Raw genomic sequence first — 72,089 nt, 5'->3', positions numbered from 1 at the left:
CCTGAAGTCATAGGCATAATCACCACACTTTCTTTAGGGTTGCCTTGGAGAAAGGAAGATAAGGGTAAAAACCAACATGCAAAGAAGAAATTCCTTTCGGAAAGATAGGAGGAAATGGAGGACAAAAATGGGGTTATAATATAAATCCTGCCATATGCTTGGAATGGAATTAGCTACCACATCATTAAGTATATATCATGCGAAGGAAGATACAGTGTGGTATATGGATACCATTTCAGGCTTCTCCAAGAACTGAGGTTTGAAGCAAACACACCTCCTCAAAACACACTAAGCATACCTTGCTTTCTTCTTCAATTAGTGATAGCTATGAGCATCAAGGTGCAGGAAGGAAAACATCAACAACTGGCCCATCATGGGTTAATCAAACTTATCCTAGAAGATTCCCTCCAAAACCTGAGACTCCCTATTACATGGAAAACTTTCAGAGACATGGAGGCAGAGCGAGAAATAAAAACTCTTGAATATGACAAAAACCCCACTGTTAGTGAGAGGGATGAAGAGGCAACAGAGGAGGAAGAAGAGGAAGAAAAGAAGGAGGAAAGTGATGAAGTCACAGAAGAAGATGAAAAAGAGGAAACTGATGAATAGAGTGAAAAAATGGAGGGAGAAGAAGAAGAGAAAGACAAGGATGAGAAGGAGAATGGAAAAGAGGAAACAAAAGGAAAGGAATAACAGAGGTCTATAGTTCAAGGAAAAATGGGGAGGAATCACCAAGGGTATCTCTAGAACCCACTGAGGAAGAGGCAACAATTGCCCTCACTGCCCTAACTACACCTATCAAGAAAAAAGGGAAGAGACAGAGACAAACCCCATTATACTTTAGGACAAGAAAAAGTACAAGGATAAGGAAAGAAAAACCTCAAACACCCACCAAAGTTCCTATTTTCATTGAAGACTCACCGAAGGAGCAAGAAAAGATATCTCCTCTTGTGAAAAATCAAGGAGAAGGATCATTAGGACAAGCCTCTCCCAAATCTCCCATCACTTATATTAGGAGTCCTGTCACTAGGTCTGCCTCACTCAAAGGAAAAGGTCTCCTACATGAGACATAGAAGGACCTAGAAGAAGTAGAGGCCATCCTATAGGAAACTCTGGTAAACCCACAGGAAACTCAGAAAATGGACCAAGAAGGGAACATTCCGCAAGAAACAAAGAAGGAAGATCTAGAACTAAGGGAACCTAGTCCTCAACCCAACCTTGACAATTACTACAGGTTCATTGAATGAGGTAGGGTCATTCCACAAAAATTTTCCATTCCCTTATTCTTTGAGCTTGAGAAAGAAAGGGAAAGGACACATAGGTGGATGCAAATAGCCAAATATAAAGGAGCGGAGGATATAGGCCACATGGAGGAGAAAGTAAAGGAGATGGGAAAAAAATTGAGTAACCTAAGGGACACAGAGGAAATGATGAAAGATCAGCTGGAAGTAGATAATTCATGGATAAGGGGACAGTTACAATAGAGAGAAAGTCATTTGGGATCCATGGCCAGTCTATCCTTAGAGGCAATCCAGTGCAGGATGCCAGCAAAGTCTTATGCATTGTATCTTAAGGAACAGTGGCTATAATTCCAAATTAAGACTTTAACATAGAGAGGCATTATTCCCTTCCAAGAATAAAAAAATTTATTGATATCTGTGATCAAAGCACCTTGGAGGATAGAGCTAAAATGTATGAGTTTTACTTACACAACTTGGCCTTGCTAGATCTAAATGTCTGGGACCCAAATTCAAACCTAGGGGACTGGCAATTAATGGCCTTGGAATCATGGATGAATCATGAGGAGGCAAGGGCTGCAGAGATGAGGAAAGTAATGGCAAGGGAATAGACAACACCCCTCATGATAAGAGTTGAGCAATCAAATCCAATGGTTGTCATCAGCACCAACAACCTTATTGCAAATGACCCTAAACTTGCACCTAGGTACCTTGCTACCCAAGAGCGAGCAATCACACACTTTGAGGACATGTGCAGGTTGTTATGGGATGACAACATGCAAGCTTCCCAAAGGAGATGGAACATTTTTCCCTACAGCTTGAAAATTAGAGAGTACCATTCTCTGCGGAGAATGAGAGAGGCATTAAACAGAACACCCATGTACAAGGAAACTCTCCAAAGACTCAAAGTCAAATGGATTGGCTTGAGATTCAGTCCACCACTGCTCTTAGGTATGTTGGAAGGAAGTAAGGAAGAGCAAGAAAGAAAGTAGTGGGAGGGGATAGAGAGGAAGGCATGATTCTATGCATAGGAAGAGGAAACTACAACATAAGCATGGGATGTTAGAGAGGCCACTAGAGAAATGAAGGACATGGATATAGATTGAGTTGCTCAGAGGATGAGCTACACTTTCAGCAGGGGGGTGATGATGAACCTCATCATTGGGTAACTATATGGACCTTAATACACCTCCAAGCTTATTTAAATAGACTCTTCTCATAATTCCTTACATATTTTGATTATACTTTGCTTAATGAGATGCGTAAAAGTGAGATGTTATGCCAAGTGGACTAATTTGCATTGATTTGTGGGTTTTTGAGAGAAAATCATGGCAATTTTGGCTAATTAAGGGAAAAAAATTGAATGAGACAAGGCGGAGATATTGTAGGAGATAGATCCTCCTCATTCACTCCTCACTCATTCAAATATTCCTCCATCAAATCACACTAGCACAAAGTTGCAAGCAACCGAGTCATGAAGATCAAAAGGCAGTCAAACCAGTGACAGCTAAAGAGCCAGTTCATCTTGAGTTTGGGTGTCAAGCCTCCCTAGATATAAGGAAGTCGTTGGAGACTTCAGTTCCATCAATAATGAGGCCTAGAGCCTCATTAGGATTCGAATTTTTGAGGTAAAAGCACTAAGAATTTTTCGAGTTCAAGGCTTGTCGAAGACATTGTTATGTAATTTTATGATATGATAATGAGAATGAGCATTTCCTTGATCCAACACTGATTTGACTCAGAGGGCTGAAGGTCTTGCGTTAGGGCCCAACCCTAGCAACAAAGGCTCCTCTTCTTGTATTTGTATGCTTAGTTGATTTCATAGATTAATGGTTGAATTGTCTTTAGCATTATTTCATTGCAAGTAGTTGTGGATTTGATTAGTTTGCTTCCATTTGTTCATTGCTTTAGTTGTATATTAGAAAGATAAAGGAATATCAAAAAGCTATTGATAGGTGGATTTGGCCTCACTACCCCCTTCAGGGACCATGGTTTGAGGAAAGAACTCCTATGCAACCCCAAAAAGATAGAATTCTGATTTCTCATGGAATTTAGGGTTTTCTGTTATTTAGGCCAACATTTTACTAGTTTTCAAGAATAGGATTTAATTTTCATTTCTAATGTATTCATCTTTGCATTAGTTCTCACAAAGGTTTCACATTATTCTTCAACTTTTCCCATGCATGAAATAGGTAGCAGCTCATGAAATTATGTTTTTCTTTAGTTCATTGAAGATCTTTCCTGTTTACATGATTCATGGATAAATGTGAGTGATTGATGCACTGCAGGAGTTTCAGTAGTGCATAGAGATTTCATGACCAACAACCCCATCCTAACCTCATCCATCCATGATAATCACTTTTTCCACTAAGTCCCTCACCAAATTCATCATTCCATAAGAACATTCTCCAAGTTTGTTGACCAAATCCAACCATCTCACAAACTTTATTTTGAGCTCTGAAGGAGTCCTAGCCACTCCTTTGCCTCATTCCTCCCACGATTCACCTTCCCTAAGCCGTACACCACCTTCCAAATCCATCCTTTTTCTTTCGGCTGAATCTTGTAGGAATACAAGGGATCCTGTAGGAGCATTAGGACATCTTGTAGGAGGCATTAGGACATCTTGTAGGTTGACCTGTAGTGGCCTGTTTTGAGGCCGAATTGTGGAAAAAGTACCTAGGAAGATAAGAGAAGACCCCTACTTTCCTCCCAAGCCATCTGACCATTCACCATCATCCCTAATCCACCTACCACATCACCAAGAGAAGTTAGCATTCACATTTTCACACAAAAAAAGAAAGAAAGGAAAAAGAGTTATTGTGTTCATTTACAAGCACAACAGTAGAATGTTTGGATGTTTCAAATTGCATGCCTAGGATAGTGGGATTACACACATGTTAACTTAGCATTCTTTAAAAGCAAATCCTCTTAGCAATAGTTAGATGAATGGTGTGTTTAAGAATTTAATTTCAATCATTTCCTTACTACAGTAGATAAGATTTCATTTAGTGCAAATTTCCATTTTTCTCATTTGTAATCAAGCTTCTTCCGAATCAATAGAACGCTGGTTTGAGAAACCATAGTGGTCTATCGCCAACTTAGCAGTGACAAGGAGCAAACCCATCACATCTACTTGTGTATACAACACTGTCACCTCCAAGTTTGTATGAACCTCGGATTGATAAATTAAAGTTGGTAGCCCCAAGAGTTGCAACATTCTTGCTACAATATTGGTGCTCATCAATTGTGCGTATTGATAGGGTACCATCATACTATGTCAGGTAAACCCTTTTGCATGCCCAAGAGAATCTAGTTTGGACTTGAGCCATAGTTTCTTTCTATCATTATGTTGATTGCAATATATTTCATCATCCATAGCTAGGGGTCTCCAAGCCGACTCTTTAATTTTTGCTACAAAAATGTGGGTTGGATATATTTAGATCAAACTTTATTGTCATAAATATATACTACTAGTGTACTAGTGATTTATCTCCCTTTCCATTTTTTTTTAAGCTCAAACCTTACTACCAAATGAATATGGCATGGTACTAGTGGATTCTAATGCAAGAGTGTTCTAAGGTGCTTTGAACATGTTTCTCAAACCTTGTGGAGCTATGTTTTTAGGTTCAGTGCATTCATGGATGAAAATAGCAATAGAACTACATGCTACCTTATCATATACCACAATAAAAGGGTAAATCAAATCTAAAAAAGTGCGTTGAGGTTTACTTGCATCTTTACCTATGACTTCTTACTAAACATTGGTGAATGATAGATTGTTTCAAATGTACATAATTTCAAATCACTACCTTTTTCAAAGTAATTATATGCAAGAAAAGAATTCGCCTTACCTCCATTTCAAGTGTTCACCTCACAATTAACAAGTTCAGTCTTATTTTGAATTGTTACAACATTCCTTTTCCAAGCATTAACATGTATGTTGGTTGTGTTCTTTGTAAGTAGTTGAGATAGTACAAGGAGCATGAATCAAATGTGGCTATAGAAAGAATCTCAATTATTTCCTGCTGCATGCCCAAAATGTATAGAAAATTGTCTTACTAGGTGTAATTATACATACAAATATCTATAATGTGCAAGATCCTATAACTTATTTTATGGTGAGAAAATCAAATGCATGATGGAAATCCATAATCAATTATGAGGTTTCGCAGCCCAAGGACATTGGAGATTGAGGCATCAAATATATTCACCATTCCTCAAAAGCAAGCTAACCAAGGGAGGATGGAAGTTTTAACATCTAAGCATGACCTTTGGCAACACGTCTTGTATCACAAATACATATACACCAAGATAATAGAAGAATGGATGTGGTTCCAAATTTGTAGAAGGCCTTCATTGAGCCATTCAACATTATTGGAAATTACATGTGCTTGTTGAAAGAATGACAACAATAATGTAATTGTGGGTAGATTTAGTTTTACCATTCAGTCAGTTTTATAAAGGGAAGATTTATGTAACTAAGTACCCCATATTAGTTGGGATTATTGGAGAGGATTATAACATGGAGAATTATCTTTGATCAATAAAATTTCCAATCCCTTGCCCCATGAAGGTTTCCTTGACACACTATCAAGGTTTTACCACGTAAAATTTCTTGTGCTAATGTGTGTGATTTAGTTTCTCAATTTTATGCATTCCTTACTTGTTTGTTTGAATCCCAATTAATGACTTTCCAAAGCACAACCGTACTGGAAAATCAGAAACAACAATTCAATTCAGCTAGGTAAGCACAAATGATTAGGGAAGGAAGTAACCTACAAATTGCCTAGAATCCTCAAAACTCAACATTCGACATTCTTGAATTCCTCTCAAATGTTGTTATCCTACTAGCCCAACCATCCATGGACCAGATTTGGCTTAGCAGAGATGATGTGAGGCTTACAAGAGAGGCAGTAAATCAACAGATCATTTTCATAGCTTCATTAATAAAAATAGGTATCAACTCAGGGACGAGAAGGACATACTTCTCTCAAGTTCCAATTCAATCAAGGGATCTTGCACCTCTTGATACACCATCATAAACACCATATAAATCTATAATGCAAGTCGAACTTGTCTAGAACAAAAGGTATGTGAAAAGGTTGACACTGAAGTTTGCCCTTCCTATATTCCAAGTCCTATGGTCAAATCTAGCTCACCCATAATGCTTCTTACTTTCAAGGAAAAGGCCTCCCTTCATTAGACATTCACCGTAGGCTAAAACATAACCTTGGAACAAAGCCAACTCCAAGGGAAAAAAAAATCCCATGGCGTCAAGATCCCCATCAACAAAGGACGATGAGCTAATGTAGATCCTACAAAGCAACTAAGAATGACCGCGAGCAAAGCAGACTTGACGATTGGATGCAACTCCGTGACACTTCAAAGATATGCTTAAACCATGGTCCAAGCAATGTTATAACTACCAAGTAGAACTTTCCATTGCTAAAACCCTTTTATTAATTGCCCAAGAGCCTGGTATCACATCAATAGAGATATTCGGTGATTCCATTATGCAAGATGCAATATGATAAGGGGAAGCTACCAAAAGACAATACCCAGTGAATGCAGTGCTACAATCAATCAAGATATATCCACAATCTAAGTAATTTTCAATAGCTCAAAATCTCCTAGAAATCAGTCTATATCTAGTCGCCCAATTGCAGAGAACTTAATATATACACCAATCACTTGAATTTCTTATCAAAGCCAATAGACCATGAGTCCAATGGTTAGGTCAATCAACACATGTTCAGAATCTAAGAAAACTTCAACAACACGAAATGTCCAAGTAATCAAAGTGCAAACTGAATCCGTGTTTCCACTAGGAAATACAGTGCATTTACCTTCAAGAAGTTCTATAATGCATATCTTGATGCATGGTATAAGAAATCACGCTACAACTAACTATAACCATTGTTGCTTCAACAAAATGCTATAGAATCATAATGGCATCTGTAATGGCTCATACTTTGGGCTTATTTTATGTGGTAAAGAGATGTATATATAAAAAAATAGATATATGTGCCCTAAGAGTTTTGTACTCATAATACATCCCAACGTAACATCCTTGCTTATCTTTTTACAAGACAAATACTCTGGTAATTCAATAAATACAATTCTTGTCACTACATTCAACAGAATCACATCACTTCAACAAGAACAGGTCGCCATACTGGTTGGTATTAGAGCATAATCAACACCATTATATATTATTCAAACTCCCTTTAAAAAATAGCGACAACGTATTAGGCAATTAGATAAGCAATAGAACCAATAATTAGGTCAATAAGTCAATAAACACCATTTCAGGCTACGAAGGAAACATATGTTTTCTACTAGTGGAAATGCATGAGAACACTTATCTGTAAGGTTTTTGGGTAACTGGGTTCGGGACAAAGCTGAAAAATTTTCTTCTCCTAACTGTAGACTAGCTTGCACTGATATTTTGTTTTTTTGTCAGCCTAGTCACCTCCAAGCCAGGTTCCAAGGTCTGGGGAGACTGCTTAAAGGACAAGGAGCCCCAAATATGCTGCACAACTCCTTCCTTTGTCTATATCAAATCTTCACCTTTGACTCTCTTCAGCACCTATGTTCTCTTTTTTTATGCTTATTTTGATAGCATAACATTCATAACATTTCTTGGACTCTCCATCTTTGTAATAGACCTGACCTTTAAATATATGAAAATAGAAATATGCCCAGAAATAACAAGATCTGAATATAGAAATGATTCTTTATTGATCAAAACCCTTAAGGTAGGGCAACACCATACAAGTACTCCTTAAGGAAGGAGAACACTCCACAAGCCATATGCTTGCCGATACAATAATCCTTGACATCTCTCCATGTGAAGTCTCTAGTCTCTATATAGGCTTCATACATACAATACCCTAGGTCATTACCATGGGTCTTTCAGTACCATGTATCTAATACAATGGGCTTATCACATTATTCCTAACTATTTGTGGTCACTTACATGATGTGGATTAACCACTTTATTTATTAACTATGGCCCATCACATTATTACATTATTCCCTTGGGTACCTTCCTCTGTGTAACCCCATAATACCCCCCCTAGGTATACTAAATTCCACCCCCCTTAAACATGTTTCGTCCCCGAAACATAAGAAGAACACAAATAATAAGATCTACTCAAAAGAGTAGTCCACTGGTACCATGCACGTGCATCTAGCCATCCTAGAGACAAGTGATTACTTGATCTAGCCAGTGCCTTGCTCGCTTGAGATGGGAGTTGATCTTGGCGGTTCCTCTATGTTGATGTGTTGTGGGTGGATTGTCGCACCACTTTATCTGTCATGCAGGGGTTGTTGTCCTTGTTGCTGATTTGTTGCCATCTTGTTGGTTTTTTTCTTGCTGGGTAATGTGGGAGGTGATATGCTGAAGTTTTAACCAATGGTGTATCTTTTTTTAATTCACCACCCGATGGAGCCTGATTGGTATCTGGTACATGTTGTGGCGCCTGCAGTTCTTGCTTAGTTATCTTCCAATATTACTTCAACCACAGATTCCTCATCTGATGTGTCAATACCTGCAACATATTCTACTTCAGCCTCCTTGGACTCTACCTGTTTATTGATGGAAATATCCTATAATGTAATTTTTTTCTTTTTATACCAAAGCTTCAAGAATTTCTTCTGCACATTAATATTGATAGTACCAACAGATTTCATCCAAGGGTATCCCAAAACAGCATCCACATTAGCCATATCTGAATCATAAAAATAAGAATGCAATACATACTTATCCATAGAAATCTTCAAATCTTTATAAACTTGCACCTTCTCATTATTAACCTGTGTGTGCTCCATCTGTTTGGCTGAGATTTGCAATCTTTTAGCCAAATGAACATTAATAAAACTATGCTTGCTATTAGGATTGATAGACACTGTTATCTTCTCTTTCTAAATACATCCATGAACCTGTAAGAAGGAGATATCATCAAAAAATAACCTTTTCCATGTTTCATTCTCTTGTTGTGTAGCATGAGACCATTTGTCCAAAACGAGTTTTTCAAATTCTTCATCTGAAAGTTTGGAAAACTTCTTGCTGTCAAATGAGCTCCACCATATGGCAGACTCATCTTTCAAACCAAGCCATACTAAACATTTCCAATGTTTCGGAAAGGTTTTCTTAAGATCTTTCATGAATTCTTCAATAGTAGGACCATTATCTTTCTCTGTAAAAAATGCTTGCTAAAAGCCATGAAGAGGGTTTTGAAAAAACATCACTTACTTTGGTGAAAAATTAAAATGGACACAAATAGATCAATATTGCTCAGAATTCTTTTTATAACCCATTTTTGGAAATGGAATGACCATTCTGCATCTTCCCATGTGATAGAAATCCTAATCTAAGCTCTCTAGAATTTTAGATTTGCGCTGCAACTCTCCCACCCTCACAAAAAATCTGAAAAAAAAAGAGAGTTGATTTTAAATCAACGATATCTCCCTCATCCAGACTTCGATTCGACCGATTTTTTTTTCCAATTTGGTTAATTTTGCAAGAGTATCCCATATCTGCAATTATTTTCTCAAAATTCCCCACAAACACTACAAAAAATTGACTGGAGATATAACACCCATGAATTTTCGTCAGAAAAAATTCTGCAACACAGTTGATTTTTAAATCGGTGATATCTCCCTCATCTGGACTCCGATTCAGCCGATTTGTTTTTTGAATTTGGGTATTTTTTTACAAAGAATCCATATATGCAATTTTTTCTATAAATTTTTCCTAGAAGTTTCAGATATGATTTGAAAACTCGTTGCCTCGAAAAAATTACTACAAAAATAAAAATAGAAATCTTTCCGCTTTTCCCAAGAAAGTTCTCTAATATCACTTGTAATAGATCTGACCTTTAAATATATGAAAATATAAATATGCCCAGAAATAACAAGATCTAAATATAAAAATTATTCTTTATTGATCAAAACCCTTAAGGTAAGGCAACACCATAGAAATACTCCTTAAGGAAGGAGAACACTCCACAAGCCATATGCTTGCCAATACAATAATCCTTGACATCTCTCCATCGGAAGTCTATAGCTTCTATATAGGCTTCATACATACAATACCCTGGGGCATTACCATGGGTCTTTCAATACCATGTATCTAATACAATGGGCTTATCACATTATTCCTAACTACTTGTGATCCATTACATGATGTGGGTTAACCATTTTATTTATTAACTATGACCCATCACATTATTACATTATTCCCTTGAGTACCTCCCTCTGTACCCCATAATATCCCCCTTGGTATACTACATCTCCTACTAGTGAGCGATGCTTTTCTCGTGATTCCCCCCTCTTATGTCTCTGGTTGGAATATTTTTTATTATTCGAGCTCTCCATTCTAGTGGTTAGAGTCTAGCCCAGTCCACATATTTTGGGCCAATCAAAATTGCTCCAACTATATTTTGTCCTCTGATTTTTGTGGTGGTTTTCCTAGTCAGCACTTGTTAGTCTACCAATGATCCCCATGCCATTTGACCTTTTCACCCTTTCTTTCCATCTGTCCCAAGAAGTATGCCCACCTTAGCCCAATGATCCCCATGCCATTTGACCTTTTCACCCTTTCTTGTCATTTATCCCAAGAAGAATGCCCACCTTAGCCTTGGAACCTGCGTCCCTAACTAAGTCAATTTAAATTATTTTAAGTTTAGCGAGAAATGTAATTGGGCTATTACAAACCCATCCCCCTTGGGGGGACACCGTCCTTGGTGTTCAATGACCATATACAATACAAAAATATTTCTTAAAAGACACAACACAATTGATCTGGATCTTTATATATACAACTTTTTTCAGCTTTTTACAATAGGATATATATGTACAGTAGCTCACCCAGCCACTTGTAACCTTTAGCAATTTTCCAATAGCCCCTTTTTACAGTCTCCTTGTACTTGTTCCATTTCCTTGGAGAGTTTCCTATCTCTAATGTACAACAATGTTATTGTTGTGCTTCTTTTTCATTCATAGAATAGAAACAGTGTTTATTAGGCACACCCCAAATGTGCTTCTAATTCCAACTAGTTATGTTAATGACCGAAAACAATTTTTGGTGAGCACCAGTATTGCAGCAATAATTCTGTAACTCCTGGGATTCCTACTTTAGTTTTATCAACCCGGTAGTTCGTAACAAAATTGGAAGCGACGGTGTTATATGCACAAGTACTAGTTCTTATTGCAGGTTGTCACTTGGTCAGCTGGCGCAAGATCACTAGGAGCTCAAGCCAACTTCTATTTATTCTAGAAGAAGCTCTATGTGTGATGAAAGAAAAGAAAGCTTACTCTACAGAGGCTACTCTACTTGTAGAAAGGAAAATAAGACTGAAATGTAAAGTAAACTTAGCAAACCCTACTTAACCAACTAATCCTAATTTTGCAGAAAGAGAGATGAAAAACCATGAAATGAATGCCATTACCTACTCAGTAAGTAAACAACATCTACTCAAGCTATTTCTAGAAGTAAATGAGCAAAAAACATCTTTTTGGATTTTTATGTATTTTTATGTGAAACTGTCATGCATGTAATTTATTTGATTATGAATGTGGCAGCGATTTGGTGGCGATGGAGGGAGGTTTTGGGACTTGTGAAGATGTAGGATGGTGTGGATGGGCCCTAGGAGGTCTCATGTGGCCTTCTAGAGGCTTTTCCCGCAATTGGACTTCAAAAAGAATCATACAGGAAAATCTACAAGAGGCTGCAGGGGATCTACAAGAGGTCTACAGGAGGATTCCGAGAGCATTTTTGGAGGTTTTGAAAGTATTAAAGCGGGTGGAAAGGGTAGCTGAAGGCTAGGATGATGTGTTAAGGTGTCTAGGGTCAATGAAGAATGATTAGGAGAGAGAAATATGGTCGGATTTGTTCAAGGAAAGAGAGGAAAGTCTATGGAAAAGTGCAGAAAACTAAGGCAGACTTGAAATGATCTTTGGGCGACCTGTGGGGCATAGATCAAAGAGATATTGTGATGGCTAATTGGAAAACCTGTTGTGAGAAGATATTTTTTACCAAAGAATTGAAATTCGAACAACGGGATTAAGCAAGCGAGGAAACTAAGTACATCAAAAAAATAGAATTTTGCATCAAGCTAATCTAGATTATGAGCTATGGAAAGAAATGCTAAAAAATGCTATAATGAGAGAAAGCATGGAAGTAAACTTATTGTAAGATAGAAATGAGCATGGTGAAATAGATCTAAAGCAAAGCATTAACCTTCTAACAAACTGCAACACTAGAAATCCTATGGAGAAGGCAAATCTATGTTTTTGTGGCAGCAAGAGGGTCTTGGCCTTAGTTCATGGTCCCAAGGGGAGGAAAGGAGGCCAACACTATATTTATGGCCTTTGCGTATCTTATTTTTATCACTGTTGAACTTTTTAAGGAAAAATCAAATGGAAACAACCTTCTACATTACCAAAAGCAACCTATTCTTAACCAAGAAAGAAATTTATCTAACATCAACTAATTCATAAACTAAAGCAAAGCATAGAAATACAATCAAGAGGAGCTTGGCTGCTTGGATTGGGCCCTAACCCAAGAGCTTCAACCCTCTGAGGTAACTCAATGCTAGCTCAAAAAGGATCTCATCTTTATTATCAAAATAATAATAGGAGTACATGAAACTGTCAACAAATGTAAGCTCAAAGTTGAACAGAGCAAAGCTGCAACAAAAATTCGAAAATTTGACTAACTTCCTAATGAGACCCTAGGCCTCTCTACTTATACAAATGAGGTTCCCAACAACTTCCTCAAAATCAGGGAGGTTTGGCTCCCAAAACTCGAGATAAACATCAATTATCCTTCTCTTTGCTCGGCTGCTTGCTAATGCATGACTTGGCTACTTGTACTTTGAGCTGAATGAAGGGAAATTCGAAGTGAGGAGTAATAAATGAGGGGGGGTTCCCTCCTATAAGTCCTCTCACTTGTCCACTTCGAGTTATTACTACCATTTGTCCACTGGATCCTTGACTTTGACCACAAAAATCATCAATAATCTGCATTAAACACATATTAGACTTCATGGCATCATAACTAGCTTAACTCACTCTATAATCATAAATATAATAAAAAAATCATGCAATAATCTAAGAGAATGGTTGATTTGACTAGGTTAGGAGGTAAAATGAGCCCATATAATTACCCATTTATGAGGCTCATTAATTTTATTTTTTGGCCTTCCCTTCTCTGCTTCCCAGTCCCTCAGGCAATCCAATCACCCCTCCTTTTATGCTTCCTCGCATCAAAGGGATCTCAAAACTAAGTTATATCTCTGCCTCGATACCATCAAATCGGTTATCGCATGCTTATGGAAATCAATTGGCACCCTTAGTGCTAATTTCCTACAATCACCCTATTCGTCAAACCTTTGGATTTTGCACACTGTTGTCGTTCCATGAGTAGTCTCAAGTCTATTTCTACATTATATCCATAAAGGTTCCATGAGATTAATCGTAAAGAAAAATCTAATGAATTTAAATTATACCTTATTAGCAGTTTATCCTTACAATGAGCTTGCAATTTTCCATAATTCCTATAGCAAAGCCAGGTTAGTTTAAAATTAAACCATCATATAAGTTGAAACATATCATCTAGTTAGCTCAAGAATCCAAGCTATCATAAATCATGCTCATAATTTAAAGCTTCAAAAAATCAATAAAGCATTAGTACTTCTCTTGATTTGATGTCTTCCCCTTTGTATGGACATGGGGTCGATTTCCTATCTTGGCAAGCACTCGAATGATAACACGTCCTCCATGACCAAAGTGTTGATCCAATGTGGTTGCTCCAAGGCTCTAAGTACCTTCCAAACTATTTTTCAAGATACTAGTTCAATAGTCATGCTGCTCCAGAGCTCCAGGTAACCTCTAGGCTAATTTCCCAAGTACCCACCCCACAATCATGTTGGATCACAGTCATGCTACTCTAGGGATTCAAGTACTGTCCAGGATATCTACCCAGGTACTCACCCCCCAGTCATGCTGGATCAGTTGCTAAAGCAACAAGGTAATCTAGAGGCTCACCTCCCCCTAGAAGCCCATTCACGACTATGGGAACTACCAAACAAGGTAGTCACTACCAAACTAGGCATTGTTCTATCAACAAAAATATTGGGAATATAGAGACTAATATACCTTCACCCAGTAAAAATACATGGTGCACGAGCCTAGACGAGTAACATACATATACATATACGTGTTACACCATACCACATACCCATAACATGATTCCACGTACACACATCACAAATGCACATATCACACGATACAACATATACACATTTACACATGTACAATACATACATATACATGTCACTCAACACATTACACATTGTAACATAGAATCTAGAGATCACATCGTCTCTATTTAGGTGAACTAGGTCATACCTCCTCTTCTTTTTTCAATGTTCACAATGCAAGAGTCATACTCATATTTTTCTTTTCATGCCATCCATAAGCAATCGTCTTTCCTTTCAAATAATCTATGACAATCCTGTTAGACATAAAAGAAATTTCATGCTTATATCTATACATATATCCTCATGTATAAAATAAATAAGTACACGTGCAGTAAACTCAAGGTTAAGAGGACTCCCTTTTTCCATTTTGTTTTCCATCCTTTTCATGGACTCAACCAATTTTCCAACCACTTGTGTTTTCAATATGCTTGTTATCATGTCCATACTCAATATGTAATTCATGTATTTCCCCTTTATTGAGACTTAGTGGATTCCCTTCCACCTCAACCAACTTGCTTCAATACCCCCGGGTATGTGATTTAATTTTCAATTATAAAATTAATAAGCAATGCAAGAGGAAACAATAAAAGAAACATCGCAAAAGGAAATAAAATCCATAATTATAATCATAAAAGAAACTACAACAAAAATAGCACGACCATGCATACTTCAACAATCATTAAACAATCATTCACAAGCTCAAAGTTTAAAGGCATAGCATCACAATATCAACAAGTAGTCCAAAATTTTACTCTGTGTCCTGAATCCAACACCCATGGTATTGTCAACCATCAACCAAGCATATACATTTATAACAAAATCAATTTCCCTTCATTTTCAACCTGTGGGGACAGTCTCGTTTTAAGTGCTCTTCCCCACACGACCAACACTAGATAGGTTTTATTTCCTTCTTAGTATCACAAGGTCTTTTTATACCATCATTATTTCCCTTGACTGAGGGTTGAATGTGGCATGTCAATTCTTGCAAGTGTTCCTATAGTTCCTCATTCCAATCTGCTAATTCTTGTTGTTGCCTATTCAATTTCTTTATCTCTGCCTTGCAGATCCTAAGCTCACTTCCCAATTCCCTGAGTTAAGCCTTCAAGTATTATATTCCTCACATATTTTACCACACTCACTTAGATATTAGTTATAATAACAATAAAAATACATAATCAATGGTTTACCAAGTGAGCACCAACATGCTACCTTGTATTTGTTTACACAACATTTTCATAAGTTTTATTTCAAATTTTGGGTCTCACACACTCACACATAACCATTATCCTGCAATTGCGATTATTAGAACTCGATCTATATCCCATGCTAACAAAGTGATGAAAGCCAGCTCTCCACCGAAGTTACCCTTATCATCTTAAATTTAAACATTTAGCAAGATTTGGCCTTCTTACTAAGGCCATCTTATCATAACACTTGCAACCTCATAAAATCAATTAACATGCAACACATTTCTAAACTTTCATATCCATAAAAGGAGAATGTATCACATAGCTTACGGGTAACTCATGTTAGCATAAAATATGAATGCAACCCATGATCATAGCGCTTCCTGCCAACAAACATTTTTCAGTTGCTAAGTTTCCAACAATGTGATTCCTATCATACAAGTCATTGGGTCCATCCAATGCATGTGAATACTTCATTTCTTGATCTTAAATTAGACTCTTTTCATAGATAAGGCATTATGGAATTCAATGTCTTGAGTTATGTTGTAATTTTCTGCATTCTTTTATCATATTTGATTCAGAAATTGTAATTACAAGTAACATCACTAACATTACATTATTTAGATTTGTTGTTTGTGAGATATGTCACCATATGCTATAGCTTCCTCACAAGATTTGTACTAATTAAATGGAATTTCCTATAGCCATTGCTAAACTTTGTCCCAACATGGAATAACTCATGCAATTTAGAAATTCACCCTTAAAATTGTGTGTAATTACCTATCTACAGTAAGAATTAGATGGGAATTAGTTATAATGCATGTGTAACAACTCATGTCTATGGAAACAATATTAACAAACTAGACTATTTTTCATCTTGTTATTAATTTTGTTTTGTGGTTTGGGATGGCTTGAATACTGTAATAAACAACCACATCGTTTTTATAATTGACCTTGCAACCGTAGTGGTATTCCCCTTTGATTGGGAATTTGTCTAGGCACCGCAAGAAAGTAAACCAAAAAATGAAACTGAACCTGGAGAGAACCATACATTTAGCTATCAGTGAGTAGCATATCAAAAAGTATGATCTCTACCTAACTATGAATTGCAAAGACATTACACTTTAATTCCACACTAAAGATTTGTGTTAGTGAGATAAATAGGGAATACAACCACCATTCCTGAGTCATAATGGTATAAACATAATTGAGTCTATGACCTTGAAGATGCTACCCAATATGGGAAAAACACTGAGAAGAGAAATGTTGCAAGACTTAAGAGCCATTAATGTGCAGATCCAAGAGAAGAATTAGCTGGAGGAGAAAATGTAAGTTTCACAAGAGGACTTTGAGACTACTAGTAAATTGTTTCGTTTTTTAAAGAATCATTAGTTGAATGACAGGACTCTCTCACCACTCTTATGGTAGATTGGAACAAGAGCATAGTTGAACCTTTGCAATTGGGGAAGAAAGTAATACAACTTGATGATCATTAAAATCAAAGGTTCACTAAGAAAATGGCTCAGTTGTACTAGGGATTAGCAATGAAGAAGGTGGCATTGGCCAAGTTACAAGTAGTTTCCCACAAGACCAAGGTGATGTAGTAGCCTTCCATTACTACTACCTAAGCCAACAAAATGACGAAGATAACTATAATAATATTACCCTCCAAGGACCATTCTCTATTTATTTATTTACTTTTATTTTCCAGAAGATCCATTTGGTAATTTTGAAAAACATACCTATGGCATAGGTTCCAAGTTAGTGTGACATATGAGCTATCATTTCTAGGAGCTAGGCAAGAAAAGCCAGGGAATTGTAAACCTGAAAGAGTGGATAACAAAATATTATAGATAGATATTAATTTTTATTCCCTTGAAATCTAGACAAGTTGGCTTGAGACTCTTACTAATACAAGTCTATTAAAGAATTCTTCCTATTACAGACTTCCAAAGAAGTAAGCAAGGAATAAGTGATGATTGTTATTCTCATATGTTCTTTGTTGCCAATTTCTCACTTGGGCTCTGAACTAGAATTTAAATCGGCCATTATATGTGTCATAATCACATCTTGCACTAACATTTTAGTAGCATCGCATATAGGAGAGCATTCAAGTTCTAGTACGCCCTTTTTCCTCCTAAACTAGTGTCTTTTGGAATGTCTCCTCAACTCAAGGATGCAAAAGGATTTCTTGCAATGAACATTGGGGGCTACATGGGGGACATTAATTTGTGGAAGAATGCAATGAGGGAATCATAGACATATTCCCATGGATGATTGACATACGGGGGCCCTTGGAGCTTTATGTTCACTTTAGTTGGTCCCTCGGGAAATGATGATGACGAGGAGAGCATATGAACTGAATTGTAGTTCTTTTTAGGTATTGCATTGCAACATATAGAGTGCTTGCACCTATGGATGGAAATTTTAGACTATGTATTTCATCTTTACACACCTATTCATGATGCACCCAATGCCATGAGAGCACATCAAGCAAGAGTAATTTATATTGCCATTATAAAGGTTGTTGCATTTGTTATGTGACATCGATAGTAAGAAATAACCCAGAGAAATGTTATCAATGCTACAATAGATTCATCAATTATTTTTGAGAAGCATGGGGAAGTATCATTTTAGACATGAAAACATTACTTTAAATCACAAATTATAACCATATCTAGGAGGTCATCGTAGAACAATGAGATATTGATCTTAGTATGCAAATGTTATGTTAGAGGGCCAAAGACTTTGAGTTTATTTCACCTTAACATAGCATTCTAACCAGACGCATGCTTCAAAAATATCTTTAAAGACTATACAATTATTATGTTTGGAGTTACTGAAACATTATGGAGCAAAACATTGCTTGAAAACCATTAGCTTATGAGGTTTATCGCTAGTGAAACTTCGATGATATTTGTGAGATATGGATCTTTGTATTTTTTACTAATAAAACCATTCAATCAGTATCAATCACATCGTCTTACGAGGTTAAACTATACCATAAATTATGGGTAAACAAAGTTGTGATTGGTTCTAAACGAAATTGTGGGTAAATAAGAACATTATTCTCAGTGAAATCATCCCATTAATATTTATTCATTTTGTGGTAGAGCCCATTAGGTCCAAGTATTGAACTTGGGATCTCTTATACCACTTGTAATAAACCCCCTTAATTGAATTGAGGTGGCTAGGTTACTCAACTCTCATAATTCAATTACGAGAATGGGGTAAGGTCAAGATTTTCTTAATATTATATTTTTACCTTTATTTATTTATTTTTGGCCAAAGTTTCTTCAACCTTGCCTAATATTGGTGAACCAACTCTCCTTGGAACACTCTTCATAATGAAAGTAACAACCCCACCATTGTAGAAACTTTAATTTGAACATCATCTACAATCATTATCATCTTCTCAACATCTATAGAATCTAGGATTTTCTTGGCCTGAGTGAATGTTGCAGACATGAAGGATACCTTCTACAGGTATCCTTATATCAACTATGCTCCTTTGGTTGAGCATTCATTTCCTGGCATAAAGTCTTGAATTCTCTACATTTATGAGCCATAGATGGCATTCTATTGTGTGTATTGATAGGGTACCATTAGACCACATCAAGCAAGCCCTTTTGCCTATGCAAGAGAATGTAGATTCTACTTGATCCATAGTTTCTTTCCATCATTATGTTGATTGCAATATTTCATCATCAACATCTAGGGGACCTCCAATTTGACTCTTCAATTTTTTCTACAAAAATGTGGTTTGGACATTTTTAAATTGAACTTTATTGTGATAAATATATTCTTTTGTTGTACTAATGATTTATTCCCCCTTCCTCTTTTTTTAGGCTCAAACCTTATTACCAAATGAATGTGGCATGGTACTGGTGACTTATAATGCAAGTGTGTTGTGTGGTTCTTTAAACATGCTTCTAAAACCTAATGGAGCTATGTTTTAAGGGTTGGTGCATTCATGGAGAAAATAGAAATAGACTTACATGCTACCTTATCATAGAACATTGTTAAAGGGTAAATCAATTCTAAAATAGTGCATTGAGGTTGACTTGTATCTTTACCTCTGACTTCGTACTCAACCTTGGAAAATGATAGACTTCTTCAAATGTACATAACTTCAAATCACTACCTTTTTCCATGTAACTATATGCAAGTACAGAATTGCCCTGACCTCCATTTCAAGTGTTCACTTGGTAGTTGACAGGTTCACTCTTATTTTGACTTGTTACATCATTCCTTTTCCAAGCACTAATTTGTTTGTTGATTGTGTTCTATGTAATTAGCTGAGCTAGTACAAGGAGCATGACTCAAATGCGGCCATATAAATAATATCAACTATTTCTTTCTGCATGCCCAAAATGTATAGAAAATTGTCCTCCTAAGTGTAATTATACATACAAATATCTATAATTTGCAAGATCCTATCAATTATTTTGTGGCAAGAAAATTAAATGCATGATGTAACCCATAAATAATTGTGAGGCTTCGAATCCCAAGTATGTTGGATATAGGCATCAAATATATTCATCATTCCTTAAAAGAAAACTAACCAATGGAGGATGGATGTTCTAACATCTAAGCATGACCTCTGGCAGCACATCTTGTATCACAAATATATAAACCCCAAGACAATAGAGGAATGGATGTGTTTCCCAAAGAATCATATCAAGGGAGGTTCAAACTTGTAGAAGGCCTTCATTGGGTCACTCAACATTATTGACAATTACATGTAATGGAAAATTAAAAACAACAATTCAATTCAGCTAGATAAGCACAAATGAAGAGGGAAGGAAGCAACCTACAAAATGCCCAGAATCCTACAGAATTCAACATTCAACATTATTGAATTCATGTCAAATGTTGTTATCCCACTAGACCAACCATCCATGGACTAGATTTGGCTCAGAAGAGATGATGTGACGTTTACAAGAGAGGCTGAAAATCAACAGATCATTTTTAGAGTTTCAATCATAAAAACAGGTATCAACTCAGTGATGAGAAGGACATACTTCTCTTGGGTTCCAATTCAATCAATGACTCTTACACCTCTTAATACACTATCATAAACATCATAGAAATTGATAACACAAGTCGAACCTTTCCAGAACAAAAGGTAAGTGAAAAGGTTGACAATGAAGTTTTCCATTCCTATCCTAGTCCTATGGTCAAATCTAGCTCACCCATCGTGCTTCTAAATTTCAAGGAAAAATCATCCCTTCATTAGAAATTCACCATAGGCTAAAACAAAACCATGAAACAAATCCAAATCGAAAAAGAGAAAAAAAAAAAAAATCCCAGGCAATCAAGATCCCCATGAAGAAAAGATGATGACCTAATGTAGATCCTTTGGGGAAACTAAGGATAATCGTGAGTGATCCAGGTGGATATTTGTGGCCACCCTCATATTCTGCTTGGACTCCCAACATGGTTTCTTTCAGTTTCCTTAATTGTAGCACAATTTACTATTTTTGGTAGTTTGTTTTGTTGTTGAACTTCCAGAGCTGTTTTGAGGCCCTAAACAACATGTTTTTGGAAAACATGCAAACATATGTCATCCAATAGGGGTTTGAAATCAAAATTTGTAGTCCTCATATAGATATTTCTAACGAAGTATTGTATGCATCAAACAGAGTTCGTATGTCTGATTTACGACCACGAGAAGTTGGTGTACCAAATAACCTCAATGGGCCCCACAAAATTTTTGTGCTTCATCTCCTAGGGTTAGGTTTTTGGGTGTTTGGAATTTTCCCTTATTTCTTAATAATAAAAAGGCCTACAAGCCTCATTGTAACACAATTTAGAGGCATGTAGCTGCCACATCTCTTCTCAGAGATAACCTACCATGGCCCGATCTATTTTATTTCCATTCTGCATGTAAAAAAATTTCATTGTTTTGTTATTAATGAATTGAAGTTCATTTTTCATTGTAGCTCTATGTGTTATTTTAAATCTATATTTCATTTTGTTCCTGCATAAATCTAGATCAACAGTATCAAAGCGTTCTGCTCTTTCTCTCTTTTTCTGTGCATGTCCCCAATGAGGTTAGGGTATAAGAAGTTATGGCTTGAACTGGTTGAATCTTTCGAAGGCCGACCTCACCAACCCTGATGGCCTCCCATGGTGGAGGAAAAGAAAGATGAGGGAGGAGGATATCCTTACAAAATATTGCTTGAAGAATCCCTCAAGTGACAAAGGAACTAGATGATGGAAAAATTGTCCTAGATCATTCAGCAGATGCCCACAGGAAACGCATATTCATCCAATAGCCACCCTGGAGGCTCCGCTCCATTTAAGGTACTATTCAACTTTTACCTTCATATATTTTAAGGCCATAAAAATGCATATGTCCTAGATAAATGGTTAAATCTGTTGGAAGGATATTTTTCGGTTCATGATTTTTCCAATAATGAAAAGATTACTTTTTCATTCCTCAAAGTCACCCGCCATGCCAAGGACTGGTGGGAAACTTACTGTGAGTAGAAGGACGAGAGGGAAACCTCATTGTTTTCAACCTCACTGACTTTTAATTCTTTTCGAGATTTCATCAAGGAACAATATTACCCTATCTGGAGCTATGAAGATAAGTACATAAAATGGACCGCATTGCGAGAGGGAAGGGACCAAGATGTGCTGGAGTTCACAAATACTTTTCATACCCTTCGCACGAAGTTGGGTATCAAGGATTCTGAGTGGGTTCTAGTACTCAAGTACAACAGCTCTCTACACAAATATGTCCAGGAGAAGATGGAGTTGTCAAACATCTCCTCACTTGGCATCATGTATCGGTACATTGTTAATATTGAGTAGAAATTTAAACAAAAGAAGCGAGACTTCAGATCTATGAAACCGAAGCAAGGGAAAGGCACCCCAAACCATAGAACAAAGTACAAATCCAAGCCAGGGTGACCTAGGAAAATCCACCAAAGCCACAAGAAAAGAAAAACACCACAAAGAAAAAGAAAGACATAGGAAAGTGGTGTGATTTCCACATGAGCCCCACTCACAACACAAGTGAGTGTCGAGCCAAGAAGTCATTGGTGGCCGAGTTGAAGGCTTCAGAGTCAAATGCATGTTCCAACTACGAGTCACAACTTGATAAGGGGAATGACAAAGGGAATAATATTGATGTGGATCCTAGTACAACTATTGCCACCACCACGATCCAGAAGATTGAACCCAAATATCTAGTGGAAGGGGAGCATCTCTTCCACTCATAGATGTGGGTGAAGGAGTCTCTATTGCAATTCATTGTCAATAGAGGAAGCAAAAATAACCTCATCTCAACAGAGGTCATTAAGTGGCTAGGCCTATTGACCACACCATACCAACATCTATACACCATTGGGTGGCTCCACCAAGGACAAGATATTCACGTTAGCTAGAGTGTCATCTTCCCTACAACATCAAACCCTTCACAGATGAGGTACTATGTGACATTGCTCCTCTTTAATTTTGTGATGTATTATTGGGTCAAATATACTTGTTGAAGCATCATGATGTGTATGAGTCGAGGCCTCGCACTAGTTTATTACTTTTGGCAATGAGTTATACAGGATACCAAAGGTAGCCCTACCTACCTCCATCTCTTTGATCTTTGTTAAGAAATGCAGTAAGATCATCTACTAGATTGGGAAATTCGTTTTCTTTTTTATTCCTTCTCAAAATAAGGGGAATATCATGGCTACATCCATGGATTTTGCACAAGGTTCCACGTGCAACAGAAGCAGGTGGATAAGGTCATGGAAGAATATAGGGAAATATTCTCCTCCCCCATAGGGGCACCTTCGCACTTTCAAGTCAAACATTTGATCGATTTGAATATCATAGAACCTCTACCCAATGGGCTAATATACCATTTATCCAGGAGTTTCTGCAAAAAGGGCACATCTAACCAAGTTCCTCACCTTGTGGGAGCTCGATTGTACTTTCACAGAAGAAATATGGGACTTGGAGACTCTACATTAATTATGAAGCACTAAATAAAATCATTGTCAGGAGTAAGTATCCAATCCCACAGATTGATGACCTTCTTGACTAACTCAAAGAGGTCAAGTATTTCAGCAAGATTGATTTAAAGTCAATTTATCACCAGGTTCCAATAGAACCCATGGGTGTATGGAAGACTACCTTCAAATCCAAGGAGGGTATTTTTTAGTGGTTGGTTATGCCTTTCGGGTTGGAAAATTCCACTGCAACTTTTATGAGGCTGATAGATGAAATCTTGTAGCCCTTTACTAACTTGTTCATGGTTGTATATCTGGATGACATCCTCATCTTCAGCAATAGTTGGGAAGAACACTTGCAACACATTCGACAGGTCGTTCAAACCCTATGACAGCATAAACTATGTACCAACTTGGAAAAATTCACCTTTGGCATGAGCCAGGTCTAATATCTGGGTTGCATCACTGATGAGTAAGGCATGCATATGGATCTAGATAAGATCCAATTCGTTCAAGATTGGCCAGCCCTAACCACTCTAACAGAGCTTCGTAGCTTTTTGGGCCTTGCCAATTTTAATCGGAGGTTCGTGTTGGGATTATCTCATATCACCTGGCCTTTTAGTCAAGTTACCAAGGGCAGAACGAAAGAATTTTTTTTCTTGTCCGAGTCCCAACAAAAGGCATTTTTCGAGCTAAAGCACCACCTCTTCCCTGCACCAATTCTCACATTTCCCAACCCATAACGAACACTTCAAATTGAGATAGGCGCCTCTGAATATTTTATTGGTGAAGTTATCACCCAACAAGGGAATCTGGTGGCCTATCACAATGAGACACTTTCAAACACAATTCATAAATACCACACCTACAATAAGGAGATGTATTCCATCATGCACGCTTTCTAGCAATGGAAACATTACATTATGGGGAAGGAGACAATCATCCACATAGATTGCTGACTGCTATAGTTTATACAGACGCAAGGGAAGTTGCAGAATGATCTCCATCAGAAGTGGTCCACATATCTGCAAAAAATACATTTGAAAATTAAATACAAGAAGGGAAACACTAATCATTTTGCAGATTACCTCAATTGACCATCGATCCCAGCAATGACCATTGTTCTCAACTCTTGTGGCCATGAGACCTATGGATGACTGCAATTATATAAAAATGATGCATATTTCACCACCACAGATGTTAGTGGATGGAAATCAAGTTCCAGACTTCCACCTCTAGGATGCATTATTATGCTACCTAGGCTACACTTGTGTTCCTTCAAGTGAGTGTTCCAAGCTGATTTGGGAGGCGTACTACAGTTGGGTCATATGACACTTTGGTGTGGAGAAAATTGTGGTCATACTAAAAAAGTATCTTTATTTTCCAAATCTCTGACAAGATGTTGGAAAATACATTAGATCACTTCTTCTGTCATCGCCAAGCCAACTATTAAGAAGAAAGGCTTGTATAGTCCTCTCTCTACTCCTAGTTGGCTCTGGGAATCCATCTTCATCGACTATATGTATAGCCTTCCTTCTATCAACCATGGAAATTACTATGTATTTGTGGTCGCCAAAATTTTTCTAAGATGGCCATATTGGTTTCCTGCAAGAAGAGTATCACAGCAGAGGCCACTGCCAAACTCTTCTTTGAATGAGTGTGGGTATATTTTGGGATCCTTCCAACCATTATATCAAATTGGGATAGCAGGTTCCTGAGCATTTTTTGTTCGAGACTTTGGTCACTGTTCGACACCAAACTAACCAAGTCGAATGCATTCCACCCCCAAATTGATGGACATACATAGGTCATCAACATGATGATTATGCACATACTACACATGTACAAATCTAAGCATCCACGGACATGGGATGAGAGTCTCCCCTATGTGAAAAATGGCTATAACAGATCTCTCCATAGCTTGACTGGCCATAGCCCCTTTGAAGTGGGCCTGGGGTTTCAACCATTATGTCCCCTTGATGTTGCACTTCCTTTTGTAACTACACAGGAAGAATCTACCCATGTTCATTCTGAAGTTGATAAGTCCACTAGGTTTATTGATCACATTTAGCACATCTGCCAGTAGGTTCATGACATCTTGGAGAAATCCAATACTAAATAAAAACAACAACATGATCAACATCGGGTGCCCCATAAGTTTCAAGTGGGTGACAAAGTTTGTTTACATATACAAAAAGAGTGCCTTGTTGGAGCCCATTGTAAGCTTTGACCACTATGATATGGGCCTTACACCATCACCAAGGTTGTGGGAGATAATGCTTTTGAGCTTAGTTCCCCCCATTCCTTGGCTAGCACCTTGTATTCAATGTGGACTGCCTTCGTCCATACTTTCCACCATTTCTGGACACATCATACGTTGTTGAGGAGTTGACACCAACAAAGCTCAACTCACACTGCATTGAATATACCACAACTGATCGGATCATGGACACACAGATCAAGAACACTTACAAATAGAGGATCCATGTAACCACCCCCACCCACATTTACCCAATTTCACAATCCTGTCAAGGTAAAATGATATGAAGATTTACTATGACTTGACTCAACCTCTAAACTTCAGTTATGAAAGTGGCGCTGACAATTGACTTCTCACAAAAATCCCTCAAGCCTTACAAGACACTCACGGGCCAAAGAACCACCCTAGGTGACAAAACCTTGAGATGAAGCTAATTTTATCACAACTTAACCCCCAACTACATGCACAAGCCTGCAAGGGTGAATTTATAGGGCTCTAACTGCACACATGACATTGCTTACATGTGGTTATAGCCCAAAACTTCCAGTTCAAATGGTACGATCCCGAAATATGAGCCACAATTCCAGGCCAACCTCTAGAACACTACCCAAAACTATCTAATACTTTCCAGAATCATTATGACATGAGGACAAAGACAAAAATTCAAATTTGAACCAAGAACTTCACCTAGACTACTTAAAACACACTAGACATTTTGTCAAACACATGGAAAACATGTAAACTATAGGTTATGAATTCATATCTATTCATAACAGTCTAAGATTCATCTAAGAATCACCAAGAAGGCTTTATTTCATCTCGATATAGATGAAACAACACTTATTACTCCATACATTCATCACTCAATCAACCAATAACTAAATGATTCATGGTAAGAGCCATAGATGGTACACATCATTTAACTAGCAAATAACTAGAAAATAATTAGCACAAAAACCATAGAAAGACAATCATAATATCACCAATATAATACTAAAAATGCTCATAGATCACAATAATGAAATATCTCATATTAATATAGGAAAATACCAACCAAGTCAAGGACTTCCATGTACCATTCAACCATAGATTGGGTTGAACCAAATCTCTCTTTCATCCAATCACCCTCGCGCCATATTCGAAGCATGAATGTGGGTTCTCATGGAATAAACCAAGACAAAACAAAACTAGGAATTTCAAAGGCCAACCACCTGAACCCTCAACCAGTGATTCCACCTATATGGTTGAACATCACTAACACCAACCAGATCAGTCTCTACCCAAGTTGTCAAGGGCTCCAAGAACTAGTAACTCAACCCACAACCTTCCAGGGCTCCAGAGAATTTGTCCAACAAAACTTGAAGGACTAGTAACTCAACCCACCAAGGGCTCCAGAGTGTTTTTCCCAACCTAGGTTCCAAGACTAGTAACTCAACCCAGGTTATTACATGTCTTCCAGAGTGTTCATTCCAACCCATGGCCATAAGGAAATATGAGCACCAACTAGAAAATAATCAAGTGGAAAAACCCATAACACCATGGCTATCCAGGAAATAGTAAGGCAAGGCTAAAACAACTGTTAATCTAGGTAGTCTCCATGCCAATGATAGCACATAATCAGGAAATCACATGCATATACCATGCATCCATAAATAAACAAGGAAATCATGCATGCAACCTATTACTTGCAAAGCAATCCAACTATAGTTGTTGATCCACATATTCCTTTTCACTTTCCTACTTTCCTTTACCTTCTTTCTCCAATCCAAGTGAAACTAGAACGCTACAAGCATGCTCCAAAAATGCTCTAAGTGTGCAAGGGCATGAGAGAATGAGAGAATATAAGAGAGCTCCAAAACTGAGTTGTGATAAATTTGTGAATTGATCCTCAGAAGACTTTTTATCATTGAGGCCTCTACTTTCTTCATTTTCCATCAATTTCCCTCTCATGCAAATTTGTATCTCTTCACCTTGCTTTTCTCCTATTTTCTTTTATTTTCATAAATAAAATGCCAATTATTGTCTCTTTGCATTTGCCAATTCCTTTGTCAATCTCCATATCCATTAATTAATCACCAGTGATACCCATCATTATGTTTTTCCCAAAATTCATCTTTGACTACGTGTCCCATGACCTTGGTCTTATATTTTATTTAGAAATAAAATCAACCAGGGGAATTTACAAACCCCTCCCCATTGGGCGAACACCATCCCTGATGTTCACTAACACTTATAAACAAAAAAAACACATTTCTCCTATGGAGCTTCATAACAGAGCTTGATACAACATTTATATCATGTCATACTACCGAGACCATGACCATCATAAGATGAAGACCATACTTCTTATTGGAGATTTGTAACACCTTGATACAGTATTTGAAATGTGCATATGCATATACATATAACCAACACAACATCAAACACATATACCATAATACATCTTCTCAACTGACAAATAGAGAAGGATACATAGCTTGCATCTGATCATCCATCTCCAATGTAGCTTCATCAGGCCCAAAGTGCTTCCACTACACTTTAACCTACTCGATTGCTTGAATCTGGAGCATGAGTTGTTTCTACTGTAATATGCATTCTGTTTTTGACTGGAATTTTCCCTTTGGTTCCACCTCCAATACAGATCAATTAATCACATGATCAACATCCTAGGCATACTTCTTAAGTAATGAAACATGGAATACATCATGGACTTTCACTGTTGGAGGTAATGCAAGTCAGTAGGCCACTGGTCCAATTCTCTCAAGGATCTCGAAAGGCCTACAACATCAAGGTGCCAGGTTAGCACATTACCCAATCCTCAAGGAGCTCTTCTTGGGCTTGATTCTCAAGTACACATATTCCCCAACCTCAAACTCCTTAAACACTCTATACTATTCTGAATAAATCTTATTCCTTTCCTGTGTTTCCTTCAGATTCCTCTTGAAAACCTACATTTCCTATTCCATTTTTTCCAACATATCCATTCCAATCAACACCCTATTCACTAGATCACTTCAGCTGATAGGAGTATTACAAATCCACCCATAAAGTGCCTCAAATGGACTCATCCTTAAGGAATCCTGATACCCATTGTTATAATCAAACTCAACCAATGGAAGATAATCTTCCCACTTTCGTTATTGATGCATGACACACATCTTCAACATGTCCTCAAGAATCCTGTTGACCCCCTCTTTTTGTCCATCTGTCTTTGGATGATAAGTTTTTCTAAAGGGTAACTCTATCCCCAAACCTACAAACAACTCCTTCCAAAACATGGAAGTGAACTTGGCATCTCTATCTGATATGATCTTCTTAGGAAAACGATGAAATCTCACTATCTCCCCGATGAAAATTTGAGCTACCTCATTAGCTGAATTAGTAAACTTCCCTAGAATGAAGTGAGCTACCTTTTTCAATTTGTTAACCAAAACCATAATGGAGTCACGTTTTTGGATTTCCTTGGTAAACATGTAATGAAATACAATCAAATTACCTTCCATTTTCATTACGGGATTGGAATGGGCTGCAATAAACTTCTTGGATGATTGCACTATGCTTTTACCTGTTGAAACTGAAAACATGTAGCCACAAACATAACCACTTCCTTTTTCATGTTTGGCTAGTAGTAAAACTTCTTCATAATTGTCAAAGTCTTACGATATCATGGGTGACCTGGATATGACATAGCATGAAATTCCCTCAAGACAAGCTTCTTGGGTTCACAGTTGTCGAACACATAGATACAATCCCTAAATCTCACCAAACCATCTTCCGTGAGATGATAATCAACATCCTAATCAACTATGTTTTGTTGTTGTAACTTATGCTTAAGTCACTGTTACATGTCATCCTCATGCCCTGCTTGCAAGATCCACTCCTACAAGTTTGTCCCATATGAACTCATAGCTGAAATGTGATTTATATGCACTCTTCCGCTAAGAGCATCTACAACCTTGTTTTCCTTACCCTTAATGTACCTGATATCGAAGTCAAACTCACTAAGTGTAGCTAACCACCTAGATTTCCTCAAATTCAAATTAGGTTGATCAAACAAGTATCTTAGACCACTGTGATCACTCATCAAAACAAGCCTCCTTCCAAGAAGATAGTGCCTCTACATCTTCAATGCATGAATGATTGTTGTTATTTCAAGATCATGAGTCACATAATTTTGGTTGTGTTCATTCAGTTTCCTTGACTCGTAGAATACCACTTGTCACTCTTGCATCAAGACTCCACCAAGTCCTCTCTTGCAAGCATCGTTACATACCACGAACTCTTAATCTAGATCTGTAATATTTATAGCTGGAGTATTTCTAAGCAAATCGTTCAACTACTCAAAAATAGTTGCACATTCCTCTGTCTATTCAAGCTTCTTTCCATTTCTTTGCAATGATGTAATAGGATATGAAATCTGTGAGAAGTTCCTGATGAACCTCCTGTAGTAACATGCTAATCCCATAAATTATTTGACCTCATATACATTACTAGGTGATGCCCATTCCATGATATCTCTGATCTTTTTTGGGTCCACTGCTATACCTTCCTTGGAAACAACATGTCCCAAGTAATGAACTTTTGTCTAAAAGGAACTACACTTATTGAAGCTTGGCAGAAAATTGATGCTCTCTCAATAACCTTAACATTGTAATTAGATGTTTTGCATGTTATTCCTCATTCTTAGAATATATCAATATGTCATCAACAAATACTATCATAAATTTTTCTAGATAAGGACGCACCACACTATTCATCAAACACATGAAAGTAACTATATCATTAGTAAAAAAAAAGGAACAACAACAAACTCATAATGCCCATACCTAGTTCGGAATGTGGTTTTGTAAATGTACTATTCTTTTATGTGTACCTAATGATATCCTAATCTCAAGTCAATCTTTGAAAACATTGTTGCTCCCTTCAACTAAGCGAACAAACCATCAATTCTTGGCAATGGATACCTATTATTGATCGTCACTTTGTTCACCTTCTTGCAATTAATGCATAACCTAAGAGTACCATCCTTCTTCTTCACAAACAATATTGGTGTACCCCAAGGTGACACACTTGGAATTATGTGTCCCTTATCAAGCATTTCCTTAACCTACAACTTCAATTCCACCAAGTTTGGAGTGCTCATCCTGTAACGTGTCATCGATGTTGGTGTTTCTACTGAAATCAACTCAATAGAAAACTCCACTTCCCTATAAGGTAGAAACTTTGATATCTCTACTGGAAATAGATCCTGAGACTACTGTAAAACCAGATACCTCTTCAAGACTTAAACATCCTCAACATTCTTCCCTTTGTCACTAGAAATATGAAATGCAAATAATACACACCCTTTCATGCTATTATGATTTGTCTGCATAGTTGTAATCATTCTCACTGATGTAGGATTCTTCTTACCCTGCAATATTCTCTTCTCTCCATCATCATCCAAGCGTTCAATAGCCTTATCATAGTAGTCCAATTTAGTCCTATGAAAGTAGAACCAACCCATAACAAACAACATATTGTATGATCCCAATGGAAGCACATTTAGATGCACTAATGTAGATACACGGTTCAGTTAAAATGCAAAAGATCTCACCCAATGAGGAACTCTTTTCTTGGTACCTGCATCCAACTTCACCAAACAAGACTCTTCATGCACTTATTTATTCAAGAAACACTTATCCACTAGGTCAGGACTGATATAACTATAGTTAGATCCAAGGTCAATCAAATGGAGACAATTTTATCACAAATCTTACCTTCCATATCGATAATAGATGCATGATGATCAAACTACCTATTATCTAATGTTTCATAAATCCAACGAATACTATGTCCAACATCCCCAACTTTCTATGCCTCTTGAGCACTGTAAATATGAGTTCTGCCACCCTAATGTTGTGGACAATCTCTTCTGTGATGATCCTTGCCACAAGTCCAACACTGCAAAGGCTTCCTTCCATCAACCTTATTTTTCTCCTCATACTGAAATCACTATCCACTGAAAACGACATTGAATTTCTTGTATGATGTTGCATTCTCCTTGTTACCTACATCCTGAGGTCTTCCTCTCTTCTTATCCCACTTTCCCTTAGTCTTGTCATTTTTGGAACGGGTCCCATAGGGTCAATTTTGGGGTTAAAAACCCAGAATTTGGGGTAGAAAGCCCAATTTTTTGCATAAGAAGTGTAAAGTCTCCGCATTTTGTGGCTGCGGAGCACAAATATGTAAAAATTCATAAAGGGTTTCTGCCCTTAGTTTATGTAGCTTGTGTCGGCTTTAAGAGATCCACCCATGGTCCATGGACCATGGGATTGTATAAAAAGGAAGTCTTAGAAGAGTCTAAGGCAGTTGAGGCAGTTCAGTTGAGTCTTGATATGTTTTGAGTTTGTGAGAGCTAAGAGAAAAGAGTCTTAGCATAGGAAAGAGGCTCTGCAGTTTAGTGCACAAAGGCCTAGGGTAGAAGTCCACAGATGAGTGTGCAGACCCCTGCAGCTGTGTACAAAGGGCAGTTAAAGTCTGTAAAGATCTTAAGCATAAATAAAGAGAATTATTCTAGAATTATGTGTGTATGATCTATTTTACTTCTGTTATAAATGCATATGATTATGTTACATTGAACGATGGGTTTATGTTTTAATGTTGTATTGATGCGCGAATCCATATGTTTTGCTTTGTTATATGAACACAAGTAAGAATATTTGTTTACGCAAAGATCATCCTAATGCATGTTGAAGTTATTCAATACTTAAGCTAATCTGGGTAAAATAGAAGTAAGGATAATTATAGAGGCATGTAAGTGTCTGATCCGCCTATCTAGGGTACACAAAGGATGATCGTAGACCTTCGTGAAGGTCTAAAGGATGAATAAGAGAAGTACATCGATAAGTCCTAAAAGGCTTATCGACTTGCGCGAAGGAAGTTTTAGGCATTAAATGACATCACTACCATCTCTGGGTGCAGAAACTTAGTTCCTGCATCCCCCCATACTGCTTCAGGTGAGACATCAGTCCGCACTTCGTGAATTGATGCCGAAAGGGCCAGTAGTGTAGGGATTTTCTTGGCTAATTAATGCTAAACTTGGGCCGGGGCCCATCAAGCCAACAAATGGTTTTGTTGTTGAGACCGGGATTTGCATAAAGAGATGTGTGATGTCACATCACTAGAATCCAACTAAGAAGGAGATCGAAGACTTGTTGGATAGAAAGATCCACGAATTTGCAGCGCAAGAGAATAGGAATACGTGATTGACGAAAGAATAGTGGTTGGACAAACAACGATACGCGAAATCTTCTTTTGTTCCTTCCAGGTCAAATTATATGAGTGGATCACGAAATTGGCAAACGGCCAAGGAAGGTGGAGACTTGACAGTCCTATAGTCTGGACCCTGGGGTTCGTGTAGATATTAGAAGCCTCTAAAGATAAGAATGCACGTGTTGTCGATCATTGGCTCGATCATATCATAGGAGGATTCGTTACAGAGTTCGTGATCGATACTTCGGTCAGTTACAATGAATTAGAGTGCCACTTCTTCAAGGGACCACGAGGTAAGTATTTTAGGTCTTTAAATACTTGGATTAAGATGATCTTGTGTGAAAAGTGGGTTATGCAGCTACCTTGATGTTTGGAGATATGTGAAGTGGAAAAATCTTCAGGGATAGAGGGAAAACAGACCCTGAATATATCCTTCTGATTGGACCTCCTTTGAGTGATGACGAGGAAGCAACACAGGCTTCTCTGTAGAGCACTATTCAACTAATAAGACAAGGGTTCCCGCAAATACCCCATCCACCCACACCACCTCCATCTTCACCTCCATCGCATATGCCTTCACCCATACGACCACCACCTCTGCCACCATCCAATATGGTGAATTTAGTAAAATTTCTTGTCTTCAAGGGGTTGGGAACTAAGCACCGAGACTAATTTTGGTTCATCACGAAGGCCGTATGGGAAGCTCAGGGCATTACAAATGATTAGACGAAGAAAAAAATATTGGTTACTACTTTTCAGGAACGTGCGTTGAGATGGTACATTAAGTATTGCATAGATAATCCAATGACTGCATTAGCAGATATTCAAACCGCGCTGAATAAGGAATTCAATAGGCCCAAATCTGAAGCTCAGTCAATTGTGGGATTCAAAGAGATCATGATGAAGCTTGGAGAGACACCTTGGGATTTGGATCACAGGTTGAAGTGCACAATCCGTGAAGCCAACATGAATCTTATGGATGGGAAACACTGTAAATGGTTTGTGGCTTCACGCCTACCTCATTTAAGGGTTGCTTTGTCACAGCAAAAGATTGGAACCCAAGTAGAAGCACTGGAGATTGCAATGAGATTACACGAGACACCAACACAAGATGCTAATTTAGGGGTTCAACAGATTCGCGTGCAGTTGCAGAACTTGTTCCTAGAATTTCAAAGTCTGAAGAAGGATAAAATAGCTTGACAAGAGGTGCACGAAGAATTTTGGTGCCTGAAGTGAAAAAGTCAGGGGCATGACAAAGATCCCTGTCCAGTCTTCATGAATTATGTTGCAGCAGGGGGGCTAATGCCTCTACGGCTGGAAGATCAAGCAGGGCCAAGTACAGGGCCCGTGCTATGGTGTGCTATCTGTCAGGTAGCTAGAAAACATGTGATAGACAATTGCCATTTTTTGCAGAAATTTGTGCAAACACCGCAACAACTCTTCTGAAACTTCTGTCAATCGGTGGGTCATGATGAGCGTAATTTCTATAATGTTGAGCTAATTATGGATAGAACTCCATCATATAGGGTGCAGGAAGAAACCTGGCCTCTAGACCAAGGTGCTGGGGGAGCGCGAGGCAAATATCAGGGGCATGGACGAGGCCAAGGTCAAGTAGGACGTGGTAGAGGTTGGGGACAGGTTATTTGTTACAAATGTGGAGGACTAGGACACTATGTGTGAGACTGAATGAACCTGACATTTATGTCATGCCAATATTGTGCTTAATTTGACCATGCGATGGAGGATTTCCTGTATTATTAGCTAAGATATGCAAAAAGTGGGCATAGCCTCAGCAACTGACTCAAAACCTATAGATGATGAGGGATGAGCCTCGCTAGGAGGATCCTAAGGTAAATATTGTGCTGCAGAGTGGAATGACGACTGGCAAAGATAAGGGGAAGCAACCTGAAGAAGGTGAAATGTTGGACACCTAATCCTAAAGGGTTAGCGTGGAAGTTGAATGGACAAAGCAGTCCAAGAGACCTTGGGATCTGAATCCCAAGAGTCACCTATTGTACTATAAATGTACATCTATTGTTAATAAAAATTGAACTCACTGATTTATCTTTCATATGTGTCATGCTGTCCATGTGAGTTTAACATGGTATCAGAGCTCAGGTACCTTAAATTAGTTGTAACTCCTCTCTTAAGAGCAGCTCTGGCGTGATTCCCTGGCCTGACCTGGCTCTGCCTCTGCCTTTGCTTGAATCCGCTGCCCCTTTGACCATAATTCTCTGCAGAGTCTCATGAGACTGCGCCCTCTGTATTTGAATAAACGGTTCTGTCTCTGCGCCTCTAAGCCTGAATACGCTGCCTGAGCGTTTATCTGACACACCAGCGCTGCATATGCTCTCTGCACCCTCTGCCATTATGTACGTTGCTACCAGTACATTGAATTGAACCTGTCTACGTTGAATCCAGCTGCAAGACAACGTTTCTGAGTGCCCTCTTCATCACTACGTTTCAGGTGCGTTAATGGTGCCTCCGAGCGGTTTGAGTGCTTTGGGCAAGACAATTTGATCTGTTTTACATCATGGAATCAAGGTAAAGGTCTACTTTATGACGTGGACAAGAAAACCTGGTCATGGATAAGTGGCTGCGCACTTCAATCTTGGAACAGCCAGGTGACTTTTTATGAGCCGAGGTTTGATACTTCCATTTATTAGATATAATATCTTGCTATTCTACAGCAGTTATATGCGAGGCTGTGGCAAACTCTGTCAATGGTGACCCATATTTCTGTATATTTGATGGTGGTTTAGTTAATTAAATTTTGTCCTTTTTGGAGGCGGCTGATATCTGCAGTGAAGTAAGTTGTTTGAAAATCAATAAAGCATTCCTTTTCTTTGGACATGGAAGGAATTTTACATCAACAATTTGGTGTAAATTACCTTTAGAATTTGGGAGGAAATTATGTGAAAGGTAATATAGTAAGCTTGAGGAAACTGAAAACTTAAAATGGGAATGTGGTTGAGCAGTAGACAGTGAGATTATTGGGCTTTTTTTAGTGCAGAGATGCGTTTTCCCTGAGTTTTTTATATGAGCAGTTTATATGGAGATGCGTTTTCCCAGTCAGGCCGAGAGATACCATTAAAGGTCTACGATTTCTGCTTCAGAGTTCATAAATGCTACAGGATATATGATGTGTCAGAAGACTGTAGTAGTCGCTGCCCAGGAGTTCAAACTCAGCAGAGGACCAGTTCTCATCGTATACTGAAGGCTGCTCATAGCTTGGCAAAGGCTCTTCCATTTTAGGCGACTCACAATGGCTGCGCTGCTGTAATTGGCGATGGCCCCGCAATCCTGAACGACGGTGCTGACAAACTCATCAATACCATCTACGTTTAGAGGGAGGGTTGCTTCCATAGATTTCTTGGTTGAATCCATTAAATCCGTCGCACGCTGCATGGATCTTTTCCAATAGGGTAACAGTGCCTCTAAGGGCTCGCACACATATTTACAAGGGACCAACAAAATTCGAGAGAATATATCACTTCCTAAAACGACATTGCAGAACTGTTCGCCCCACCTCCTCCGACGAACTGTTCGTGCGAGAATTTCATCGCCAATTAAAGGGAAACCAAATGTGATGCAGAAAACAGATTTAGGCCGGCCAGGCCGGGTCTGCTTATCCAACATCCACAGCGTCAGCAACAAAGCAATAGCCGCTCCCATGGAATGACCGGTAAACACAACATTCTTCCCCCGTCGATTTCAAACTATTGATTTTCTCCCTGCATTCACTGTGGGATAATGGAAGAAGCAGCCGAAGAGAACGATAAGGTCAAAGTAGGGTTTGCGAAGCACTTGGCCTCCTGCAACAAGAAGACGCGCGACACAGCAGTCGAGCTTCTCAGGAGATGGCTCGAAGCCCAGACCCACGTTTCAGATCTCGACTTTAAGAAGATCTGGAAGGGTCTCTTCTACTGCGTTTGGCACGCCGACAAGCACGAAGTACAGGCCCAGCTCATCGACAAACTCGCTTCTCTGATTCGAACACTCAACCTTGCCCTCACTCGGCACTACTTCCAGGTATTTCTCTTAACCATGGTACGCGAATGGAGTGGAATTGATCATCTGCGACTAGACAAATTCTATCTCATGCTCAGCCGATTTCTTCATCATCTTTTTCTCCTTTTAGATGACCATGGGTGGGACTCTGAGTTGACAAAAGGATTCATGGCGGATTTGAGGGACGGATCCCTTTTGGCCGAAGATAAGTACTCTGCAAAGGGGGTTAATCTTCACTTTGTGGATGTTTATCTCAATGAGCTTGCTGATTTTCTACCGCTTGGGATAGAAACTTTTGGTCTGGTATTTGAGCCCCTTTATTCTGTTCTGGCCAAGTCTCCTGATAAGCTTTTGGTCAGCAGAGTAAGGCACAATGTGTTTGATTGCCTTTTGGAAAATGGGAAGAAACTTATTAAGCGCAGACAAGAGCAACAACAAGGTCATGACGTTGTTGTCGATGATAATGATAAAGTGGAGAAGTTGGGACTCATTGCGGTTACAATGGGCATTGCGAACGGGCTCTTTGAGTTGGCTACCACAGATTCAACTCTGCAGGTCAACAGGAAAGTTATCTATGCTTTGTACGAGGATTTCGGCAAGCTGGAGAAGTATTTCTCGACTTCTGGCATATCAATTTTCCCAAATGGGGTGAAGAAGAGGAAGCTATCTGCAGAGGAGTCTTCAGTTGCAGTGGATGACGCGAATCAGCAGGTAGATGATAAAATGGAGAATATGCCTCGAATTACTGAAATATTAGAGCTCTTAAAAAATATGATACATTCCTGTGATCATGGTACAGTAAGAATAAGCAAAGCTTCTCTGGTTGACATTAGAACCTGTTTGTATAATGTACAAGAGAATATTGAGTTTTTGCAGCTTGAGACAAAGCTACAACAAGAAGAATTAAAACAGAGGAGTCATCATTCTGAACCTGTTTCTATTCAGAACAATGAAACAGACTCCCATAAACAACAAGTCAATAATGCTACAGTTCATTAAAATAAAGCAGCAGGTGTATATACAGATGCAGAAACTCAGTGTTCACTTCCCAAGCCCATCATCAGACCTTGGGAACAGCTTGTCCACAACAAGCACAGAACTGGTCTTGGATATGACAAGGACTTGTCCTTTCATATTCCAGACTATGCCAAGCCCATTCAGTTTCAGAGTGTTGGATTCATTTATGACAGTTCACCTGCTCCTCATGATAGCTCACCTCCAGCTGTTCCAGATTATGCCCCTCTTCCACAGCAACAACAACAAAAAAAACAACAGATCGTGAAATGCCAACACTGTGACCGAGTTGGCCATCTGAAAGATCAATGTTTTGATCTTCATCCATGTTTGCACTGTCATAAAACTAGCCATTATTCAAACAGATGCTTCAGAAACAAACAGCCTGCAAGAACAAAGATTCATCTTGGATGGATCGCTTCTTGGCAATGGGCATCAACAGCCAAGAAGATATTCCAAACACATGTCAGAACTTGTTCCAAAGTATTAAACAGTCTTGCAGTTGAGTTTTCTCCATCTTCTCACCTTGTATCTGACAGGGGGGGAAATGATGGTCATCTACAAGCTTCAAAGTCACATCAAGCGAGCCTGAGCCACAACCTGTCACACCAGTTTCAGAGTTGCAGCCAGAGACAAAGATGCCCGTGAACACAGATTGAGAACACTTCCTCTAGCAGAAGACTCCAGCTTCTTGCCAGCTTTGGAAGAGTTCCAGGAATTGCATTAAGCATTCCAGAGTTGTTGGTTATCCTTAAACCATCACAGGTTGAGACTTCCCTTTTCAGGTTGAAGTTTTACCTTTTATGCGGGGTGAGACCTCCCTTTTATGGTTGAAGGTTTCCCTCTTTAAAACAATAGGATCACTTCCTCTAGCAGAAAACTTCAGTTTCTTGCCAGTTATGGAAGAGTTCCGGGAACTGCACTAAGCGTTCCAGTGTTGGTGGTCATCCTTAAACCACCGCCCTTTTTTACCAACATTTCATAGAGCACATTCAGCCTAGTGCTGCCATGCATTTTTTGCACATTTTGTATTACAGCTCTCTTCTTGGACTCATACATAACCCTTCGGATTAAGGGGGGGAATGTTGGACACCTAATCCTAAAGGGTTAGCGTGGAAGTTGAATGGACAAAGCAGTCCAAGAGACCTTGGGATCTGAATCCCAAGAGTCACCTATTGTACTATAAATGTACATCTATTGTTAATAAAAATTGAACTCACTGATTTATCTTTCATATGTGTCATGCTGTCCATGTGAGTTTAACAGGTCCACAAAGAGCCAGAAAAGGAGATCGCGTTTGATCTAGAACGTGTAAGGGAAAAATTTATGGAAGCAAAGAAAAGCTTTGCCGAGGCATCTACCTCAGGAAGTGAGGATAAGCCAGTTGAAGAGATGGACCCTTGCATGTTTACCACTTTCTTGGAGACCTGTATGAAGCTGTTGTGCGATAGCAAGGTTGTGAAAGGACTGTAGGAGCTAATAAATAACTGCATCGGAAAATAAAATACTCCTGACAGCCTGCACATAGTCAAGAAGATTGTTAAGCATAGGGCAAGAACAGGGCATGAGATGAGGCTCACTGCACAAATAGGAGAATATGAGATGGACTAAGTTATTATGGATTTGGGGTTGGACGCGAATTGTTTTCCTAAACAGACATGGGAGAGGATGGTGAGATCTATGCTTTAGTGGTCTCCGATTCAATTAAGAATGGAAAATCAACAAAAAATCATCCCCATGGGGAGGTTGTAGGGAATGACAGTTGATATTGAGGGCATGAGCACATTGGATGATTTTGAAGTGATAGAGATTGTGGATGACAGAAATCCCTACCACGCTCTCCTTGAGATTGATTGGGCTACTGAAATGAATGGGGTAATCAATTTGAAGAAGCGAAAGATGATATTTGAGAATAAAGCTCTCCGTGTAGTAGTGCCCCTGGATCCTGTAGAAGGACTGTGCTACACTAAACCGGTCCGCGATTATGAAAGCGATGATGATTTGTACCAGATTTATAAGATAATGACGTGAGATCAGGATTGGGTACATTTGATAGTAGATGAACGCATTTCCTAGGACCACAAAAGTTCCTGCACATCATATTTAGATGAGGAGTTGGAGCACTGGCAGAACCAACTGCATGAAGTATCTACGTTGCGCTGTAATATGATGACCAAGTTGTTGTGCTGTGTATCATCAGAGATAAGAAGTCTTCCTTACTATGATGGTTTAACTGACATCGATAAAATTTTGGATGCATTTGAAAGGGAAGTTCCAGAGAATCATCACTTCCAAGCCTTAGATTAGACATTGCTTGCTATGCTTGCGAGATGGTGGGTTACACTCAGACAGTTTTGATGATTGGCGCGTGTACAAAAAGATGATGTGATTATAGTTTGGTCACCCACAAGTGCGGCTAACAGAGAAATATGATGGAAGGGATGGTCCACGCAATCACTTGGCCAAATGGACTAAGGTTTACGGAGCAGAGCCTTAGCATAAATGGGTGCATTTGGTTTGTCATACTTTGGATGTAATACTGATGAACTGGTATTTGGAAATAGAGCTCCACCATGGCACTGAAGAATGGGACATTTTGCAACAAGGGTTCTTGATTACGTTTAGCTTTGAGGATGGGGTTGAAAGTATTCATGAGGCATTGTAGGAAGTCAAGGCAGTAATATTCAGAGTACCACAGGACCCCTTGGATTCAATTCAACCAAATTGGACCACCCAGCTGTGCCACGCGCTGGAGTGCTATAATGTGACTGCCAAAGAAGAAGAAGAGGATCTAAGGAACTTTAATATCCCAAAGACTAAAGGTAACCACGAAGTTGAAGGCCCGCAAATTTAAAATCTAGATTGTGCTGCTAAAAACAAGACAAGTGAACATTGGAATAAAGGCAGAGCCGAAATTTGCAAAGATTGGGGACTATTGGAATGATGCAACAATAGAAAAGGTTGTTGAATTGCTCCGCGAATACCAGGACTTGTTCTCTACGAATTTATCAGACCTAAAGGGGATAATAGGGGACCTGGGACTTATGAAAATTACGTTGAAACCAAACGCAAAGTCGATCAAGCAGAGGCCTTATCGCCTCAATTTAAAGTATAAGGAAAGGGTCTAATTAGAGTTGGATAAAATGCTTGCGGCGGGAATTATTGAACCAGTAGAAGAGTTTGATTGGGTGAGCCCAATAGTAGTTCAGGAAAAGAAGCAGAAGGATGAAATACAGATATGCATAGATCTCAGGAAGTTGAATGATGCCTGCATACATGATCCCTTTCCAACTTCGTTCCTTGATGAAGTGTTGGACAATGTAGGAGGACAGGAAGCATATTTGTTCATTGATGGGTTCTCGGGGTACCATCAGATCAAGATCATGCCGGAGGATAGAAGTAAGATGACCTTCGCCACCAAGTGGGGGTGCTTTCAGTATATTATAATGCCTTTTGGATTAGAGAATGCGCTAACAATCTTTTCGCATGTAGTCATTGTGGCGTTTAAGGACTTCATTCACAAGTTTCTAGAGGTATACTTTGATGATTGGATGGTGTTTGGGCTGGTGAAACGCCATGTAGCCAGCCTACAATTGATGCTGGATACATGCCAGAGGTATCAGATCACGCTCAATTTGAAGAAATGTTTGTTCTGTGTTCCCTTCAGAATCTTGTTGGGCCATGTGGTGTGCAGACAAGGATTAATGGTCAACCCAGCTAAGATAACAGTTATAATTAACTTAGAGGCACCAAGAAGTGTAAAATAGCTCCGCTCAATGTTGGGGCATATGGGATACTATAGGAAGTTCATTAAGAGTTATGCCCAGATTACTGCACCGATGGAGAAGTTGCTAAAGAAGGATGCTACATTCTATTGGAATGAAGAGTGTCAACAAAGGTTAGATTTGTTAAAGGGAAAAATGGTCACCACGCCGATCCTAGTCTTCCCAGATTAGAAGAAGGAATTTCATGTGCATGTGGGCATGTCATGTATTGTGCTCAGGCAATACTAACACAGGCTGGTGAGGGAGAGTTGGATCACTCTATAGCGTTCGTGAGTAGGAAGTTGTCTAAAGCTGAGAATAATTATTCAACGACAGAGCACGAAGGTTTGACTATGGTGTACGTGCTCCAGAAGTTCAAACACATCTTGCTAGGTGGACACTTTAAAATGTATACAGACCATTCTGCATTGAAGTACTTGGTTAACAAGCCTATGTTGGGGGGGAAGATATGTAGATGGTTGTTGCTATTTCAGGAATATGATTTCGAAGTTATTGTGAAGCCAGGATGATTGAATGTCAGACTGGATCATTTTTCACGCATTGAAACAGGATAGGAGCCTACTAATTTGGAGGAAGGGCTACCTGACATGTATCTCTTTGTAGTGCATGTCATGGATAATCACTTTGTAGATATCATACACTTCCTGATGACAGGGATAGCTTCAGAGGGGTATACTAGTCAACAAAAGAAGGATTTGGTGGTGCACATGACAGACTTTTCAATCATTGAAGGGCACTTATATAAAATGGGGCTGGATGAAATACTGTGACATTATGTGCTTGAGTTTGAATGAAGTAGCATTCTCACTGAAGCTCATGGAGGAGCTGCAAGAGGATATTATGCAGGAAAATCAACAGCGCGTAAGATTTTACGCGTTGGGTTGTGGTGGCTGATGATGCATAAGGATTCCAAGGCATATTGTAATTCATGTGATGCATGTTAGAGGATGGGCATGCTATCGTAGAGGGATAAGCTGCCTCTGAATTTGTAGCTATCATTACAACCATTTGAGAAGTGGGTGATTGATTTTGTAGGACCAATTTAGGCTCCAGGAAAGAAGATAGGTGCACGGTACATCATCATTGTGACTAAGTATTTGACAAGATGGGAAGAGGCATAGCCTGTGAAGGACTGTACTGGGGAAATAACAACAAAGTTAATCTTTGAGTATGTATTTACTACATTTGTCTGCCCGAAGATCTTGATGAGCAATCACGATATGCATTTCCTTAATGAGACGATCAACGCATTAACGAAGGAATTCCAAGTTTATCACCAAAAGAGTACGTCATACCACCCACAAGATAACGGGACAGTTGAAGCATTTAATAAGATATTGGAGAACGCACTAACAAAGGTTTGCAATGCACAAATAAATGACTGGGATGTGAACGTACCCGCGGTACTATGGGCTTACAGGACGACTTGCAAAAAGCTGACGGGACAAATGCCTTTTAGGCTGGTTTATGGCATGGAAGCTGTGATGCCGATGGAGTATATTGTACCTAGTTTGTGCATAACAAAATTTATAGGGATGGTGGATCGCGGAGCCCGCGAAGAGAGGCTTCCATAGGTGACAGTGCTGGAAGAAGAAAGAATTTTGGCCGGATTCCATCAGCAAGTTCAAAAGGAGAGCGAAAAGGTGTGGCACGATCGACACATCAAACTATGCACCTTCAAGGTAAATGATTTAGTGTTATTATATGACAACAGGTTTGATAAATTTCCAGGAAAATTTTGGATGCATTGGCTGGGGCCCTATGTCATCAAGGAGATTACCGATGGTGGAGCAGTTCAGTTGGTGAAGTTGAATGGAGAGCCATTTCTAGGGAAGGTAAATCGCAGCCGATTGAAGCCATACACTGGGGATCCGACCAAATGACCATATGGTGGAAGCATAGTCTTAGTGCTCCAGGCAGCTAAAAGGAGGCACAAGACTATAAACTACACTGCCCGGGTTGTAGAGAAGCGCAATTGGGGGACTGCACGGAAAGGAGGAACGTCACAGTATCAACAAAAGCGCGAAGGGAGCTGTGCTACAGGAGGAGAGACTGCACAGGGAAGCTAGAAAGTGACAGTTATGGTCACTGTCCATGAGTTGAGAGTGAGAAAATGGTTAAGTGGAGCAGGGAGGGTGGAATTTAAGTCGGAATTTAAGAGAGAGATCTTTGAAAATCTACCACCAATCTAGCATTTATGAGCGGATTTTGGGGGGAACGGTCGGATTTGAATTTGAATTGGCCTATAAATTACAGATGGCCACCCAACAAAAACACTTTTCATTATGAGAATTAAGGTGTTGAGCTATTAGGCGTGCATGAGTCTTGAAAACTTCGAGGCTTTGGAGGCTATTTCAGTATTTGACAAGTTTCCTAAATCAACCCAGGAGCTTCTTACTAGCCTCATGTCAGCACTAGTGGAAACCGTAAGTGCTGGAGGATCAATGACATCTGAGGGAGCTACCCCATAGGTCATGTGTGTGGAAATTTCTGAGGCCTACACCAACCAGAGAGGGTCCTATTACAAGGAAGGACAAGTAGAAAGTGCCATAGCCGGTGCACGTGTCGCCTAGGAAACACCAAAAGAAAAAGAAGCCCACCGCGTAGGAGAAGGGCAAGGTGGTAGACCTAGAACTCGACGAGGACATAGAAGAAATAGATATGGGTGCAGAAGACATTGACTTTGATGGCATAGACCCCATCTCAAAATTACCCAAATACATCCCTCCGTGCCTGGGTAAGGTGAAGATCACAAAATATCTAGATAAGGGGAAATTTATGCTCAACACACCTCTGTTGTCGAAGAAAATCACATTCGAAGGATCGTGCCTAGCACGTGTCCCCCATTTAAAACTTGAGGATTGGGACTTGGCTGATACTGAGAAGTTCCCCCACTTGGTGACTGCTAAATTTATGCACCACGTCTTCTATAAAGATTTTTGTGTGACCCTATTGGAGCCGGGGCAATGGATTAAAGGGGTCGACAAGGCAGGATTCTTGAATCTCCTATGGGTGCCGCATTACCAACGCACTGCAATAAACATGATCATGATAAAATAATTGTTGTGTCTGGTGCACGACAGGTGCCTGTGGTTGGAGGATCCAATCTTGATAACAGATATGTTGATCCATAGGATCACTTTGTTGCCACATTCAGGGTTGAACCCAACCAAGGCATTTGGTGGCAAGGAGGGTGAGCGTGGCCTCATCAAAAGAATGAAGGACAAGTTTAAACTTTAAATAGATGAGGAATGACCTGTTATAGAGTTTTATGAACCCAACGTTTCAGACTACCAAGAGAGTCCATCATCAGGGGATGCGATAATAGATATTTTAGAGATATTCATGATGTATCCAAGAGCTATATTTTAAGTTATATATATAGGTGATGAATATCTCTAGAATATATATTGTTGCATCCCCTGATGATGGACTCACTTGGTAGTCTGAAATGTTGGGTTCATAAAACTCTATAACAGGTCATTCCTCCTCTATTTAAAAATATCCTCACATGTATGGATTCATTAAGTTTAAACTTGTTAAGAAACCACGTGGATACTCCATATCAAGCATAACCGACCCTGCGGTCAAGGTAGCCACCTAGATTTTGGCTGGGAAGATAATGCAGAAGTGTCGTGCAGATGAGGTGTCGGCTTTAGTTGTGTCATTAGCAACCCAATGCGTGGAGGGTGTATAATTCAATTGGGCATGCTACCTCTACACCGAGTTCCTCGTGAAATGCAGAGAAGCAGAAGACCAGAGTGTTTGGTCAATTTAGTGTGTTCTAAATTGCTATTTAAAATGTCAATCCGGGATTCATAAACTGACGAAGCGAAGTGTACTATATGTACAAGATAACCATTTTCTTAGTCTTTTGTCATTTTTGAGTTTTTTTAGTTTGTTTTTGGATTTATCTTTTATGGATTCCCTAGTGTGCGATGGCGAAAATGAAAGTTAAGTATGGATGGTGATGGTGATTTCTACAGTGGTTTTCCAAACTTAAAAGTGTTCAAAAAGAAAGTTCTAAAATAACTGTAATGAAATCAATTCTTAAGAGGAAGTAAATGTATCAAACAATGAACTAATGACAATGGCGCAGTATCCTTGCTGCTGTATGAAAAAGAAAGAAAAAACTGAACTTAAAGCAACTCAAAAACTAAAAGCAAAGCAACTAATTCACACTACTTCAACTCTTCTGATCCTTTACCCTTCAGCTCAATCTACCTTATGGGAAGCAATCATGAAGAAGTTAAGCAATATGATATCTAAATTGCAAGAAATGAAATTGCATAAAGGAAACTAATCACACTACTTCAACTCTTCTGATCCTTTACCCTTCAGCTCAATCTACCTTACGGGAAGCAATCATGAACAAGTTAAGCAATATGATAACTAAATCACACTACAATAAGTAATATTATGATTCCTTACTAATAAAGTCACTTGACTATAGAAAGAAACCATAAACAAATGAGTAGTATGATGTCTAAGTAGCAGAAAAATAAATAAGCAAAACACAATTTGAAAAATAACAGTGCTGGAATTAAACTTCAGAAAATGAAAATTAGCAGGAAGGACAAGATGATCTCATATGTCAGTAGTTATCAAAAAGATGAAAATTTGCCCGAGCTGCCTAAGAAAACCTGTAGAAAAGCATTGATTAGCTGACAGCTATAAGAAAACATAAATGAAAATGTAAACAACAGTGAATTAAAAACATCAAAACAGCATGTTACATACAAGCTACTAATTATGAAAGCAGAAACATAAGAAAATTAAATGAGAACTATACAGGGCTTTAGTGCGCAGGGGCCCTCTGCCACCTTAGCCAGTCAACGAATAGTCACAAAAACGAGCTCAGGAAAGTAGTCTTCTCATGTATTAAAGCAACAGCAGAAAACGTAAAACAGAGTGCAGTGGGGTGATAATAACAACAGTTCAAAAATTACATCCCAAAAGCTTCTACACAACGTTTATCAATGCGTTATTTATAATGAAGAAGTGTTGTAACTAACTCCTAAATCCTATGCTTTCAACTGCGTTGCCAGAGACACGTAGATCTCCTAAGCCCGAGATCTAGCGTAATGGTCATCATGTCCATTAAATCTTCGGAGTGGTAGCTATTGGATTCAGGTTATGGGGTTGATCTCCAAGTGTGCCGATATCTCCGTGAGCTGAGGACTGTGCCACGTAAACCTTCACGTGCTCAAAACAGAGACGTGCCATCGCTAAATTCCTTGGTTTGCTTTGCCTTTGACCTTTGTTGACCGTGACCTTTTATGGATGATTTGGCTGATCTGAAGGGACACGTTCCATGTACACGTCACCTGTGGCTTGCCCATGTGGCTCGTTTCTTCATAGGACACCTGTAGCAAAGCCTTTAACAAAATGGCTGTGGAAACCTGTGCTGGCTGCGGAAACTGACAAGTTTCCGTAGCTGCCTGAACAAAAATCTAAACCAAACAACAGTCATAAGCATAGTTAGAAAACCATGTCAGAAGCTCTTTTTAGACTATAATGCAATGATTTAATAGCTTGATGGATGAAGTGGAAAAAGAAGGCTGAGAGGGTGTATAGGAAGGTGTAGGCTTGAGGCTCAACATACCCCCACTGTGAAGGTGTTGCATGTCCTCATGCAACCAAAATTTAATCATTTCCCTTTAATCCATATGTTTTGAGGCTCCTGCTAGGACATCTAGCCCTCTTTTCTTCTTCTTTGGTGCTAACATCATCCTGGGTTTCCTGACTAGACATTTGAACTTGAGATTAATCAATGCTCTGCTTAACTTTTTGCACGTTTTCTTCAGTTTCCTGTTTTTCTTTTGCCACAGTCCTAAATGGAGCATAGTGTTATCATGGATAATCTTATCTACCTTTCTCTGCTCTTTGAGTGCTTCATTTTCCTGCTTGATATGCCTATTTAGGACTTCTAATTCAAATACCTCCTGTTTCAAGGACTGAACTTGTGCATCTAGTGGCAGAGTGGTACTTTGACCTGCAGCTGATTGTTCTAAGGATTCCAGGTAGTTATATACCTCTTGCTGATTAGGATCTACCTCAGGTGTCTTTCTCGGACTAAGCTCAAAATCTGGTGGAGGAGGAGGAATGATCTCTCTTTCCGGCCGAAAAGAGCTTTCATCATGTGGAGGACTTGGTTCAATGCTTGGCTGAGCTGGAGATTTCTCAAGTGTCTCTTCACCTAAATCGATAAAGTGAGGCTGTTTTTCTTGGGTTTTACTCACCTTTCCTCTTAGCCTAGTGCTCCTCCTTAAGTATGGATTAGTACTCTTTTCTTGTGTACTCTGTTTTCCTTTTTCCTTTTTCTTTGCTATAGCAGCAGCCTGAAGATGTACTAATATTTCTGACAGTGGTTGATAATCCTCCTCTATGGATTGCTCAGGGGATGGATAGACTTCTTGGATGGTTCTTTTGCCTTTTTCTTTCTTCCGTTTCTTATTTTTAGCTCTATCTTCTTCTTCTTTTTGGACAGTTTCTTGAGTTTCTATAGTAAGGGAGTCTTGGACTATAGTGTTCTTTTCTCTCCTCCTAATTTTCTTTGGAATATTTGGTGGACTACTTCCAGAGGCCTCAAATGGCTCTTGGAAGTAGTTTCTAGTCAAGAATTGCTCCCAAGTATCTTTAGTTTTCTTCAGCTGATCCTCAATAAGAATTTTTATGAATCCATGATGGTAGAGATGAGATTCAATGTTGCCTATGTGTTTTTGAACTGTAAAACTCATCTTTTTCAAACTCAATAGCAGAAAATGAGGCAAATTAAGAGTGTGACCCTCTAGGAAATTCATCATCGGTCTAGCATGATACATATACATAGAACCAAAACATCCTTCACACGTGATAAATTTCTGGATAACTAACAATAGACTAGACCATTCCTCTTTTAGTGCATGAACAGGGATGCCTCTTGTAAATATGGTGGTATTCGTACCTTGGTTTTGTAGCATGATTCTCCATATCTGATCGTCCACACTTCTATTTTTAAACCACCTTTCACCTTCCTGAGGTAGGCCCGTGGCAGCTGCTACTGTGGCCTCAGTCACCGTGAACTTCAAGTCTCCAATCTCTACTGTTTGACCATCAAAAGACCGTGCAAAAGCTTTGGTCACCTCCTTGTTATGGCCTTTAAACTTTTGGATAAATTGTAACCATCTGGCTTTCTTCAGCAATTCTTTAGTTTGAGGATAACCTTTCAAGTATTTTGGTCGTTCTGGCTCTGCTCTCAGTAATTTTCCCATCCTCTGTTTAAATTTCAACTGAGAGCTCTTCTGCGTGTGAGGGTTCAGAGAAAGAAATGGCTCGGTTACAGGGTTTAGGATAGACTGTAGTGGCTGCAATCGGGGTTTGGAATAAACTGTAGTGGCTGCAATCGGGGTTTAGGATAACTGTAGTGGCTGCAATCGAAAATGGAGAACAGGGAATGGAAGTACCTAAATTACTGGAGGAACAGAGGGTGAGCAGCAGTAAACAAGTTCAAAATAAAATGCGGATGCATGCGAGGAGTATGGTATTAGTGGAGTGGTAAACGAATGGAGTAACGTTGGGATTCTTTTGAATCGGATGACTGTGTATGAAATTTTTACACGTCTCAACAGACGGCTGCGGAAATTACGGCTAAGAAGAACCGTAACAAAATAGGTCACGTCTCAAGAGTACGGGTAATAAATGAAAGTGCAGTCAGTCTTGAGTTTAAACTCGGAATAATCATGAGACCGTTGGAGAAATGAATGCAAGGTGTGTGGAGTGATATCGTGGAATAGGAGTGGTAATGGAGCTATCGTATCAAATCATTGCACATAGTAGAACTTGTTATGGTTTGATAACTATGCGTAATTATGACTTGAATTGTTATTTGATAAAAAAAATTGATCATACCTTTGGAAACTTTGTCATTTCTTGCTCAAGGCTTCTAACCAATTGCTCTTCCTTGATGTCTTGGAGATGCCCCATGTCTTTAGCTCAATTACACCTGCATTTCATGATTATTGCACTAACAGTTGACTGTAAATTTGAAAACAGAGTGATGTTGGTTGAGGAAATCGTTTCTGGCTGTGGAAACTACTTCTGGCTGCGGAAACGGCTTCCAGCTACAGAAACGGAGACAACACCCACTTAACTGAACAAAGATAGTTAGAGAAGAACTAACTGAATGAAAATAGTCTTGAAAGGGACTTTTATTGATGAAATGAAATGGAATGAGTGGAATGAAATGAAAATGAAGTGGAGTGAAGTGAAATGGAAATGAGAATGAGATGGAGGTGAAGTGAAATGGCAAATGAGATGGAGTGAAGATGGAAAGAGAAGGAGAGGAGATTTTTTTTTTTTTTAGAAAATATAGAGTGTCAAGTGTCCTTGATTTTCACTCCATATTTTCTGTATAAGACCGCCAATCTATGATTGTTTTTTAGGCTTATACAATTTTTTTTTTTATTTTTCTTTTTTTTTTTTTCTTTTTTTTTCTTTTTTTCTCACTGAAAGAAACAAAGGCTAGGTTGATGGGGGAGAAGGATTCTTCTCCACCAGCCTTATTGCAGAATTCTCTTGGAACATTTTGACAAATTCCTCTTTTGAGAGTGGCTTATGATAAATTTTCAATCGGTGGCCATTCACAATGAGAGGAGTTCGAAATTCATCAATGGTCTTGATTCTTACCGCTCCATTGTTAAAGACTTTGTCAATCTCATATGGCCCAAACCAATGAGTCTGAAATTTTCCTTTGAAGTCTTTAAACTTGGAATCAAACAGTAACGCCCAATCTCCCTCTTGAAACTTTCTCTCTTTGATGTATCTGTCATGCCACTTAGCTCTTTGATGTTGAACTAGATCAGTCCTTAAAATTGCATCTTGTCTGATCTCATCTAGCTCATTTAGTTGCTCCATTATGTGCTTTTGGGCTTTTGATAGATTCATCCCCAACTGGACTGCCATCTTGAAAGTCTTGACTTGAAACTCAATGGGGAGCAGGACTTTTTTCCCATAAACAAGTTCATAGGGAGAATGTCCAGTTGTGTTCCTCCATGTAGTTCTGTAGGCCCATAAGGCTTCAGGAAGCCTTTCTGCCCAATCTCTTCTGTGTAGATGAACAGTTTTGGTGATGATGCTCTCAAGAACTTTGTTTGTAGATTCCACTTGGCCATTTGCTTGCGGATGGTAAGGAGTATATTTTATGTGCTTGATTTTGTATTCTTCCATCAGCTTCTCCATCAAGTTAGATGTAAATTGACTTCCCTGATCTATCACAATTTCTCTTGGGACACCAAAACGAGTAAAAATATCCTCAAAAAGAAATTGAACTGAATTTTCAGTGGCAGAAGGCAATGCTTTGGCTTCTACCCATTTAGTGACATAATCAGTGCATACCAATATATGCTTCTTTTGTCTAGATGGTGGATTAATGGGTCCAATGAAATCTAAAGCCCATTTTTCAAAGGGTTCGATGAGTACCTATGGTTGTAATGGCATTTCATTTGAAAGAGTCAGTCTCCCAACTCTTTGGCAACTGTCACACCTTCTGACATATTGTTTTGCATCTTTGAAAAGGGAAGGCCAATAATATCCTAAAGAAAGGATTTTATAGGCCGTCCTTTTGTCAGCAAAGTGTCCACCGCATGGTTCATCATGACATGCCTTGAGGATGTCAGGCATTTCATCTTCCTGAACACATCTTCTGATCACACAATCTAGCCCTGTTTTAAGCAATTCATTAGAAATCCATGAATAACTTGAACTCTCCTGAATAATTTTTCTTTTTTCACCAGGAAATAGATGTGGAGGTAGCTTCCCTGTAACCAAATAGTTAGCAATATCTGCATACCAAGGAGTCTTAGTAGTTACTACAAACAAATATTCATCTAGAAACTTATCCTCTACAGGAGAATCTTCATTAGTATTTTGGATTATAGACAAGAAATCAGCTACTGTATTTTGTTTCCCTGGTCTATCTAACATAGTAATATTGAATTCTTGTAAAAGTAAGAGCCATCTTGTAACTCTGCCGTTAGTAACAGGTTTATTCATGAGATATCTAATTGCAGAATGATCAGTATGGACAAAAGTTTCATAGCCAGTTATATAGTGTCTAAAATTATTGATTGCATGAACAACAGCTAAGAACTCTTTCTCAGTCACAGTATAGTTTAACTCAGTGGGAGTTAAATTTTTATTGGTGTAGTAAATGGCATAAGGAACTAAATCCTTTTGTCCCAACACAGCTCCTAGAGCTGTATCTGAAGCATCTGTGGAAATATGGAAAGGGAGTTTCCAATTCGGACCTCTCAAAATGGGTGCTTCAGATATTCTTGTTTTCAAAGTTTCAAATGCAGATTGACAATCAGGATCCCATTTGAATTCACAGTCTTTTGTAAGTAATTTGAAGAGTGGAGATGCTATTTTTGTGAAGTTTTCAATAAATCTTCTATAGTATCCAGTAAATCCAAGAAAACTTCTAACATCTTTTTGACAATTTGGAATAGGCAACTTGGAGATGACTTCAACTTTGGATCTATCAACTTTAATCCCATCTCCTGAAATATGATGTCCTAAAACAATCCCTTCAGTAAACATCATAAAGCATTTTTCATGACTTAATGATAGGTTTGTTTCTTTATATCTTATAAGGACTTTTTCCAAATTCTCTAATGCCTCTTCAAACGAAGTACCATAAACTGTAAAATCATCCATATAAACCTCTACACAATCATGGATTAGATTGGAAAAGATTCCTAGTACTGCCCTTTGAAATGTTGCGGGTGCATTACATAATCCAAAAGGAAGCACTCGGTAAGCAAAAGTTCCCCATGGACAGGTAAATGTGGTCTTGTCCTGATCTTCAAGTGCTACCTGAATCTGATTGTAACCACTAAAACCATCCAAAAGTGAAAAATACTTTTTGCCTGCTAAAGTATCTAATACCTTATCGATAAAGAGTAAAGGAAAGTGATCCTTCAAAGTTTCTTTGTTCAATTCCCTGTAATTAATGCATACCCTCCATTTACCATTCTTTTTAGGTACTATAACCAAAGGAGAAACCCATCGGCTATCTGAAATTGGATAAATGAAGTTTACATTAAGTAACTTTTGGAGCTCTTCTTTCACTATCTCCCTAAGGTTTGGATTCATCCTTCTCTGAGGTTGTCTGATTGGTCTACTGTTTTCCTCCATGTAGATGTGATGAATGCAAGTCTTAGGGTCAATACCTTTCATATCAGTATATTCCCATGCAAATGCAGTAGAATGTTTTTGCAAGATTTTGGTTAGTTCTTCCTGTTGTGATCTTTCCAAATTTTTGTTGATATTCAATGTTTTTCCTGGAAAGATCTCAATGGCGGAACTACCAAACTCTTCCATAGAGAAAAGAGGCATTTGTCTAAATGATAAATACTCAATGTCGGAATCTAACTGAAATTGTGTGTGGTCATATTCTGAAGATGTTTCAAAGTTTTCTAATGTGTTCAGAATTTGACTATCTTCACTAACTTCAGAAATGGTAAAGACAGGTTGTATAGTATCTTCATCATCAATCCACTCATTATCTCCTATTTCTGTAATTGCTTTTGCTGGAGGATACAGATTGAATTTCTTTGTCAAATTACCATCAGAAATATACATATCCCCAAACCTACAACTGATGAAAGCATCGGATGTGGCTAGCCAAGGTCTTCCTAAGATGAGAGGGCGTCCTCCTAAATTACTCTTGGGGGTTAAAATCATAAAATCTACTGGATATTCCCAAGAGTCTAAGGAGAATGAAATGTCTTCTAATACACCATCCGGTTTAATAATTGATCGATCTGCAAGTTGCAGTAAAGTAGGTGTAAAGAGAAGATTAGGAAGTTTCAGTTGTTCCATAGTCTGTTTACTCATAATGTTGATAGCAGCCCCTAAATAAATCAAAGTATTTGGAATTTCTACCCCATTGATATGTGTTTTGACAATTGGACTACCGGGATCTACATACTTCTGCATAGTAATTTTTCCCATCATGATGTCTGCAATTTTCCCTACCAGGTGGATTCTTCTTGTGTCTCTAGGTTTCCTTCCTGGTCTTTTAAGACTCAACTCCTTTATTGTTTTTGCTAGAATAGGAATCTCCCTAATGGCTTGTAACAAGGGAATCTTGATACAGAAATTCTTCAATTCATCTAGAAAATCATAGTCAGGCAACAAGATTTGTTTTTCCACCCCTTTATCAATTTGTAATCTTTCAGGAAAAGGAGGTGTGGATGAAGATGCAGGTTGCTCAACTATAGGAGTTGTGGGGGTTAGCTCTTTTTCTTTTTCTTTCCGAGTGTTTGGGTTTTGAAGAGATGCTTTAGAACCCTTATTGGCTTCAGGAGATTCTTCCTCAAAAATGCTTTGATTTTGGGCATCTATAGAAGGTTTATCTAGAACTCTACCAGATCTGAGTTGTACATCATTGAGAGGAACAATCATATAGGCAGGAAATTGTTGACCTTCTACCATGTAAGCATTTTGAGGGTTTTTATTATTGGGGTTTGGAAATGGCTGAGAAGAAAGTTGATTTGACTTCTGTTGATATGGAAGCAAGAGTTGAGAGTTTGGGTTCTGTTGAGAGGGTTGTTGTTGTTGAAATGACAATGATAGTTGTGGGTTTTGATTTGGAAGTTGTGGAGCTTGTTGGTTTTGAAAAGATGGAGGATATTGATAAAATTGAGCAAATCTCCCATAAGGATTTTGCATACCTTGTACCCATGATTGAAAAGGATTTTGAGGTTGGGCCCAAGGATTCCAATTTGGTGGGGGTTGAAAGTTCATAGAGTTGTTAAACCCATGATTTTGTTGCCCCTGCCAAGGTCTCCTTGCAACAAAACAAAGAGACTCAATTGTATTTGGATCTTCTTGAAAGACAGCTTTGAGCCCAGAAATTGAAGGACAATCCTTGGTCTCATGATTCTCTGAACAAATTGCACATGTTTCTACAACTTTTGCATCCAAGGGACATTCCTGAGAGCATGTTTTTTTCTACATTTTGGGCAAAAGATGGCTAAAGCTTCAGCTTCTGCTTTCTGCTTATTGTGGATCTTAAGAGTGTCTAGTTGCTCACTAAGACTCCCTAAGATATCAGTTTTGAATTCATCAAGCATATTTCCAATCTCAGCCCTACTTACTGATCCAGTTGCAGATTTGTTTTCTCTGATGAGAGAAGGATCTCTAGGCCCTTTTCCAGTTTTAGATTTTCCTCTTGAGAGATGGACACACAGTTCTGCTATGTCATGAAGTGGAAGTTGAGATATGTCTCATTTTCACATAATGTTCAAAATATCTATCCATTCATCTCTAATGGCTTTTAATAGAAGGGCTTTCAAGGTCTCCTCATCTCAGTTACTCATTTTTGATATTTTCAGATTGTATTGGAATCTTTCAAGTAAATCCTCCAAGTTTTCATCTTCTCTTAGTACCATTTTAAATACTTCATCCTTGTGGTTGGTAGGCATACAATAATCCATGTATCTATCCAGAAATGTTTGTTTCATATCATTCCAAGTCCTAATGGATTGAGTGAGTAATCCCATGAACCATTTCAAAGCAGCTCCTTTCAATGTTGAAGGAAATAGTTTGAGTTTTTGAGAGTCTTCCAGATAATCATAGGTTCGACACACGACCTCAAACTCAAATAGAAATGTTTCAGGATCTTCATTTCTTAACCCATGAAATTTTGGGAGGAAAGATGGTGAAATATTTTTCATTGTTGCTCGAGAATCCTCATCGACTATAGGAAATCCAAATGAGTTATCTCCATCCCTATTTCCCCCATTGTTACCTCTACCTCCTCCATTATTTCCTCCTCCCCCTCCTCTACCTCTACCTCTACCAAATCCGTTAACTCCCTCTTCTGTCATGGTAGTTTTCTCACAGATTTCAGAGTCCTTTGGTTCCTCTACTAATGGCAAACGGGGAGGAATTTCTCCCTCTTCTTCCTCAGATGATTCTACTTCTTCAATTACAATGTGTCTCCCTGTAGAAGAAAAGAAAGGATCTTTTCCTAATTCAGATTCGATGGATGGTGAGGAAGAGTCTCCTAACTCAACTACTATCTCTTGAATTGCAGGAATCCTAGGGCTAGGAGTGTAGGTTGGAGATGATGGAGGTGTCTCTTGTCTATTCCTTGAGGTAGAAGGAGTTGTAAAAATCGAACTCTTGGCTCTAGCTAAAAACCTTCCCCTAGAATCTCTTGCTCTATGCATGTCATTTTTTTTATTTTTCTTCAAGTCGGGCTAATAATTCTCTTTCTGATCTTCCAGGTCACTCTAGGTGCAAGAAGAGATCATACTCAAGAAACTATTAAACCAATAACTTTCTCTTTTCTGATCCTCCAGATCACACTAAGTGCAAGAGGAGAGCATACTTTGAGAGGTTATCAATTTTCCTTCCTTGAAATTTTCTTGTTTTTTTTTTTAAAGAAATTGGCTACCTAATTTCACTTCCCCGGCAACGGCGCCAAAATGTTTGGTCAATTTAGTGTGTTCTAAGTTGCTATTTAAAATGTCAATATGGGATTCGTAAACTGACGAAGCGAAGTGTACTATATGTACAAGATAACCATTTTCTTAGTCTTTTGTCGTTTTTGAGTTTTTTTAGTTTGTTTTTGGATTTATCTTTTATGGATTCCCTAGTGTGTGATGGCGAAAATGAAAGTTAAGTATGGATGGTGATGGTGATTTCTACAGTGGTTTTCCAAAATTAAAATTGTTCAAAAAGAAAGTTCTAAAATAACTGTAATGAAATCAATTCTTAAGAGGAAGTAAATGTATCAAACAGTGAACTAATGAAAATGGCCCAGTATCCTTGCTGCTGTATGAAAAAGAAAGTAAAAACTGAACTTAAAGCATCTCAAAAACTAAAAGCAAAGCAACTAATTCACACTACTTCAACTCTTCTGATCCTTTACCCTTCAGCTCAATCTACCTTATGGGAAGCAATCATGAACAAGTTAAGCAATATGATATCTAAATTGCAAGAAATTAAATTGCATAAAGGAAACTAATCACACTACTTCAAATCTTCTAATCCTTTACCCTTCAGCTCAATCTACCTTATGGGAAGCAATCATGAACAAGTTAAGCAATATGATATCTAAATTGCAAGAAATTAAATTGCATAAAGGAAACTAATCACACTACTTCAACTCTTCTGATCCTCTACCCTTCAGCTCAATCTACCTTACGGGAAGCAATCATGAACAAGTTAAGCAATATGATAACTAAATCACACTACAATAAGTAATATTCTGATTCCTTACTAATAGAGTCACTTGACTATAGAAAGAAACCATAAACAAATGAGTAGTATGATGTCTAAGTAGCAGAAAAATAAATAAGCAAAACACAATTTGAAAAATAACAGTGCTGGAATTAAACTTCAGAAAATGAAAATTAGCAGGAAGGACAAGATGATCTCATATGTCAGTAGTTATTAAAAAGATGAAAATTTGCCCGGGCTGCTTAAGAAAACATGTAGAAAAGCATTGATCAGCTGACATCTATAAGAAAACATAAATGAAAATGTAAACAACAGTGAATTAAAAACATCAAAACAACATGTTATATACAAGCTACTAATTATGAAAGCAGAAACATAAGAAAATTAAATGAGAACTATATAGGGCTTTAGTGCGTAGGGGCCCTCTGCCACCTCAGCCAGTCAACGAATAGTCACAAAAACGAGCTCAGGAAAGTAGTCTTCTCATGTATTAAAGCAACAGCAGAATACGTAAAACAGAGTGCAGTGGGGTGATAATAACAACAGTTCAAAAATTACATCTCCAAAAGCTTCTACATAGCGTTTATCAACGCGTTATTTATAATGAAGAAGTGTTGTAACTAACTCCTAAACAAGGATAATTTTAGGGGTGAATGTTCGCCCTTTGGGGAAATTAAGGGGTTTTAAATTTTTAGTGGGCGAATATTTTGTATCATAGTACATTTTTACAAATCACCTCAAATAGCCCACCTTATTTTAAGGGAGAGGGTAAAAAAGGTAAATTTAGCCCTTGAAATTAGGACTTACAACCTTCCATTCGCCCATTTTCAAGAATAGGTTTTATTTAAGTCAATCCTATGGGCCAAATACCATATTTATAGAAGAGGTATGGTAAATTAATAAAAATATAAATAAATGAGAGGTATGGTAAATAAATAAAACATTTTTTATATTTACTCCATAAGTCACCTTATATACATGTAAGGGTGTAAACAAATAAAAATATAAGTAAAGTGGAGATATGGTAAATAAATAAAACGTTTTTTTATACTTACTCAAAAGGTATGGTAAATAAATAAAAATATAAATAAACTAGACGTATCGTAAATAAATAAAACCTCTTTTTATATTTAGTCCATAACCCTCGTTCTATTTATGAAGGCTCAAGAAAGAGGTTTTATTTAAGTGAATCCTATGGGCCAAATACCATATTTGTAAAAGAGGTATGGTAAATTAATAAAAATATAAATAAACGAGAGGTATGGTAAACAAATAAAACATTTTTTTATATTTACTCCATAAGTCACCTTATATTTACGAACACTCAAAAAATGGGTTATATTTAGGTGAAACCTATGGCCAAAATACTATGGGACAAATACCATGGACTAGATTGTTATTAATACCATGCAAAAAACCATTATTAACCCTAATATTAGAATTAATAAAAATAAAACTGGCACATGGTATTCACCAAAATGGCACATGGTATTGACCCATCGTATTCACCTGGAATCTAGCCTATTTAAATGGGGGAATTAAACCAACATGTAGCCTATGCTAAGATTCACTAGGACTTTACAAAGTTTTATTATTTAGTGGCACATGGTATTGACCCATGGTATTCACCAAAATGGCACATGGTATTGACCCATCGTATTCACCTGGAATGTAGCCTATTTAAATGGGGGAATTAAACCAACATGTAGCCTATGCTAAGATTCACTAGGAATTTACAAAGTTTTATTATTTAGTGAAAGACTCGCCAAGATCTTACAGGATTTTATAATTGAGTAAAATATTCTAATAAAAATAAAAATGGCACATGGTATTGACCCATGGTATTCACCAAAATGGCACATGGTATTGACCCATGGTATTCACTTGGAATGTAGCCTATTTAAATGGGGGAATTAAACCAGCATGTAGCCTATGCTAAGATTCACTAGGACTTTACAAAGTTTTATTATTTAGTGAAACACTGGCCAATATCTTACAAGATTTTATAATTGAGTAAAATATTCGCCATGCCTGGTGAGAGATTCGCCAAAAAATTATATATACATATTATATTATTGATAAAATCGCCTTCCATTTTTCCTATATACCATGGAGATTCGCCAATTTATTATATTTATAAATTTAGGGGGGGTTCTTAAAATTTTCCCTGCTCCTAAATCCTATGCTGTCAACTGCGTTGCCAGAGACACGTAGATCTCCTCAGCCCGAGATCTAGCGTAATGGTCATCATGTCCATTAAATCTTCGGAGTGGTAGCTGTTGGATTCAGGTTACGGGGTTGATCTCCAGGTGTGACGATATCTCCGTGAGCTGAGGACTGTGCCACGTAAAACTTCACGTGCTCAAAACAAAGACGTGCCACCGCTAAATTCCTTGGTTGGCTTTTCCTTTGACCTTTGTTGATCGTGACCTTTTATGGATGATTTGGCTGATCTGAAGGGACACATTCCATGTACACGTCATCTGTAGCTTGCCCATGTGGCTCGTTTCTTCACAGGACACCTGTAGCATAGCCTTTAACAAAATGGCTGCGGAAACCTGTGCTGGCTGCGGAAACTGACAAGTTTCCAGAGCTGCTGGAACAAAAATCTAAACCAAACAACAATCATAAGCATAGTTAGAAAACCATGTCAGAAGCTCTTTTTAGACTATAATGTAATGATTTAACAGCTTGATGAATGAAGTAAGTGGAAAAAGAAGGCTGAGAGGGTGTATAGGAAGGTGCAGGTTTGAGGCTCAACACAGAGTAAGACCCCTAGGGTCAATTTTGGGGTCAAAAGCCCAAGTTTTGGGGCAAAAAGCCCAAGTTTTTGCATAAGAAGTGTAAAGTCTCCACATTTTGTGGTTGCAGAGCACGAAGATGTAAAGAGTCATAAATGGTTTCCGCCCTTAATTTATGTAACTTGTGTCAACTCTAAGAGATCCACCCATGGTCCGCGGACCATGGGATTGTATAAAAAGGAAGTCTTAGAAGAGTCTAAGGCAGTTGAGGTAGTTCAATTGAGTCTTGACATGTTTTGAGTTTGTGAGAACTTGGAGCGAAGAGTCTTAGCATAGGAAAGAGGCTCTGTAGCTAAGTGCACAGAGGCCCAAGGTAGAAGTCTACAACTGAGTGCACGAATCCCTGCAACTGTGTGCGCATGGCGGTTAGAGTCTGTAAAGAAGATATAAAGCCTAAATAAAGAGAATTATTCTGGAATTATCTGTGTATGATCTATTTTACTTTTGTTATAAATGCATATGATTATGTTATGTTGAATACTGGACTTATGTTTTAGTGCTATATTGATGCACGAATCCATATGTTTTGCTTTGTTATATGAACTCAAGTAAGAATATATGTTTACCTGAAGATCATCATAATGCATGTTGAAGTTATTCAATACTTAAGCTAATCTGGGTAAAATAGAAGTAAGGATAATTATAGAGGCGTGTAAGTTTTTGATCCGCCTATCTAGGGTATGCAAAGGATGATCATAGCCCTTAGCGAAGGTCTGAAGGTGATCCGGATTTAAACAGGAACGCAACAAATTACAAAGATAACCATATACACAAAGATGCAGCGGAAATAATACTTCATTTCATTAATGGAAAATACTGAAATATGCTTACAACCGGAAATGGAAATAAACCAGCTAGGGCGATGGTAGCTTATCTCTGAGAAGAGATGTGATGGCTACATGCCTCTGAACTGTGTTACAATGAGGCTCGAAGGCCTATTTATTGTTGAGAAACAATGGAAAACCCTTAATATTCCAAAACCTAACCCTAGGAGATGAAACGCCAAACTGTGGGCCCCGTTTGGGGGTAAATTGGTACATCAACTTCCCGGGGTCGTAACTCTGGCATATGATCTTCGTTTGACGCGTACAATAGCTCATTAGAAAGATCTATCCGAGCACTATCATTGCTGGAACGAGCAACATCGGTCCATTCCATGGACCCATGTTTCCCCTGGATTCCCCAAAAAACGTCGTTTAGGGCCTCAAAACGGCTCCGGAAGTTTAGGACCCGAAAAACTGCTAAAAATAGTAAGTTTTGCTACAATTAAGGAAACCGAAAATGCTGAGAAAGACAATGGTGGGGGTACAGGTGGACTTGGCAGGTGGCCACCAATATCCACCTGGATCATTCCTCCCCCCTTAGGAAGCAATGGTCCCCATTGCGTTGAGCTCCTCCATGAGATGAGGAAACTTCTACTGAACTTGTTCCCTGATGAGCCACTTGCCCTGCTGAAGGCGTTGGCCTGCTTTGACAACTCGATACAGTTGGATATTCTGTTGGCGAGTGTTCTTGATCTGTGTGTCCATGATCCGATCAGTTGCAGCTTGTTCCATGCAATCTGGATTTAATTCTGTGGGTTTTAGCTGTTCTGCAATGTCGGATGTGTCTAGCAATGGTGGAAAGTATGGCCGAAGGCAGTCCACATTGAACACTGGGTGCAGGCCAAGGAATGGGGGAATGCTGAGCTCAAATGCATTGTCTCCCATAGCCTTAGTAATGGTGTAAGGACCATATCAGAGTGGTCTCAATTTCCGATAGGCTCCAGTAAGGCGTTCCTTTTGCAAATGCAACCAGACTTTGTCGCCCACCTGAAACTTGTGTGGCACCCGGTGTTGATCATGTTGCTGCTTGTACTTGGCATTTGATTTCTCAAGAATGTCATGGACCTGCTGGCGAATATGTTGGATGCGCTCAATGAAGCTGGTGGCCTTATCTGTTTCGGACTGGACATGAGCTGAATTCATGTGAGTAGCTGTAAGGGGCATGGCCACATCAATGGGGCATAGTGGCTGGAATCCCAAACCCACCTAAAAAGGGCTATGGCCAGTGGAGCTGTGAAGAGCTCGGTTGTAGCTGTGCTGAACATAGGGGAGGCTCTCGTCCCATGTGTGTGGATGCTTTGAGTTATACATGCGCAGAATGTGCACAATCATCCTGTTGACAACCTCTGTCTAGCCATCAGTTTGAGGATGGAAGGCTGTGGACTTCGTGAGTTTGGTGTCCAGCATTGACCAGAGACTGGACCAAAATGTGCTGAGAAACCGACTGTCCCGATCTGAGATGATAGACTGTGGGATCCCAAAGTGCACACACACTCGTTCAAAGAAGAGTTTAGCAGTGGCTTCTGCTGTGATATTCTTCTTGCAGGCTATCATAATGGCCATCTTCGAGAACCTGTCGACGACCACGAAAACACAGTCATTTCCATGCTTAGTGGAAGGAAGGCCTGACATGTAATCCATGGATATGGATTCCCAAGGTCGACTAGGGGTAGGCAACGGGGTATAGAGGCCGTGCTTCTTAATGGTCGGTTTGGCAATGGCACAGGCAGTACATGATCGGATGTACTTCCCAACATCCTGTCGAAGATTCGGCCAATAGATAATTTTGCAGTACTGCCACTGTTTTCTCGACCTCGAAATGCCCAGCAGCCCGACTGTAGTGTGCTTCCCAAATCATCTTGGCACGCTCGCTTGAAGGAACACAAAGGTGACCGAGGTGGCATAATAGGGCATCCTGGAGGTGAAAATCTGCAACATGCCAACCCTCCAAGAGTGTCTGGTATGTGTGGCCGAATTCTGGGTCGCTTTTGTAGAGAAGTGGCCAATCAGCAGTCTCGTGCCCACTAGAGTTGAGCACGGTGGTTAGCGCCATGATCGGTGGCCGACTGAGGCAATCTGCAAAATTATTGGTGCTGCCCTTTTTATACTTGATATTCAAGTGAAACTGTTGCAGGTATGTAGACCACTTCTGATGGCGATCATTCTGCAATTTCCCTTGGGTCTGTATGAAGTGCAGAGGTCGGTGGTCTGTGTGGATGACCGTTTCCTTCCCCAAAATGTAATGCTTCCATTGTCGGCAGGCCTGTACAATGGAATACATCTATTTATCATAAGTGGGGTACTTCCGGACTGTGTCTGAAAGTGTTTCACTGTGATATGCCACTGGATGTCCATGTTGAGTAAGGACTGCCCCAATAGCATAGTCAAAGGCATCTGTCTCGACCTCAAATGGTTGTTGTAAATCTGGTAACGCGAGCACTGGTGCCGGGCAGAGGCGATCCTTCAATTCCCTGAATGCCTTCTGTTGAGATTCAGACCAAAAGAATTTTTCTTTCGCCCCGCCCTTGGTGACTTGACTCAAGGGCCAAGAAATATGAGAAAACCCCAACACAAACCTGCGGTAGAAGTTGGCAAGACCTAGAAAACTGCGGAGCTCTGTTAGAGTGGTTGGAGAGGGCCAATCCCGAATGACTTGGATCTTGGCTGGATCGACATGCACCCCCTGTTCATCAATGATGTATCCCAGATACTGAACCCGGGTCATGCCAAAAGTGCATTTCTCCAAATTGGCACATAGCTTGTGTTGCCGCAGTGTTTGTAGAACCTGTCGGATGTGGTGGAGGTGCTCTTCCCAACTCTGGCTGAAGATCAGAATGTCATCCAAGTATACTACTACAAAGGAGTTGGTGAATGGCCGCAATATGTCATCCATTAGCCTCATAAAGGTTTCAGGAGCATTCGTCAATCCGAAAGGCATGACCAACCATTCGAAGAGGCCCTCCTTGGATTTGAAGGCAGTCTTCCACACATCGGAGGGTTCGATTGGTACCTGGTGATATCCTGACTTCAGATCGATCTTGCTGAAATATTTCCCCCCCTTTAGTTGGTCTAGGAGGTCATCAATCCGCGGGATCGGGTACCTATTACGGAAAATGATCTTGTTCAGCGCCCGATAGTCAATACAGAGTCTCCACGTCCCATCCTTCTTTTGTACCAACACGATCGGGCTCCCACAGGGCGATGAACTCGGACGGATGTGACCTTTCTGCAGGAGCTCCTGAATCTGCCTCTTGATTTCATTGTTCTCCATAACAGAGCGCCGATAAATTGGTCCATTGGGTAGTGGCGCACCTGGGGTCAGATCGATGGAGTGCTTGACTTGACAGTGCAGAGGAACCCCTGCCGGGGAGGTGAAGATGTCCTCGTACTCCTCCACAACCTTGTCCATCTGTAGTTGTCGTGCAGAGGGACCCCGTTTGGAGGCCGCGGCCACTGTCTTCTTCTTTCCTTGAGGGCGTATCATCAGGAAAACAAATTTCCTGGTTTTGGAAATGATATTACTGCATTGTTTTGCAGTAATCAAAGAGATGGCGGCAGGTGGTGCTTGTTGTGGGGAAAAGTATCCGATGCGGATGACACTAACCCTTCTAAAGGTGACAGTCTTTAGCAACAACTGAATGATAAAGTTTTCATGTTCCACTTTATGAAAGTACAGAGAGAATAGTAAGAAGGTCAACCAACCTGGTGTCTTGCGCTTAGTCGATCCTTGTCCTTCTCTCTTTGTATCCTGCTCCCAGCTCTTTGCTCTCCTAGCCGATCCAGCTACATACAGATCCTGCACAAAACAAGAGAGCGAACTACAAGATACATGTACTCATAACTGAAGCATGGATTAGGGTGCATCAAATATACATGTAAACACAAAGCATCTATGTAAAACAAGTATATAGGAGAACATGCAAACTTTATTGATAGAAAGTAACAGGGTTCCAGAGGAAGTTACAACCAATGATGTTGGATCCAATCCAGCAGCACTTCCTCGGCAGCAAGAACTCTCCTCTTCACCTCTAGTAAAACAATCACCCAATAATCCTGGCGGTATACCAACAGCACCTCCTTGCTTATACAAAATTCCAGCCTCCTTAGACCTCATAGAAGAGCTCTATATATAGGAGGGAAGAGGAAAGGATGAGTCAGCTGGAGGCTGGCATATAGCTGACTAGTGTCCTCTCCATCTTCAGTTAATCTTCAGTTCGTGTGTCCACTTGGAGATCCTTGCTTACACATGGTGATCAAGTACCTCTTACTCATCACAGGGCGAATCTCATGAACCAAGTGTCATTTTGGAAGCTTCTTGGGCAATTGACACCTTGCAGGATGACTGTGCCACTTGGCCAATCTCGCCCAGCGCAGGTAGCCTTCATTGTTTTTGACTTCCAGCGCAGGTACAGAGTGGGACAGTTGCAATACAGCGCAGATGCTCAGTTAAGCAGCTGACATGATCCAAAATAAGCCTGTTTTGAAGTGTTTTCAGGTGGAGAACTGATTGGAAGTGCTGTTGTTTGATGACCTTGTTCTTTTAGGGGTAAGAACAACATATTTAGGGACTGAGGATCCCCGTAATTATCGACATTCCATGCTCCTTGACGCGAGGCACAAAAATGTCTATAACAGTGCTACCTCTGGTATCCTGAACAACTTATTTCCCAATGTAATAATAACAGCACGGGGCCTTGATTCATACACAGCATGTCGCTTCCACAAGTATGGTTGTCCTAGTAATACATCACAAACTTCAAGGGGAGCAATGTCACACAATACCTCATCCGTGAAGGGCTTGATGTTGTATGGAAGGCGACACTGCTGGCTCACGTGAAGATCTCGTCCTTGGTGAAGCCACCCAATGGTGTATGGTTGTGGATGTGCTGTGGTCAGTAAGCCCAACCGCTTCACGACCTCTGCCGAAATGAGGTTCTTTTGACTCTCGCTATCAACAATGAACTGTATCGAGGAGCCCTTTACCCACATCTGGGAGTGGAAGAGACGCTCCTCCTCCTCTGGATCTTCGGGTTCATTTTTCTCGATCTTTGCGGTAGCAACAGTGGCGCTGGGATCCGCATCAATGATCTACTTCCTTTTTTCATACCCCTTATCGGGTTCTGACTCAGAGTCGGAACATGCATCTGATTCTGAAACCTTTAGCTCAGCCAACAGTGACTGCTTGGCCCGACGCTCACTTGTGTTGTGAGTGGAGCTCTTATGGAACTCGCACCATTTTCCAGTGTCCTTTCTCGGCTTCGCGGCGCTGTTCTTTGCTTGCGGCTTCAGCTGGTTGTCTTGGGCTGTCCTGCCTTGGCTTTGTCCTTTGTTCTGTGGTTTAGGGGCACCTTTCCCCTGCTTTGGATTCGCAGATCCAAAGTCTCGCTTCTTTTGTTTAAACTTCTACTCGACCTTGACGGCATATCGGTATGCTGCGCTGAGCGAGGGGATGTTTAGGAACTGTATTTCTTCCTGGATGTACTTGTGCAGGTAGCCACGGTATTTGAGTATCAAATGTTGCTCCGAATCCTTGATACCCAACTTTGTGCGAAGGGTATGGAAAAGATTGGTGAACTCCGGCACGTCTTGGTCCCTTCCCTGCCGCAGCGTGGTCCACTTTATGTATTCATCCTCATAGCTTCCGACAGGGTAGTACTGCTCCTTGATGGCATCCCGGAACGAATCCCAGGTGGGTGCAGCTGAAAATAGTGAGCCAGTACTTTCATCCTTCTGCTCGCAGTAGGTTTCCCATCAGTCCTTGACGTGGGGGGCTGCTTTGAGAAGAGCAAAAACAATCTTTTCCCGACTCGAAAATTCATGAACAGAAAAATAACCCTCTAGCAGATTTAACCATTTATCTATGGCATCTGCGTCTATATGACCCTCGAATATGGGGATTTCAAAATTAACTTGTACCTTAAAGGGTGTGGCGTTTCCAGAGTAGCTGCTGGAAGCCGATGCGTTGCTTCTGGGTAGCCGCTGAAGGATCTGGGCAAAGTTGTCCATCATCGCGTTCCATTGTCGCTCGAGGGCTTCTTTGAGCAAGATTTTGATGGGATCTCCTGCCCCCTCGTCTTTCTTCTCATCCGCCATGGGAGGCCGTCGGGATTTGCGAGGCTGGTCTTGCAAAGGTTCAACTAGTTCAAGCCCTAACTCCTTATATCCCGACCTTGTTGGGGACATGCAAAGAAAAACAGAGAAAAAGCATACCGCTCTGATACCACTGATCCGGATTTAAACAGGAACGCAACAAATTACAAAGATAACCATATACACAAAGATGCAGCGGAAATAATACTTCATTTCATTAATGGAAAATACTGAAATATGCTTACAACCGGAAATGGAAATAAACCAGCTAGGGCGATGGTAGCTTATCTCTGAGAAGAGATGTGATGGCTACATGCCTCTGAACTGTGTTACAATGAGGCTCGAAGGCCTATTTATTGTTGAGAAACAATGGAAAACCCTTAATATTCCAAAACCTAACCCTAGGAGATGAAACGCCAAACTGTGGGCCCTGTTTGGGGGTAAATTGGTACATCAACTTCCCGGGGTCGTAACTCTGGCATATGATCTCCGTTTGACGTGTACAATAGCTCATTAGAAAGATCTATCCGAGCACTATCATTGTTGGAACGGGCAACATCAATCCATTACATGGACCCATGTTGCCCCTGGATTCCCCAAAAAATGTCGTTTAGGGCCTAAAAACGGCTCCGGAAGTTCAGGACCCGAAAAAATGCTAAAAATAGTAAGTTGTGCTACAATTAAGGAAACCGAAAATGCTGAGAAAGACAATGGTGGGGGTCCAGGTGGACTTGGCAGGTGGCCACCAATATCCACCTGGATCAGAAGGATAAATAAGAGAAGTATCTTGATAAGCACTAAAAGGCTTATCAACCTACATGAAGGAAGTTTTAGGCCGTTAAACTACATCACTACCATCTCTGGGTGCGAAAACTTGGTTCCTGGATCCCCTCATACTGGTTCTGGGGAGACTTCAGTCTATGCTCCGTGGATTGATGCCGAAAGGGTTAGTAGTGTAGGGATTTGCATGGCTAATTAATGTTGAACCTAGGTCAGGGCCCATCAAGCCAACATTTCTTTACCTTTCCAACCCTTCTTAGGCTCTGACTAATGCTTATACTTCTCATAACAATGCGTCAACTTCCCAATTACTCTCTCCAATATCTGTGTAACGCGCCCCCTCCCACATTTACCCAATTTCATTTGTCTGTTAGGGTAAACATGAGATGAAGAGTTAGTATGTCATGACCAAACCTCCAAGCTTCATTTATGGAAGTGAGGTCAACAATTGACACCTCACTAACATCCCTCAAGGTTTATCGAACACTCAGGGGCCAAAGGACCACCCCAGGTGACCCAACCATGAGCTAGACTTCTTCTCACTGACCTAACACCCAACTGCATGCACAATATTGTATGAGTATGGTTGTGACCATCCAATTGCATGCACAACACTATCTCCATGTGGTTGTGACCTAAATTCTCTAGTTCAGAGGGTGTGGTCCTGAGATGTGAGCTACAATTCTAGGCTAGCCTCTAGATCACTAGCGAGAACTTCCTGAGACTTTCCAGAATGATAAGTAACTTAATGATGAGGCTAAACATACAAAATTGAATCAAAAACTTGACATAACTAGGCCTAAAAATGACATTCATTTTGTCAAGCATATGGTAAACATGTAAACAATAGGCCAGGAATGAATATCTTAACATAGGAGTATGAAACTTATCTGAGAATTACCGAGTAGATGAAGACAATCTAGGATTATATGTTCTTCATGGTAGAGGAGAAAACCATTGTAACATACTTAGAAGTGATTATTACTTCTAAGAGAGGAAAATCCCATCGAAGTTCCCAGTAAGCTAAAAGAATGATTGATTTCCTTAATTGTAAGTCAAATCGGGAGTTTAGAGCTATGGAGATTGAAGATAGAACAACCCTTGTTCTCGGGATAAATAAAATGGTAAAATTGTTTTTCCTTCTTCAACAAAATTATATATAGGGAACAAAGTTGGGTCAAGAGACAAAATATGTCTAAATGGCATAATATGGAAGGATAACTTGGCATAATCCTCTGTGGATAAATTTTGTAAAATGGCCACAAGGGTTTCTTCAGAAAATGAAGTATAATGTTCAAATTGTGGAAAATCTAAATCTTGTTGAATTAATAAGGCAGACACCTGAAAGATATTTTCTCCCAGTGAATTCATTAAAAATCATTTTTGTGGGTAGAGTGAAGAGGTTATCTAGGTAACAAATTCTAGGAAAAAATCTGTTTGGGAGATAATTGTAGACAACAACCGAGATTTCATGACTCTAGAGTACACCAGTGACTATAATTGACCATCTATAACATTTTGACGCAATTCCATAAGGCTTAACGTGCACACATGGTCAAAAATGTACCTCTTCATGTCCATGAGTGGAATGTGGGGTGCAGAGCCCACCATAGAAGCTTTCTTTGACATTTTTGAAAATTTAAGTAAGACTGTGTGGTTGATAAATACCTGAAGACTCTTAGCTAATCTTGGATTTTAAACTAGTGAGTTGGAAGGTGTAGGTGGAATTTGGTACACTCTAGAATAAACAATAGATCAAATGATTTGGGAAAAAAACTAGGTTTTATAATTTAACAAGGGGAAAAACGACATTTAATGAGAAGTGACAGATGTATGACATGATGATGCAATGATGACATGGAGGGGTGGGATGAGGTGTTGGGTGAGGTGGATGAGTGATATGGAAAATGGCATACTATCAGAATCATGCTCGCTTTACATTGAATCTCACGCACTTTCCATAGAATGCGATGAATACCACTTAGCACCTATGGTGGCACCTGCAGTGGTAAGTGATTACATCATCGAGTGTTGTCACTTTGAATCCCAACCATTGATCAGCCATCGACGATTTATCTACAAAACTTCTTACAGGAGCACCCTTTCCCATAACTATCACACTCTTCGTTGTGTTAGGTTTCTCCTGTGGGGGAGTCCCGATGTCGCAAATGACACTGTGCTCCAAACTTGCCCAACTTTTAATATTCCCTTTTTCTCTGTTGGGTCCCACCAATCAATATAAAATTCATTTCTGGTCTTGCATCATTCTCGGTCTGACATTAATCCCTTTTTATTCCAAAATAAACCACCATCCAAAATAATTTCAAAACCTTTATTTTTTATTTTTCTTTATAAGATTTTTTTGTTTTGTTTTTGGCATATATGATTTTTTTCTCTTTTTTGAAATTTTAAACAGAGTGAAAATGAGCTACAACATATGGCTCCACCTAGGGATAGTGTTTTGGAACAAATCACTAAGAACCGCATATTAGTTCCTTCACCTCATGCATGGAGTCATATCATAGCTTAAAACATTACAATGAGAAGCTCACCGGGTACCTATAGTGATAATATCGGTATTTACAATGGAAGAATTAATTTTTTCTTAATGATGGAAGTAATGTTTCAAAAAATTCCCATTTATACGCAGCTACAATAGTTCTCCATCTAGATTTTCTACAATGAAGGTATTGTTTGTTCTGGCTTCTACTATCTTGAAAGGACCAAACCATAGAGGATCAAACTTACCATGTTTACCTTTATCTTCCCTTCTGAGATCCCACCTTAAGACAAGGTCTCTAGGATGAAAGAACATATTCTTGTTTTTCTATCGAAAATAATTTTCATCTTCTCTTGATAGTTGATCATTTTTCAGACACTTGTTCTCTATTTTCATTCAATTCCACTAGTTGGTTTATCCTTCGGGTCAATGCATTTTGTTCCTCCTCAACATCTTGAATGAAAGCAACTACTGGTTTGGCTAGTTGACTAGGAAAGAGAGATTCTACACCATATGCCAATGTGAAAGGTGACTTACCAGTAGGCCTTTTGGTAGTTGTTGTACCTCTGAGATAGTAGTAGGTCAGCTACCAATGCCGGATCATCTAAAATAATTGTTTTGGAGTTTTTGGTTTTAGTTTTGGAAGACCAATGAATGAAGACAGATGTAGAATTGAAATATTTAATCTTTTGGGTTATATTAATACTTCAGGGAAGGGCTGCTATAAAACTTTACACAATGATATAGATAAAAAATAGTGGTGAGAAGAACACAACAAATAATATGATTATCACAGTTTCCAGACTATAAAACAGAACAATCATAAGTAGGAAAACATTCTAAACTACGTTCCAAAGGTTCGAGGAAGTATTCTTAAGCTTACACAAGATGCTGACGATTTATTGATTAGAGGGGATTAGCTAAATAGACAGTTCATTAATCCATTCTCTTAATAGATGATCACTTCAGGAGCTTAAAGGAATTAATTGAGACACAATTATTCCTACCTAGATATCTCTATAAGTCATAAGCATATGAAGAAAGACATAATGATTGATAATTGGAAAAGCTTACAGGATAACACAAGCTATGTAAAACCAAATTCAGAATCCTCTACTTTGTATTAAGGTTCCAGAAAGACTGAGTACATCAAGTGTCTACAAAAGTTTCCTTCACAGGTGCAACCAGGTTCAAAGTAAAATGAACAGTCACAACTTAACAAGTAATGAATAATGACTCTTAAACATAGAACCCTTAACATCTCGAGAAGAGAGTTATTTATACAATAATGAAACTAAGGAAATATCCTAAAACTGATTGAGATTTATTCTAGGAAAGGAAAGATCTTCATGCAAGAAGATAGGGGCAGCTATTGAACTGCTTCTTGCTGTCCTTTTTATTCAGGTTGTGCTGGCTTTGTTGTTTGATATTTTGCCCTTTAGGCTGCTAGATTGTTTGAATCCTTTATGCTGGTTAATTCCTTCATTTGATCATTCATTTGATAGTCTTTAAACTCTGTAAATATCCTTTGACCTTGTTGAGTAACCTTTACTGTGCATTTTTACCTTTACTGTGCATTTCAGGTTTTTACTATGTCTTTCAATAGTAAATCCTTTTAGATTTTATGTCACATGGTAAAGTAAAGTAATCTAATATGATCTTTGTATTTATCTTCCAACTGTACACAAGCTTTTTCTTTTGTAAGCCTGGAACAGAAGCTTTACCTGCAAAACATAGAGACTGTTAAGAAAAACAAGGGTGACATAGAAGGTGGTCAATGGCTTTATTGAGCTTGAAAGGCAATTGGAAGGAGTTCAGAGTGTATTGGAAAGTAAAATGATGGTTTTATGGCTCACAGAGGTTTATGGAGGCTTCGCTGTGTAAA

The sequence above is a fragment of the Pinus tabuliformis genome, chromosome 6, assembly GCF_031772625.1.
Source record: "Pinus tabuliformis cultivar Carrire ecotype Pingquan chromosome 6, CPIR1, whole genome shotgun sequence".
Classification (NCBI taxonomy): Eukaryota; Viridiplantae; Streptophyta; class Pinopsida; order Pinales; family Pinaceae; genus Pinus; species Pinus tabuliformis.
The sequence above is the reverse complement of the archived record's forward strand: the minus strand, read 5'-3'. Positions refer to the sequence as shown.